General features: G+C 35.6%; 4 protein-coding genes across 6 annotated transcripts; 1 reads left to right on the top strand and 3 right to left on the bottom strand.

The window, feature by feature from the left end:
* Positions 1-29,576: 29,576 nt before the first annotated feature.
* Positions 29,577-32,465, top strand: LOC110868526 (elongation factor 1-alpha). The gene is made up of 3 exons (XM_022117715.2): positions 29,577-29,776; positions 30,826-31,288; positions 31,373-32,465. The coding sequence occupies exons 2-3, from the start codon at positions 30,827-30,829 to the stop codon at positions 32,258-32,260; spliced, it is 1,350 nt and encodes a 449-aa protein (XP_021973407.1). The 5' UTR covers positions 29,577-29,776; position 30,826; the 3' UTR covers positions 32,261-32,465.
* Positions 32,466-39,016: 6,551 nt separating this feature from the next.
* LOC110868527 (protein disulfide-isomerase 5-1) lies at positions 39,017-43,005 on the bottom strand. The gene is made up of 5 exons (XM_022117716.2): positions 42,778-43,005; positions 41,279-41,337; positions 41,000-41,175; positions 39,900-40,015; positions 39,017-39,348 (listed from the first exon to the last, which is right to left on the bottom strand). The coding sequence occupies exons 1-4, from the start codon at positions 42,901-42,903 to the stop codon at positions 39,912-39,914; spliced, it is 465 nt and encodes a 154-aa protein (XP_021973408.1). The 5' UTR covers positions 42,904-43,005; the 3' UTR covers positions 39,017-39,348; positions 39,900-39,911.
* A 4,000-nt stretch (positions 43,006-47,005) lies between these two features.
* LOC110868528 (nuclear transcription factor Y subunit A-9) lies at positions 47,006-49,952 on the bottom strand. 2 transcript variants are annotated; one of them, XM_022117719.2, is made up of 6 exons: positions 49,813-49,952; positions 48,921-49,102; positions 48,041-48,156; positions 47,892-47,948; positions 47,655-47,816; positions 47,006-47,564 (listed from the first exon to the last, which is right to left on the bottom strand). In XM_022117719.2, the coding sequence occupies exons 2-6, from the start codon at positions 49,066-49,068 to the stop codon at positions 47,268-47,270; spliced, it is 780 nt and encodes a 259-aa protein (XP_021973411.1). In that variant the 5' UTR covers positions 49,069-49,102; positions 49,813-49,952; the 3' UTR covers positions 47,006-47,267. The 2 variants fall into 2 exon arrangements, with proteins under 2 accessions (XP_021973411.1, XP_021973412.1); XM_022117720.2 differs by having other exon boundaries at positions 48,939-49,102.
* A 3,768-nt stretch (positions 49,953-53,720) lies between these two features.
* On the bottom strand, positions 53,721-61,191 carry LOC110868529 (armadillo repeat-containing protein 8). 2 transcript variants are annotated; one of them, XM_022117722.2, is made up of 8 exons: positions 60,675-61,191; positions 58,593-59,315; positions 58,405-58,500; positions 57,801-57,884; positions 57,462-57,696; positions 56,433-56,593; positions 55,046-55,327; positions 53,721-53,970 (listed from the first exon to the last, which is right to left on the bottom strand). In XM_022117722.2, exons 1-8 carry the CDS (start codon positions 61,014-61,016, stop codon positions 53,914-53,916), a joined length of 1,980 nt encoding a protein of 659 aa, XP_021973414.1. In that variant the 5' UTR covers positions 61,017-61,191; the 3' UTR covers positions 53,721-53,913. The 2 variants fall into 2 exon arrangements, with proteins under 2 accessions (XP_021973414.1, XP_021973413.1); XM_022117721.2 differs by having other exon boundaries at positions 58,405-58,506; positions 60,675-61,151.
* Between the last annotated feature and the right edge of the window lie 10,898 nt (positions 61,192-72,089).

The raw sequence follows: 72,089 nt of genomic DNA, 5'->3' as shown, positions 1-72,089 counted from the left end.
AAGAAGAAATCTACAACCTTAGCCTGCATGAATGTTTTATCTCTCAGATAGAGCCGAAGAACTATCAAATGGCTCTGAAGGATAATTCTTGGTGTGAGGCGATGCAAGAAGAGTTAGCTCAGTTCGACAAGTTAAAGGTGTGGAATTTGGTCGATCTTCCAAAGAGCCAACATGCAATCAACACGAAATGGGTTTTTAAGTGCAAGAAAGATGATAAGGGTGTCGTTGTCAGAAACAAAGCACGGTTGGTTGTTCAAGGCTTCAATCAAGAGGAAGGGATTGATTATACCGAAGTTTATGCACCGGTGGCAAGACTGGAAGCTATTCGTTTGTTTCTAGCCTTTGCTGCACACATGCGTATCAAAGTCTATCAGTTGGATGTGAAAAGCGCGTTCCTTTACGGGAAATTGCATGAAACTGTGTATGTGTCCCAACCACCGGGTTTCAAAGCTCCAGGGTTAGACAACAAGGTCTATTTGTTGGACAAGGCTCTCTACGGTCTCCATCAGGCCCCTCTAGCATGGTACGAGACGTTGTCAAAGCATCTATTGGAGCATGGGTTCTCGCGTGGTGCGATTGACTCCACACTGTTCATTTTGAAGAAAGGGGGAGATTTTCTGATCGTGCAAATTTACGTTGATGACATAATTTTTGGTTCTTCAAATGAAGAATTGTGTCGTGAGTTTGAGGCGGTGATGAAGTCAAAATTTGAAATGAGCGCGATGGGCGAGTTATCATTCTTTTTAGGTCTTCAAGTAAGTCAAGGAAAAACTGGGACGTACGTGCATCAGACTAAGTATGTCGACGAGATTCTCAAAAGATTTGGATTGGAAGATAGCTTACCCTATGACACGCCGCTCCCGACAAATCTCAAGCTTTCACCCGATGATGAGAAAGATCCTGAAGTGGATCCGACTCTATATCGAGCAATGATAGGTTCATTGATGTATCTTACTGCTTCACGACCAGATATTATGTTCTCTGTTTGTTTCTGTGCTAGGTACCAATCAACTCCGAAGGAGTCGCACTTGAAAGCTGTCAAGCGTATCTTCAGATATCTGAAAGGGACGCCTAAGCTTGGATTGTGGTATCCAGCTGAAGGTAGGGGTGCAAACGAGCAGAGCCGAGCCCGAGCTCGACCAGGCTCGAGCTCGAGCTCGTTTAACTTATGAAAGCTCGAGCTCGAGCTCGGCTCGATTCGAGCTTTATTTCTAAAGCTCGAGCTCGGCTCGAAGGTAATTTTTGAAGCTCGAGCTCGGCTCGGGCTCGACTCATTTAGTATTTATTAATTAATTTTTATTAATTATAATTATTGTTATATATATAATTTAGTTATTTTTTATATTTATATAAATGGTAAATATTATTATTTAAATATATGTTTAATAAATTAATTAAAAATGTATAAAAAGAAAGCTCGTTAAGGCTCGCGAGCCGGCTCGAGCTCGATAAGCGAAGCTCGGGCTCGGGCTCGTTTACTAAACGAGCTTGTTTTTAGGCTCGGGCTCGAGCTTGAGCTCGTTTAAGCTCGGCTCGTTCGAGCTTTTTTTCGAGCCGAGCTCGAGTAGCTCGCGAATAGCTCGGCTCGTTTGCACCCCTAGCTGAAGGTGGTCTGGATTTGATGGCGTATGCTGACGCAGATTTCGGAGGGTGCCAGATGAACAGAAAGTCAACCTCTGGCGGCGCACAACTTCTTGGAAATCGTCTTGTCTCTTGGCAATGCAAAAAGCAAGTTGCCGTTTCTCTATCCACGTGCGAGGCCGAGTACATTGCTGCTTCAAGTTGTTGTGCTCAAGTTTTGTGGATTCAGCAGCAAATGAGGGACTACGGTTTGAATTTTACTCGAACTCCTATCCTTGTCGATAACAACTCTGCCATTTCCATAACAAACAATCCAGTTAATCACTCACGCACTAAGCACATAGATGTTAGGCATCATTTTATTCGCGACTGTGCTGAGAAGGGTTTAATAGAAGTGGTTAAGGTAGACACCTTGGATAATCTTGCCGGCCTGTTTATGAAAACATTCGATCGGGCTAGATTTGAAAATCTGGTCCGAATGATTGGCATGATCAACCCAGAGTAAAATGCTTTCTAAACTCGCATAGAAACTTTATTTTATCTTTTCTGTACAGTTTTTACAGCTTTCGAAAAATTGAAAAACTCCAAAAATATTTTACTTAGTTGTAGGATAAATTTTCAGAAAAATACAAAAACATATGAAAAAATTAAAATGAAGTCGTGTTGAGATATAAGGGAAATGATAGTACATCGGTTAGTCGTATCTAATGCAGGTCTATGGCTATATAATCAATTAACCGTTAACTGTGACAACTTCATTATACGTTGCTTCGGTAGGTTTTACGCGTAAATAAGAACCTGTCTTTGGTATATAAACATAATGAACTGCGTAACTCGTGTGGCGCATCTCTCGGATATATGGTCTTGGTATTGTAATTTCGTTTGATAGATTGCCGAGGTTCTGAGATACGTGGTCTTTATGCTGTTTATCATCTGGGTATCATGGTTGTTTCTTTTACCGGAAAATAACGGGGACGCAAGTCTAGATCTTCCATGATACCATACATACGTGTAAATATCCTTAATTCATGATGCATTCGACCCAAATAAGTGATAAACAATCACATGTCCCACAAATCAATGCGGGAGTCAAGTTCGTCTCTTTGTCTGTACGATGGTACTAACTTGTTCACGGACTTGCTCCTGTGCCCTTTGCATCTGAAATTCAAGTTCCTCCTCGATAAGTGATTCTATCACAAAGAACTTGTTTTCAATCCCAAATAAGTGAGTATCTCACATTAGCTTATACGTCAAAAACAGATGATAAATGGTATACTCACAAGTAAGATAATCTCTCGCGCATACCTTGATACGGGAGTATATTCTGAGGTGGGTAAACATAGTTACTGTCAGCTATTAATACACTTAATTCCATATCTCGAAAATAGTGTTCGAAAGTGTGCTAAAACTTAAGTGGACCACAATACCGTTGAACGTCTTGATCTGTCAACATCATTCTAAAAGATTAAAGCTAAATGCTGTGGTTCTTGTGTCGGATACTGACAGTAAAACCGATATGATTCCTTTGCTCCAACTTCACAAAAAGATAATTAGTGTAAATATGTTCTTAGGTTTAACCTATTTAATTTAGTTCAAACTGAAAAACCACAAAAAGATTTTGCTTTCTTGTTTCTATGTGCGAGTTATCTTATTAAGTATACTCTAGGGTTGTGAAAATTGTTGAAATAAGTTACTAAATGTTGGTTGTTTAATATTTCAATTGTTTATTCTGGGGTATTGGAATTTATTTTTGGGATCCAGGTTTGGGCCGATGTCTCCGGGGTCAAGTTTCTTAATCCGGGGTTAAGTGTTTCAGGTCTGGATCGCTCATCTCAAGATGGAAGATTTGGAGAAGCTGTGTGCATCTGGATCGTTCATCACAAGATGGAAGATTTGGAGAAGTTGTGTGCGTCTGGATCGTGCATCTCAAGACTGGGAAAGCAGTGATTTCTGAAAAGAAAGTGACGGTTGAGATTGCTAAACTGCTGGTTCTGATTTGGCTTGCCAACTTAAGGGAAGCACATCTGAAGAAGCTTCGGCGCCTGCCTCTAAAATACAATGAAGAAGATCGTGTTCTAGCTGACCAGTTCATCAAGGTGGTTCAGTTCTGTGTGAAGAACAAGGTCTGGGCAGGAAGCAGTTCTCGAAGAAAGGATGAAGATCTCAAGACCAATGAAGACCATGCACTGATCAAGGGGGAGTTTGTTAATGCACCTTAGGTGATAAGTGCATGACTCTCATGTTACCAATGAAAGGATGAAGATCTAAAGACCAATGAAGACCATGCACTGATCAAGGGTGAGTTTGTTAATGCACTTTAGGTGATAAGTGCATGTCTCCCAAGTTATAGGGTCTTTATTGTTCATTTAGTGAAAGTTAGTCCTAGTTTTATCCTTGGACATTTTGTCCAAGTTTTAGGAAAAGCTTTTTGTCTGAGTTTTTGTTTAGGTCTTTTGTCTGAGTTTTGTATAGGACTAAGGTCAGAGTTTTGTTTGTGTAGCCTTTTGTCTGAGTTTTGTCTAGGTCAAAAGGTCTGAGCTTTGTGTAGTATGTTTTGTCTGGGCTTTCTAGTTTGTCTTGAAAGTCCGGGTTTGGCCTTGTATATATACCTTTATGTGGAATAGACAAGGCAGCGATTTTGTGTTAAATTCTGTGCACCTAACCCTAATCATTGTGTTTTGTCTGGCGTCTGCTTTGTGTGAGTGACGTCATTCATCTTCATCAAGAATACTCTGTGTATTCTTGATTTCTCTCCCAAATCCTTGCATACTAGTGTTTCATCTGCAGTGGTTAATCATCAGGTGGATTCCGCACACCTGTTGGTGGCTTTAGCTGAGTGAGATCTTGGATTAGGAGGCCTTACAAAAACAAAAAGGGATCAAGTATACTCACATTGATTGCTTAACAGATTAACTGTTATTGGATCAAAGAGAGCTCTTTAGGTTTAGCCTGTTTAGATTACAACAGATAAGTGTCGGACAAAACAACGAGATTGAGCGAAGTGCCGGATCAGTCATTGGATTGGATGGCAGTTCGATCGGATGGTTATCCGATCGGATTGCCATTCGATTGATGGGATTGTTGTGAGTGAGGGACAGATTGCCATCCGATCGGATGGTCATCCCTTCGGATGGCCATTCGATCGAATGGTCATTCGACCCAAGTGTCAAGATTCCAAATAGTTACCAAGTGTTCAAGTTTCTAAAAAAGTTTCTCGTTCGGATGGCAGTTCGATCTAAAAAAGTGTTGAAAGATTCCAAGACACATTGTCACCTCGTTCGGATGGCAGTTCGATCTGGTGGCTATCCGATCGGATTGCCATTTGACGATCAAAGATTCAAGGTTTCTAAAATGTCACGACCCCCGACCCCATCCTGGCCGGAATCGGAAGCCGCGAGCAGTCCAGTGGTACCGGTGATTATTTTTGAAAAACATTGCAGCGGAAATTTCATCAGGACCCTGAGTTAGGAAAAATATCAGAGTTTAAAACACCGGATTTTATTTATGAAATAGATGGGATAAAACCCATGTTTTACAATGGTAGCTTTAATATAAATAAATTTGATTTTATAAAACAATGTTTCTTAATTTGATTCAATTTAATAAAATAAGCCACTTCTTGAAGTCCCTCAGTGCCGGATCCAATCCTTACTCCAATCTACTGTAATTACCTGAAACGCGTTTTAAAAAGGTTTTGTCAGCGGGGAAATACCGAGTGAGTTCATTCAGGTTTTATACAAAACAGATTTGTTATAATTCACAGTATTAAGAGCGATTACAATGTTTCTGATATCAAACCAACTACCCACGGTACTTTATCACTCGACCCACTGGCCCACCTGTCCAGTGGTGTCTGTGATTATGGTCATATCACCCATTGGCTGCCCTAATGTTGAAGATTATCAAGTAATGTATACAAAACCCCACATACCGGCTGTAACTTGGTGATTACAAAGACTTAATCCCTGTAATTATAAATTTGAAAATAATTTGGAGTTTTGTAAAACAGTTGATAAAAAGAGAATGACTCACATTATAAGCATGCAGTATTGAATTAACAAGCTTCATGATTCAGATTCTTCTGAGAACTAGCATTTACTTTGATTGTAAGTGGATGGGGTAGAGTTTAGTCTACTGATAAGCCTGATAACCTAATGGATAATGCACACGAAACTAGGTAGATAACTAATACAGCATTTACGATAAACTCATGAGATTAAAACCTTCACAGCTAATGACAAAGTGCGATACTTAAACATCCAGCGGATTCACAACGAATGACAGAGTATAGCCCGAATTTGGACAGCACTCAAACATTCAAGTCGAAATCACGACGAATGACAAAGTATAACCCTAATGTGGGCAGCACTTAAACATCTGTTGGATAGTTTCAATCGATCGGACATCGAATCGTAATAGCGATCGGGTTATTACCCTGTTTCTGCGGCAGCACCTCGGGAATTGTGTGTGTTTGAAGTAAAATGGTTATAACTTGACGTACATAATGAATTTTGACGTCGTAGGAACAACAGAATGCAAGTGCCAACATCCCCTATTTATATCTGAAAAGTGGTCTCCCCCGCGTGTCGCGACAGGGACCACTGATCCTATCACGTGGCGCGACGGGTAACAAAAGTAGGGTAGGGTGGACACGTTTCGGGGTAGCTTTGCTGAGTTGATTGTACGATCAAATTTAATTTCAACAACGAATTTAGAAGATAAATATTGATTAGGGTTTATCCCCCCTTGAGTTTTAGGGGTCCTGATCCTGATTCCGATAGTTCTGAAAATTTTAGGGTTTGTGCAGAATTACTTGGGTGTCTCAACTAGGGTTTCCTATTGGGTAAATAAAATAATAGATATGAATTTTTTTTTACAAAATAGAATAATAAATAATAGTTTTGGGTAAATCATAAAAAGAGAATAAAACAAGGAGAAAAGAGAATGGACCCACTGTGTAACTTTAGGGTTCAACTAGAAAATCTCTTGGTATAAATTTTGGGTATAACTTTTGAACTATAAAAATATATAATGCACTCGTGTTAAGTATAGTACCCCTTATTCAACCTTATCCCGATGTCCGAGACCGAATCCCAACAACTTAGTTGGGCAGAGCCCTGACATATGTTATGAGGCTCAGATCAATCGAAAAGGGTAGCGGTGATCGGGAGTTAAAACACTTAAAACGAGGCAGAACCTTATTATTATTTATTAAATAAATAATAAACAATATTTTAGAGAGAGAGAGAGAGAGGAAATTGGCGATTTTTAGAGAGATAAAGAAGGAAAGATGGGATGAAAAAAACTGAATACTATCCTCTATTTATAGTAGGAAATTGGCGTGGAGGCTAAGCAGCTTTTCAATGTTCTGTCATCCATCCTATCCTATCTAACTTACATGTGTAAGTTTTTAGTTTATTATTTTATATATATTATTTTTATATTTCATATGTTTATCTTTTTAATTTTTTTTATTATTTTATTTAAAATCGAACACGTACGTTTACTTAATTGAAAAGTTAGATTTACTATTATTATTTTATTAATTTACTTATTATAATTAATTCAACTGATTTATTTATTTGGCGTGTATAACTTCTAAAATATGGCGTTCTAGAAAATAATAATTATGTCATTAGAACGAGAATATTTTTTTCTACATTTGGGTCTAAGTTTCATTAAAACAGAGTAGGTTCAAATGAAATGTTATTTTTATAATTTAGTTAGTAGATGGTTCCTGGGTCCGTCTAGGTACTTTATATTTCTAATAGTTAACTTATCCATAATCTACCCGTCTAATAAAATAAGCTATTATATACTTTTATTTTATTTTAGAAAAGTCACCCATATACAGGCCAATTAATTATATTATGTCAACCAAATAAGATAGTATTTAGAACTATTTGGGTTGACTAATTATTAAAATAAACTATTTACTAGTAACTAGTGGTTAATAAATTTAACCAAACCTTATAATTTATATGATAAAATTGGTATGTTACATCCTTCCCACCTTGTTTTAAATCTCGTCCTCGAGATTTGGATTACGATATTTCTTTTAGACTTATGTCACTTTTTAGTTAATAAAAACAAATTTAAGGTAGAATCAAGGTATCAAATTTTGTGAATACTAGTTTGACAATAAGTGAGATTCAATGGTTTAACTGGATTAGTTCAAGAAATCGATGACAAACGAATGAGATGAAATGATATAATTTTCAAAGTGACTAGGTTCAAGCCAAAAGATAGATAGTCAAGAGATATGAATGTGAAAGACTTTTAGAATTAATAAAAAAAATTCTTTGTCAGAAGGAAGCTTAATTTGATTGGCAACCGAGGAAGACTTAGAATTGACAGATTCCAAATGGAATAAAAGTATGAAAAATTGATTTGTTAAATATTTATGACAAAGTTTTGAGATGAGTGAATTGCAAAGATACACCAAGAGACAGTAGAGTTAGTGTATCGTTGTTTGGAATTGCAAGTTGTTTTAATTGTGAAACACTGTGATAGTATACTATTAGTAACCATATTTTTCATACTATGTCCTAGAGATGGAAATATAATAAGAACAAGTTGTTTTGGCATGACCAACCATTATATTTGTAAAGCAAATGTAATATGTATTATTTGTTACGCACTTTTACTATATGTAAATGGTCACTATTTTGAAATAAATATTATTTTAGTATTTTACTATAGTAGGTAAAATAACTTATATTTAAAATATTGTAATGAAGTTATTACATTACAAAATAATTTATTATTTTGTAAAAGAAATCACTATTATTTATAACGTTTAAATGAAAGTTGTAAATACAGGTGTAAAAATATTTACTGTACAAAAGTATTTGTAAAATATTTTGTAAATATATAACACTTAATGTGTTGATTCTATGTGATTACTTATTTTCATTTTGAAATTATATAACGTTGTGAATGTATTTACAAATGTTGTAAATAAGTGAAAACAGTGACTATTTATATATTACCATGTTCTCCTTACCCAATGTAGTTGATGACTTCTATATTATTCTTATATGGTTATTTTCTTTCCAGAGTTTATGGTACCACAAAATATGTGATACATAATTATTTATATAATTTTATTCGTCCCTCTAATTCTGGTATTGTCTTATGAAAATATGTTTTCTTTCTACAGTACAAAGTATATATATGTGTATATATATATATATATATATATATATTTAAATTTTACTAAATAAGTATGATGACTTAATTTATATACATTAAATAATTATTATCATGGTTGGATATTGGTTAGTGCTGCCTTGTTTAAGCATAGGTGGCCAGTCCATGCCTAACTAAGGCTAGGCTTATCCAATACCTGTTCCTGACAATAATCCGAATACTTAAAAATGATACTACTGTTATTCATATATTATTACTAATATTAATTACTAATAAAATTTTAGACGAGAGTATTGCTGAAATATAATTCTTCATCTTAATGATTGAACAAAATTCTTAGGTATAGTAATACTATATTATAAATTAGGTAATTATTTATGTAAGTTTCCCTACATAATCAATTAAATTTATATTTAAAGTTTAAGTAAATATTATAGGATTTTCAACTGATGATGAAGGATCAAATGAATAGCATGAAATTTTCGATCAATAATGAAAGACATTTTTAGATATACACGGAATGGGATATGAATTTGTGTACTTTTATCTTAACATATATTAGGATTGTTTTAAGATAATGAGCTAACAAAATTTAATAAATCTGTACATAGATATGAAAAGAAATTAGCTCAAGTTTCGAACTAAAGAAAATACCTGTCTCATAATGTTGAAAAAAATAAGAATGATTGAATGAGTTTATCATGTTTGGAACTGAAGGAAAAATAAAGCTGAATGTTTGTTTTAAACTATCTAGTAGGATTGAAAAATGAAATAATTGAATAGTGTTTTTCAGTTCAAGATGATAAAGCAATAAAGATTGCGAAATGCTTGATGGATGATGTAAGAATCATTTAAGAGATACACTGGAATATAACAAGAATTTGTGTGTCATTATCTTAGCACCCGATTTGTGTTAAGATTGCTTGAATATGAATAACTAATGAAGCGAATTCAGTATGAATAATTAAATCTGTATAAAGCGAGATTAGCGAAATCTTCAGGTTTTGAAAATGTTACCCTAAGGTGATCGTGATCCAAGAAATAATTCAGTGAAGTCGAAGGCCAAGCAAAATAATTGAATTGCTTGTTGGGACTATTTTGAATAGGATAGCTTAAATTCATCATATGTGATTTTGAAATGAATATGTAATGCGAGCAAGTTCAAAATAATTGAACTGGATTTATACAAAATGATTTTTAAATAAGTAAGTTCGGACATGGTCACAACATAAACCATGTATATTTTTCAAAAGAAAAGCGAGTTTTCAGGAATTTCATTGATTCATTTGCAAAGAATGATCGTTTTTGCAAGAATGCGGTTTACAATGCAAAGATCAAGTATAGTGAAATGATATTTGAACTTTTGATAAAACAACTAATTTGGTATGATGCCCTTTTTATGGTCTTCATAACTTAAATGAACCACATGCGTAATGAACAGTGCATGTGTAACGTGTAGATTTACCAAGAAATGAAATGGATCAATCTTTGTTGCTATGAAAGAAATGGTATAATGATTCTTTTAGAAGAAGTAGAAATACGAAAGTCAACTTATTATATGCGGAAGTCAGAATTTCAACGAAAAGGAACTTTATCTGGAATTTCGTGTGATAACCGTTGTTGGGTGATGTTATCATGGAATGTTGACTAAAATGAAAATAGAGAGAGTTGCAAAGGTATGTGATTTCTTTTGTCGTGCTAATAATTATGACTCTGATTAGACTATGCACCGATGTTTGTGAAATATTGTTCCAACGTACCTTAGCGATATTCAGATCGTTTGTAGGATCGTGTGGCAAAGTACTTCTTATTGATTAGTAGTTCTTCTACTGACGGAATTAGTATTGGTGTTATTGTGCCCAGTTTATATTTTCCGAAGGTCTTGCCTTGGAAAGTCGTGTGTGCTAAACTTCAACGTCTGGGGACATATAATTTAAGTTTCATGTGTTTTCTTGTGCACCAACAAAATTTTACATGCTTCTTATTTGAGTTCATAATTATGGCGTTAATAATTTATGGTAACACATTGGTAATTCTTATATTTTTGATGGTGTCCCAACCTAATGTGTTTCCATTTATCATTATTGTCGCTCGAGTTACGTGGTAGATGATCAAACGAAATAATGTTTGATATCAGAAAAGAGATTCCTGATAAAAATCTAGACACATATGCTTGTGCTTTATTCTAAATTGTTAATCCTTATAGTTTTTTGGATTTCCTTATAGATATACATATCTATATAATCACATATTTCACATGCGGTAATATACATATCCTTTATAAAGTTAATGTATTTATCAGATTCATATTTCCAAGGACCAGTCAGAAATCTGGTCAAGATATTATTTAGGGAAATCTTGTCACTCGTTTGACATATCATATACCCCGTCTTACCCGGTACTCGTCGGAGAGGTAATTTCAGTATATCTGGACAAATGGGAGAGTCTGCTACTCTATACCCAGTTTTGCCGGAGAAAATTTTCTATTTCCAATAAATAGTATCTTTTCAAGATTTTAAAGGTGCCTCTTCTATTAGGGCTTTTATCCAGAAGCAAGGAAATTTACATTCCCATAAAATTTCTTATTCTAAACCAAGTAATACCCATAAGCAAGAATAAATAGCAATTAAGTGCTATTGCCTGCTAATCGACATTCTTATGGCATACCAATATCCCTTACATTATACTTAGATAAGTAATTTATCTTGAAGCTTGTATTAAGGCAAAATTCTTAAGTTCAAGTCTAACTATCATCCTGAGTGCTATAAGATAATATTAAGTTCCTAACTCCCCGTTTAAACTTAGGTATTATTACAACACCTAATTGCTTAAACAAGTGGCTTAGCTTATACTAAGGCATCTTTTCTTATGTTTAAGTCTAAATGCTATCAGATGTGCTACCAGTTAATAGCAGTCTCCTAACTCTTTTATTTAAGCGTAAGTATTATTATTACAACACTTATAGGCTTAAAGTAGTGGCTTAGCTCTGATACCACCTTTTACTGTCACGACCCCCGACCCCATCCTGGCCGGAATCGGAAGCCGCGAGCAGTCCAGTGGTACCGGTGATTATTTTTGAAAAACATTGCAGCGGAAATTTCATCAGGACCGTGAGTTAGAAAAATATCAGAGTTTAAAAACACCGGATTTTATTTATGAAATAGATGGGATAAAACCTATGTTTTACAATGGTAGCTTTAATATAAATAAATTTGATTTTATAAAACAATGTTTCTTAATTTGATTCAATTTAATAAAATAAGCCACTTCTTGAAGTCCCTCAGTGCCGGATCCAATCCTTACTCCAATCTACTGTAATTACCTGAAACGTGTTTTAAAAAGGTTTTGTCAGCGGGGAAATACCGAGTGAGTTCATTCAGGTTTTATACAAAACAGATTTGTTATAATTCACAGTATTAAGAGCGATTACAATGTTTCTGATATCAAACCAACTACCCACGGTACTTTATCACTCGACCCACTGGCCCACCTGTCCAGTGGTGTCTGTGATTATGGTCATATCACCCATTGGCTGCCCTAATGTTGAAGATTATCAAGTAATGTATACAAAACCCCACATACCGGCTGTAACTTGGTGATTACAAAGACTTAATCCCTGTAATTATAAATTTGAAAATAATTTGGAGTTTTGTAAAACAGTTGATAAAAAGAGAATGACTCACATTATAAGCATGCAGTATTGAATTAACAAGCTTCATGATTCAGATTCTTCTGAGAACTAGCATTTACTTTGATTGTAAGTGGATGGGGTAGAGTTTAGTCTACTGATAAGCCTGATAACCTAATGGATAATGCACACGAAACTAGGTAGATAACTAATACAGCATTTACGATAAACTCACGAGATTAAAACCTTCACAACTAATGACAAAGTGCGATACTTAAACATCCAGCGGATTCACAACGAATGACAGAGTGTAGCCCGAATTTGGACAACACTCAAACATTCAAGTCGAAATCACGACGAATGACAAAGTATAACCCTAATGTGGGCAGCACTTAAACATCTGTTGGATAGTTTCAATCGATCGGACATCGAATCGTAATAGCGATCGGGTTATTACCCTGTTTCTACGGCAGCACCTCGGGAATTGTGTGTGTTTGAAGTAAAATGGTTATAACTTGACGTACATAATGAATTTTGACGTCGTAGGAACAACAGAATGCAAGTGCCAACATCCCCTATTTATATCTGAAAAGTGGTCTCCCCCGCGTGTCGCGACAGGGACCACTGATCCTGTCACGTGGCGCGACGGGTAACAAAAGTAGGGTAGGGTGGACACGTTTCGGGGTAGCTTTGCTGAGTTGATTGTACGATCAAATTTAATTTCAACAACGAATTTAGAAGATAAATATTGATTAGGGTTTATCCCCCCTTGAGTTTTAGGGGTCCTGATCCTGATTCCGATAGTTCTGAAAATTTTAGGGTTTGTGCAGAATTACTTAGGTGTCTCAACTAGGGTTTCCTATTGGGTAAATAAAATAATAGATATGAATTTTGTTTACAAAATAGAATAATAAATAATAGTTTTGGGTAAATCATAAAAAGAGAATAAAATAGTGAGAAAAGAGAATGGACCCACTGTGTAACTTTAAGGTTCAACTAGAAAATCTCTTGGTATAAATTTTGGGTATAACTTTTGAACTATAAAAATATATAATGCACTCGTGTTAAGTATAGTACCCCTTATTCAACCTTATCCCGATCTCCGAGACCGAATCCCAACAACTTAGTCGGGCAGAGCCCTGACATATGTTATGAGGCTCAGATCAATCGGAAAGGGTAGCGGTGATCGGGAGTTAAAACACTTAAAACGAGGCAGAACCTTATTATTATTTATTAAATAAATAATAAACATTATTTTAGAGAGAGAGAGAGAGGAAATTGGCGATTTTTAGAGAGATAAAGAAGGAAAGATGGGATGAAAAAATCTGAATATTATCCTCTATTTATAGTAGGAAATTGGCGTGAAGGCTAAGCAGCTTTTCAATGTTCTGTCATCCATCCTATCCTATCTAACTTACATGTGTAAGTTTTTAGTATATTATTTTATATATATTATTATTATATTTCATATGTTTATCTTTTTAATTTTTTTATTATTTTATTTAAAATCGAACACGTACGTTTACTTAATTGAAAAGTTAGATTTACTATTATTATTTTATTAATTTACTTATTATAATTAATTCAACTGATTTATTTATTTGGCGTGTATAACTTCTAAAATATGGCGTTCTAGAAAATAATAATTATGTCATTAGAACGAGAATATTTTTTTCTACATTTGGGTCTAAGTTTCATTAAAACAGAGTAGGTTCAAATGAAATGTTATTTTTATAATTTAGTTATTGGATGGTTCCTGGGTCCGTCTAGGTACTTTATATTTCTAATAGTTAACTTATCCATAATCTACCCGTCTAATAAAATAAGCTATTATATACTTTTATTTTATTTTAGAAAAGTCACCCATATACAGGCCAATTAATTGTATTATGTCAACCAAATAAGATAGTATTTAGAACTATTTGGGTTGACTAATTATTAAAATAAACTATTTACTAGTAACTAGTGGTTAATAAATTTAACCAAACCTTATAATTTATATGATAAAATTGGTATGTTACATAAAATGTGTAAGGTTACGAGGCAAGTGTCACCTGATCGGATGGTAGTTTGATCGGATGGCTATCCGATCGGATTGCCACTCGATTGGGTTGTCCTTGTCCCGTTCACAACCTTGTAAAGTTTCTAAGTTTCTGCTTTGACGGTGACGACACGGTACGTATTGAGACAATGGTAAACACACCAGTGTACATCCGTTCTGATCGGATGGAAATCACCCCAGTCCGTCCAGTCGTCTGTTCTTGCCGGTGCTTATGTCGGAATCCGTACTCTGGTCATCTTCTCCGGCAACAATCCATTTCTAAGCCGACTCAAGACTAATCATCAAGTCTTCAGTCCGTTTAGATCAGGATTCCACCGTTTTAAGTGAAAAGTTAAGAAATGAAGGAGATAAACATAAGTTTTAATTAAAAATTCTAGATTTAGTTAAGATTCAGAGTAAAACACATGAAATTCCTCAGATCCTTGGCAGGAATGACATCACACCATAGTTTGTACAAACCACCATGATGACGTCACCCTCAATAGCTCAAATCTTAGAGATTTCACGGTGAACAGTGAGATTTTAAAAGGAGAATCATGTAGAGAATAACGTGTAGATCAAAGACGTACAAGAATCTAGTGTAAAACGTACCGAAATCGCCGAGAAATGGAACAAAAGATGAGTGTGTGCGTCAGGATCGAGTAAGGCTGTCACATTAGTGAGAATGATGTGACAGGCCTATTTATAGTGTCAGAGAAGAGGAGAGAGGCGGTGTACACGGATCGGATGGCACTTCGATCGAACGGCCATCCGATCGGTTGGTCATCCGATCGGATGGTCATCCGATTGCCATTCGGTCAATCCCATCCTTTCCTTTTAACCGTCTTTGATTCGTTTTGCAAGTTAGGTTAAGCGTTGTGTTGCATATTATTGGACGTTAGAATCACATAACTAGATTACATTACTAACACCAAAGTTTCCAAGTTTCATAGTTCCCGCCAGTTACAAGACTCCAGTCCCTCGTTCAACCAAGTCTCAAGTTTCACGAGCCTCAAGAGTCAAGTACCAAAGTATCAAGAGTCAAGAATCTAGATTCCAAGCATCAAGTATCAAGAGTCATAGTTTTCAAGTATCAAGAATCATAGTTTCCAAGTATCAAGGATCATAGTTTCCAAGTCTCAAGTATCAAGAATCATAGTTTCCAAGTATCAAGTATCAAGAATCATAGTTTCCAAGTATCAAGTATCAAGAATCATAGTTTCCAAGTATCAAGGATCATAGTTTCCAAGTATCAAGTATCAAGAATCATAGTTTCCAAGTGTCAAGTATCAAGAATCATAGTATTAGATTTGCAAAGTATCAAATATCCCATAGTACAGGGGCTAAAGGTGACAATTAGCTAAAAGTCTAGGGACGCAGGCGTTACAGAAATACCGGTGAGTGAATCCCAATTTAATCAAGACAGGTTTTATCAGTTTACAGTCATTGAGGGCGATCTCGCAATTACATTTGTTTATTTTTTCTACTTTAATTACCACCCACGGTACTGTCAACCCGACTTGTGGTCATGTTACTACTCACAGTGTAGTAACAAATTTTGTATACAAAACCCCAACATACCGACGATAATTGTAGAATTACAAATACTCAATCACTGTAAAATATAATTTAAAACAATTTGAGGTTTTGTAAAACAGTTTGCAAAAAGGAGGATTACTCACATTGCAACTTTAGGGTTTCCCTTTGTGTTTTTCTAGTTATAATCTATTAATTACACAATGCATACGTGTTAGTATTATAACCCAAATTTTACATTAGTTATACCCTCCCCGAGACAGAACTCCAACGACTACGTCGGGCAGATCCTCAACAGCCGTTACGGAGCACTAGATCAATCGGGCAGCGTATCTAATACGTAACCGGGGGTTAAAATACTTACAACGAGGCAGAAATTCATTAATTAGGGGGTATAATGCCCGGGTATTACTTCTACGCTATAGAAATTGAGAGAGAATTTTGAGATTTGAACGACAGAAACTGAAGGCCGATCGATCCAATTTATAGGATCTGATTTCGAGTTCCTCGCGGCCCGCGTAAGAAACAGAAGGGGCCTTCGCGCCCCGCGACATAGGGTGCGTAGGACCTAGCTTGGCCCGGTCACTGCTCTAGGCTCGACACGCGTATGACACGTGGCAGCTCCGGGGCTTGCCTCATGTCCACTCGCTCGCGGCCCGCGTAAGATGAAGAACAAGTCTTCGCGGCCCACGAGAGACTATAAAAATTGATTTTTATTTAATTTTTATAAAAATAAAGGTATTTAGGACCATTTTACGTATACGGGGTGTATTTTAGGACGTATAGGGATGTTCTAAATATATTAGGAGTGTCGGAAATATTTTAGGAGGGTTGTTATACAAACCTAGTTATCAAGATTAACGTATAAACTGGCATGTGAACAAACAAGTCAACCCAAGGTTTAACGCAAGTATGAATGAATGCCTTAACATAACCTCATGTTCACGGGCGGTGTGTTACTCCTATAGCGTTATACATATTAAGGGTAGGCTCGTACGAAGTTAATGACAAGTTTATCACAAAACGACAAACCTAGAATGACGAATCAAGCATAACATATTAGTAAGCATGTATTGGATTGTTTGTATGATTGCATAAAAGTATGTATGTTGAGTGTGTTTTGTATATGTAAACATGTTGCACCCAAAAAGTGTCAAACGGTAAAAAAGGTGTCGAGTATACTCACAATATTGCAAAGCCTTCCGATTATCCGTGAGTGACGAGTTGTTTATGAATAAGTATTGAATGGTAAGATTACATGATGTTTAAGGAGTGGTTAGATTCGAGATGTAGAATTTAAAGTACAAAAAGTATGTATTCATAAAAGTATTATCTAGTCTAAGTACTCGTAGTGACACTAAATTGTATGTGATTTCATGGGTTCTAGTTTGCCCATTAGAATCGACAACGAGTGACTTAGAATCGTAGTAAGTTAGCCCTAATTTATGATGAATAACCATAAACCAATTATTATCACAAGCTTGGCCAAGTTCTTATATATATATATATATAAGTTTATATAGTTATATTAATAATCTAAGCTAAGTCCATCATAGGTTATCATATATTATCATGTAAGTCAAGCATGAAGGATTTACCTCTTTGTATGATTCACCACTACACAAATCATCACAAGGATGATTCGGATGGTCATGAATAACAAGGAACAAATAACTAACTAATACATTAACAAATAAATCATAAAGTGAGGTGTGGAACCAAGTTAGGTTTGCCAAAGCATCCAATGTTCACACTTGCATGAAACATAAGTCTCGCCATATGAACTATGGTAAACTTATGTGACTTCAACACTTGTGGATTGTATTGAACCCTAATAAAACAGAAAGTTTAGAGGTTGTTTGTACCTATAAACTTGTAAGAATTGACTCTAACAAGTTCCACAACCATTGATGGGTTTAGGAGGTTGCTATGTACAAGATTCAAGTAGAAAAAGTTAAGTGTTGTAAAGTTTAACCAAGATTCTTCAAAAACAGAAAGTTTGGACCTCAAAATGGTGATGTTCCACCTTAGATTACCATGGTAATCTTGTGGAAACACTCCTGGAGGTGTTCCAAGCTTTGTAGAAGAAGAAATGGTGAAAAAAGTAGAAGAAAATGAAGTTATGATAACATGAACAAAAACAGAAAATTTATCTTACTTTGGACCTCAAATATGGTGAGGTTTCACCTTAGTTTGCCATGGCCAACTTGTGAAAACATTCCTATAGGTTATCCAAGTAAGTTTGAAGAAGAAACAAAGAAGATTGAAGAAGGAAGTGAGCTAGAACTCACTTTTTAAGACCTTGAACTTTCAGCTCAAAATCAGAGAATTTAGGGGGTTTTAGAGGATTTGTAAGTGTTTGAGAGGTTTGGAAAGTGAAAATGAGAGTTAGGATGAGTCTATTTATAGTGGGGGACTAGGGTCGGGTGTTAGAAGTGAAATAAATGAAGTTAGGTGGGAGATGCAGACCAATAATGGACCAATGCGCAAGCTGTGTTCGTTTGGCTGCGGATCGACCTGCTTCGCGGGTCGCGGAAGTGATCAAGGGGGTGCCACGACGCGCGACCTTGACTCTCTGGGCTGATTTTATTTTTTTGACACTTTTGCCCCTTTATGTTTGAAATGTTTGTTGTTTTAATGTATACTACATATAATTAACATGAACTTATGTTGGAACTAAGTATAAAAGTATAATTTAAGTATTGTGGATATACAATGAAGTATTCGCATGTATGAAATGTTTAAACGCGTAATTACGATAGTTTGTAAGTATACAAGTTTGTGTTTTACGAGAATCACGAATATGCATCAAGTACATATTTGAATTAATTCGTATAAACAAGCATGAATAAGAAATGTATAATTCTTATAAAATAATCAATTTCATTATGATCAACGCCTCAGTTTACGACGATTTGAAACAAAATACGATAACAAGAGACTACAAGTTTCCGAAAACAGAAATACGAGACAATCTTTCTAATTAAGGAAAGTTACAAAAAGCGAGGCGTTACAGTCTCCCCTCCTTCAGGAAATTTCGTCCCGAAATTTATTCAAGAGGAAGACTTTGGAGAAAGCATTTTGGCTAAAATGGTTGACTAAAATCGAGATTTGGAAGTTTGAAGTGTGTGGAAAATGTATGGAAATTTTGAGGAACGAAAAGGATAGACTTGTAAAGATTTTCGCTTGACTAAGGCGATTTGAGGCATTAATCGTAAGTAGAAACGTGCATGTGTGTGTATAGGCAAAGTGAGTTAGGCTAGGTTTGAATAACTTGATGGGTAAAATATTTTAAAAGATGTTACCTAAGAAGAAAAGTTTTTGTGTAAGATGGTTTGTATTTTGATAAAAGGTGCGGCCCACATTGTAGGTTGTAAGAAAGTTTTATCGGTTTTGTGGAGCATCAGTAAAATCACATGTTTGTAGAAAAATTGTTTATTTGTGGAAAAACTAGGATGGTAGGTTTTGGGATTTCAAAAGGTTTTGGTGGTAATGGACCGACTAATTAAAGGTTGTGCGAAATAACGCATGGAAGATAGTTTTAAAAGTAAGGAGTCATTTGACCGAACTGAACCGACGAGGATATCTGTTTAAAGAATTGAACGTTTAGACCGATTTATTGTAAGTAGGGTTTGTATAAAAGTCAAAAGAATAATTGGAAATAATCAGGGTATGAGAGTGAACGAACGATTCAGTAGATGAATGCAAGGATAGGAATGGTATAACTTAACTGGAAATTTGTATTCCACTTTTAATTCTTTTAAGATATTTAAGATCCACATAACCTCACAAGAAGCAGAGCACATTGCTCTATATCTTGCTTCTGCCGTAGATCTTGCTACAACACTTTGTTTTTTAGACTTCCAAGAAACAAGTGAACTTTCCAAAAAAATACGAAAACCAGTAACATGCTTCCTAGAGGCGAAAACACTTAGCCCAATCAGAATCAACAAATCTTTTTAACACAAAGTCATTTTCTTTTTTAAACAAAATCCCTTTACCTAGAGACTGCTTTAGATATTTAAGTATTCTCAAAGCAATCTACAAGTGACACTCTTGTGGAGCATGCATAAACTGACTCAAAAACTGTACAGCATAACTTATATCTGGTCGGGTAATAGACAAATATATCAGTTTGCCAATAAGTTTTGGAAAGCTTGTAACATCTTTAACAACACTTTGATTTTGTCTTAGCTTGTTAACAACAACATGACTTTATTCTTTAGGGGTGTTAACATGTTTAACACCTAAATACCCAAATTCATTAAGTAACTCAAGACAATACTTCCGTTGCTTCAAACAAATACCACTTTAAGAATATAAGACCTTAATACCAAGGAAATATTTTAATACTCTTAAATCCTTGATTTGAAAATTGTCACTTGAAACTTATTTAATTCTTTTTTTTTTTTGAAAGGTAAAAAAAAGAATTAAATATCAACTTATTTAATTCTAAAAATATCAACTTCAGAATTACAAGTGATGACAATGTCATCCACATAGACCAAAAGAACAACAGACACAGACTGATCAGAAAGTATATACATAGAATGATCACATAGACTTTGCACAAAACCCATCTTGAGTAAAACTTCATTTAACTTTTCATTCCATTTTCTAGGTGCCTGTTTTAAACCATATAAGGACTTAACCAACTTACACACTCTAGTATCATTTTCAGGAAAATACCCAGGTGGTAATTGTATATACACATCTTCAAAGATGGACCCATAAAGGAATACATTATTAACATCCAATTGATATATTTGCCAATTATTTTTAACAACCACACTTATGACACGCCTAACATTGACCATTTTAACAACCGAAGAGAAAGTCTCTCCAAAATCAAGCCCTTCACGTTGACTATACCCTTTAGCTCCTAGCCTAGCCTTAAACCTCTCAACTTCACCATTAGATTTATATTTAATCTTGTATATCTATTTACATCCTATGGGCTTTCTATCTTTAGGAAAATTTACCAAAGTCCAAGTACCATTCCTATACAAAGCTCCCATCTCTTTATTCATAGCATCTACCCACCCAGAATCTTTAACAGCATCACTAAAGCAAGTTGGTTCAACTGTTTTATTCAAATTAGACACAAAACACATATTATCAACTGACAAATTTGAATAGTTAACAGATTTCTCAATACCATATTTAACTTTACCCTCAACTATAAACTCATCAAATCTTTTAAGCATAGAAAAATTTCTAGAAGATCTTCTAACATGTTGTGTGTCCTCAGATATGTTTGTGTCAACATTTGACCCTGAAGTATCCTCTACCCTACCACTATTACCCTGATCACTACTGCTCACCTGCTCTGTTTGTTGAACAAGATCAACATCAGAAATAGGGGCTGATGTAGAGGGTGACTGTGGTTGCTGATCATCACTAACATGATCATGAACACCACTTGTACCCTCTTCATCATTGGGGATGTTAGGAACTTCATATGCAACATTGTCAAATATATATATATATATATGTGTATATATATATATATATGATTCAGATTTATTTCACACACATCTTCTTGGTTATCAAATGACTTAATCTTAAAAGAGTGCACATTTTCACAGAACTGACATCTCTAGAAAAAAAAATTTCTTATTGTCCAAACTCCACAATTTATACCCTTTTTTTGACATTTGAATAAGTAAGAAAAACACATTTGTCTACATGGTATGTAAACTTATTAGATTCATTTAAAATTGTACTAAAACACAAACATCCAAAGTTCCTCAAATGTGACAAAGAGGGTCTAAATCCAAACATCATTTTTAAAGGACTCCTACCATTCAACACATAAGAGGGTAACTTGTTAATTAGATATACAACAGTTAGAATGGAGTCTGACCAAAATCTCAAAGGCAAACCACCCTGAAATATCATGGCCCTAGCTGTGTTTAAAAGATGCCTATGTTTCCTTTCCACCACACCATTCTGTTGTGGTGTATAGGAACAAGAGGTTTGATGTAAAATACCTTCAGATTTACAAAACATATGCATGTTATTATTCACAAATTCAGTCCCATTGTCACTCCTAAACACCTTAATTTTCTTTTTAAACTGAGTTAAGACCTGTTCATAGAAATCTTTTAAATTTTCAAACACTTCAGTTTTATTTGACAAAAAATAACACCACACAGACCTTGAAAAATCATCCACAATTGTCAAAAAAATACTTAAACCCTTCATAACTTGTGACTTTGTATGGACCCCACAAATCCAAATGTACTAAGTCATCAACAGATTTAGTTTTATGTTCACTCAAAGGAAATGGGACCCTAACTTGCTTTGCTCTATGACATATCTCACATGGACCATGATCACTAGAGTTTATGTTAAGATTTTGTTTTAACACAACTAATACCTAATCTGGAGGGTGCCCTAGCCTACCATGCCAAGTAAAAGACTTCATAGAACTATTAAAACAAGCATTAACAGTATTACCATTACTTCCTATAAAATACAACCCACTATCCTGACTACCATTCACCGAGATTTTCCTTGACCTAAAATCTTGTAATACACAACTATCCTCATTACCGACAACTGAAACATGATTATCTTTAGCCAACTTGTACACAGACAACAAGTTAACACAATAGTCAGGAACATAAAAAACATCTTTCAAAACTATATCCTCTGTCAGTTTTAGATTACCAATTTTTAAAACTTTAACATTAGTTCCATTTGGATGACCAACAGTAATACCAAACTCAGACACATCAACTGCATTTATTAAATTTTCATCAGTTTTAACCATGTCTTAACTTGCACCAGAGTCAACAATCCACCTATAGTTATTACTAAACATGACAGAACTGGAACAACTAACAAAGTTAGACACATTAAAACACTCACTTCCTATATTAGGATTCTGAGACTCTGACCCACTTTTTTCATATAACTTGGTAATCTGCTCAGGTGTAAAAGGTAAACCAGACACACTAGTAGAAGCAGATGTTCCAATAACAAAATTAGATTTATTATTATTATTATTAGTAAAGTTGCCTTTATTAGGTGGATTATTATTAACTCTTTTCTTAAAACCTTGGGGATAACCAACAATTTCAAAACACCTATCAATGGTATGACCCAATATATTGCAGTGTTAGCATTAGGTCCTCTAGTTAATCTTCTTTTAGAATCAAAACCTTGATTAGACTTAGACACAGAAGACACACTCTGTGTTTTAGACCCACTACTATACAATCCATGTGACTCTTCTCTATAAACAATAGAGAATGCCACCTTAACTTAGGGAAATGGTTCTCTTGTCAAAAGATTAGTTATCACTGGCTGATAAACATCATCAAGGCCCATGAGAAACTGCATTAGTTTTATTAATGTTGAAAAGTCAATGTAATCCTTAGCAGCTTGACAAGAACAAGAAGGCATATGAAGCATAGCATCAAACTGCTTCCACATTGTTGTCAACCTGTTATAATACCTAGCAACAGTGCTGCCATTTTGAGAAATAATATTAATTTTTTTATATAAGTCATAGACAACAAAACCATCAACCTTGTAAAAAGACTATTTAAGATCAGTCCAAACTTCAGAAGCCAACTTAGAGAAAACTTGACCAAGAAAAAGTTCCTCATAAATATAGTTTAACAACCATGTTAACACGATATAGTTACATCTATCCCACTGATTAGCTAAAACATCATCATCCTTAGATTTTTCCACTTTACCATCAATAAACCTATATTTGTTTTTAGCTTCTAATGCAAGCTTCATAGCACTCGACCAAACAACATAATTCTCGGCACCCTTTAGTTTAATACTAATAATAGTCAAAGCACTCGAATCACTTGGATGAAGGTATAAGGGGTCTCCTATGTCTAGTTTGTTAATCAAAGTTTGTGAGGTACTACCAGGATCCATTTATAACAATAAAAAATAGAATACACAAAATAACAAACAGAAGTCAATCAAACAACAACAATCAACAAGAATCACAAACTGCAGACTGTGTTAGAGGCCAGATTCCTGGTTCATCACTCTATAGGTGCCTGGACAAGCATAATACAGGTGCACAACCACTATAATTGATGTGCGTTAGGTGTAATATAATTTAGGTATATATTTTAAGCCTTTTTTTACACTTTTTAGCCAAGTTTTAAATTTATAAAACACGATATTTACTAACACTAAATACACATATGGGCAAGTGCACCCATCGTGGATGTAGTATAGTGTTGGTAAGATACCGAGGTCGTCCAAGAACACAAGAGCTTTTAGTACCGGTTTATCCTCAACGTCTAACCAAATCAAAATGTTAGAAAAAAGTTTTAAACTAAGAAAATAAAACTAACTAAAATGCTGAAAAATAAAATAAAAATAAAAACAGATAGACAAGATGAATCACTTGGATCCGACTCGTGTGTAGTGTAACCTTTGATTATTTTCGCACTTTTGCACTTGTTTAAGAGATTATCTTAGTTATTATAGTAGGCCCCTCTTTTGAAGGTGACGTTACCCTCAACCCAGTAGTTTGAGTCAGCAAGGATATAATCCTAAAGGGTCGGATTATTGAAAGATAATGAATTAAGTTATTAATGCATAATGTGGTAGGCCCATCTTTTGAAGGCGACGTTACCCTCAGCTAAGTAGTCTGAGTCAGCAGGGATACAGTCCTAAGTAGCTGGGTTAAAGTTTTAATAGTAGTTTAACTTATGAGGGGATCAAACAGTTTGGACCCCCGCCATCCAATACCTTTGGGTATTGAAGGAGGTCCTACTAAATTTGACCCATGTCCTTTGCAGGATCTATACACTGAACAATGACAAGACTCTTACCAAACCGTTCCCTTAACCCCCGACCAGGTAGCCAACATACCTCCATATAGACCGTGGAGATATGAATGGTGAAAATCTTTTATTTTATACAGACAGTAAAATGATGCCAAGACACCACGGACAAACGATAAGGAAAAATCACCTTCAACATAAGAAACTAGTAATTAAAGTCACTAATACAAAACCAATTAAAAAGTGCAAAAGATTAAAAATAAAAAGTATTACACTAAACACTTGTCTTCACCAAGTGATGTAAGAGACTTAGGCAAACATGGCCTTTGTTTGTCTGTCAAGAACTCTTACGATCAATCTTGGATCCCGAGACGACTTGCACACTCTATGATGGACAATGGATGATGGTGGTGGATGATGGTGTTATGGTGGTGGTGGGTGGTGGGTGAAGTGTGAGAGAGGTGGTGTGCCAAGGGATGAGTTGCAAGAGCTCCAAACACTCCTATTTATAGGCTGAACAGAAGCTCGGGGCACGACCCCGTGTCCGCTGGGCACGACCCCGTGTCCATCTGATTCTCTCTCTTCATTAATTGTAATTCGCAATTACAATAAATGCGCCTGCAGGAAGTTGACCACGCCCCCGTGTCCGCTGGGCACGGCCCCGTGGTGGGCAACAGAAGCTTTCATGAGTTTGTCTTTTCTGCTGGCACTTGGGCACGGCCCCGTGCTCACTGGGCACGGGGCATGTTCAGTCTTTTGTCTTTTTTGTTTTGCTTGGGAAGATGCTGTCGGGGGGTCGGGCATATCACTTTTGTTCCCTTTCTTGTATTTATGTTAGATTTTGCTGTCTTTTTGCTTCTTTTGTTATTTTGAGCTCATTTAATCCTGAAAATACAAAAAGGAAGACAAAAGCACACTTTTTCCAACATTAGTACTAAAAAAAGGGTTAGTTTTGTGCCAAATTTGATGTAATTTATATGTTGCATTTTGTGCACATCAATAATCTACAAGACAACAAATAAAAATGCACAAGAACAATGCAACAGACAAACATGCATACTCGATCAAGTGCCAGTCCGACTAGCCCGATAACAACAATGCCTAGGACTCACAAATGAAGTGCAACAGACAAATAAAAGTAAGAGAGGAGAAATCTCACAACAGCTTTTAACTCCCTCCAAGCAGATCTGAAACTGTAACCTTCTAGGGTTACAATCCGCAGATCAGAAAGCCAACTAAACCAGGTCAGTTTGCCTTGAAATCTTATAAGGATTTCAGAGACCAACACAGGATGTAATAACACTAGAAGGTAATAGATCTTTCACTAGAATCTCCAAACCCTAACTAGGGTTTTTGCCATACTAGATCCGTAACGACACGCTTCACAAGATCCAGATCTACAATGTTCTTCGAGTATAGAAGAACACAAACACCAAACAATAAGCAACAGAACCTAAAGAACACATAGCGGAACAACCAAAATCTTTAATCAAGAGCCAATAAGCACTGATACCATGTAAAATGGTATGAATCAACCAGAAATAGACAATAACACCAAATATAGTGACAAAACGACGACGAAAAACTTTTATTATGTTAACCAACCCATAAAACACCCTACTACCCAAGATCTTACCAATAGTAATATCAATATAACAAAATACAAAGAGATATGATCAACTGATGATAATCCGTTGACCAATCAGAGAAATACAACCAAATACAATGATTCACAGGATCAACAGCAACAACATATCCACAAAAAAGGATCAGCAACTAAACAAGATCCACACTGGATCAATAACAGATCGTAACAACTTGAACGGACATAGAGAAGATCTGATGTGGTAGGTGAGATGAGAGAGAGAGTGTGTGTGTGTGAATGAGCGAATTGTCCAGAAACCCTAGATCTCCTCCCTTTTATACCAGCATCTTTCAATCTTTCACTTTGCCCCTACATATTCACACTTTAACCCTTCGCATATGAACCTGCACACTCTCAACCCTTTATCAGTCCACCAACACAATTAAGCCCACAACATAAGCCCACAACATAGGCCCAATTATCATATAAATAAATGAACCAGATTAACAGGCCCAATATACATGATGTATGAATTATATAAAATATGTAATAACATATTTTAACAGTAGAACTAGTAAAATCCGGCAACCATATTCAATACAACCCAGTTCAACGTGTTTTTATTGTGTGTTTTTTAATGTGTAATGATTATATATATTTGTTATGATATTGTATTTTGTTATGTTCCTCTCATCGACCCGATCCAAACGACAACCAACCCGCAAATTCTAAGGTTTGGTTGTGAAAAATCTAAACACGAAAAAATGGACCCCATTGAAAAAAAAAATCTTGGATCCGCCATTGTTTATGCCGATAGTAATAATTATATATATATATACACACACACACACACACACATTACACACTACACATATAATTTATATAGGATTATGAATAGTATTTGCTTTTGATTGGTACCGATACCGTGATAAACTGAACTGATACCGTCCCAACAATATCGATGCCACAAAGATTTTTACCAAACTATATCGGTACCGGTATTAGTACTATCAGAACCGTCAACGATATTCGTTTTTTATGGTGCGATTGATGTAAAACACGTATCGTCATCCTTTTTGGCATATCACGCCTTTATGTTTTGGGTTTTCTTTATCAGTTGAACTGATTTTTTGCCGACCAAATACCCGCTGCAATGCGCGAGGGAATTATATATATATTGATTTCGAGGGACGATGAATAGTAACTTTATTTTTATAACAATATATATTTTTTTATTATTTTAATATTTAATATATTATAATAGTTTATTATTATATTTACTTTTAATAACATATTGTTCTTTTTTTTTAAACATCTATTTCCTTTACATTTTTTTATTAATTGTTTTTTTCTTTTTTAACATATATTAATTTATCGATTAATTTGATACTTCTTTAATACGTTTATAACTTTTTTCTAAAAACTTAAGTACGTAGTTGTGCTTGATTTCTTTCCCTGACATTACGTTATAAGTTTTGTTAAAACGAGATTATACTCAAAATAAAGTATTTATTTGGTATCATAAAACGGTACGATTAAAAACTAAATCGTTATAATGGTTTGACTTTCTAAACAACATGCTTTATTTTCAAATCACGTTTGTTTTACATTATTATTTGCTCGGTTTCATCGCAACGCGCGATATAAAAAAACTAGTTTTAAATTAAACTACATAGTATATTACTTATATGTTTTACTTTTCTATTTACGTTATTTATATATTGAATTATTTTTAATGTTTTAATTTATTTAAAAATATTGTACTTCTAATATTTTTAAAGTATCTCCTTAAAACGATAAATTAATATAAATACAAATGATTTTGTGATATGAAATCATGTGATGTGTAGGATATACATATCTCACAATCTCACATGGTTCATGGTTGAAAGTCTCAAAGGCCCACCCATCAAAATCAGTCATTACTTTATGGGTTGACTAACCTTGTTCAAATGCATTGCATGTTATGTTAGTGGGAAATGTGATCTAGATTTCCATCTTGCAATTATAAATCAAGTTTAATATCAAAGTTTTGATGATTTGTTATATTTGAGTGTTAGTACTTATTTTAGGGAATTAATTTTCTTCTCTCTTAGAGTGAAAGTTATGATTTATAAAATTTGAGAATTCTTGTTTATAAGATACTTATATTTAAGCGCTTAAGTTTTGGTAAACTTGTATTTATAAATTATTATAAATCTGTAACACATACCCGATCTCAATTGTGAGCTATTCATGGAAGCAAGTGTCTATTGATGTTTTAGATAATCCTTGTAGAGAGAAAAAATACGTTAAAACGAGGGTTAGAAAACACAAAGATTAGGATAACACTTAGATGCTATCGAACACACCAACAATTAAACGTTAAATTCATTATTGATCTGTTTTTAACTCATGAGAAACTAAATGATTTATCATCTTTCACCATCTTGAAAATCTGAAGTCTCTTATTGTTGAAGACAACTTCGTTTCAGAGCCGGACCAATAGTACAAGTAACCCAGACTTGAACCTATAACCTCCAAAAAAATAGGATCCCACTTAAATGAAAATCAATATGCTAACTATTAATATTAGTGCAAACTTATTGTTTTATATTTGTTTGATTCCGCGTCGACGGTGGTGGTGGGTGGCAATGACGATTGGCGTTGGCAGCGGTGGTTGGTGGCGGCGATGGCGTCAGTGGTGGTGGGTGGTGACAAAAGTGGTGGGTTGTGGTGTTGTTGATAAATGGTGCAGAGGGGATGAAATGAAAAAAAAAACATGGGGGTGGATGGAATGATTTTGAGAGAATTGAATGTCTGATGGAATGAGTGATTCCATTCCATTGACCAACCAAACAATTATTTTCTTTATTCCCTCGTAATTATCCATTCCATTCCGTCTCTTATTCATGCATACCAAACACTACCTTATAGTTATATTAGATTTTGCTTGTTTCCAAACACGAATAAATTTCATTTTGTATTGCGTCTCCAAAAAGATTGAAACGACCCTTCATTTCTAACCCGCCACTGGACCCAACAACTCGTTAATATAACCACATAAAAGTAAAATTGTTACCCTTTGAACTTTGAACTTTGAACTAGTGGAAAAAACTACAAGGCCATGTTCCAAGTGTTTAACACATGGGACCAGGGGTTACCCAAAAAATTATTATAAAAAATAAAAAAATAATAATAAAGGACATGAGTTGATATTAATGAAACCTAGCAAGGACACAATCGTAATTAAACATCTCACTTATACCTAAACGACAATAAAAAAGCAAATTATAGGAAGGAGGCTGGCTAGGGCATCTGAGTATAGAATCCACATATGATTCCCTCACAACCGTCAGATCACATAATCCAACGGCTCACAGAAAAACCCTAATTTCATGCCTTCTTTACTTCACTTATAAAACCTCTCTTTGCACCTCACCTCTTCCATTCTTCATCTTTCTCCATCTTCTTGAGAGCTACTTTGCAGATAATTCGTTAAGGTCAGCTCTAATCTTCAACTTTTTGTATACTAATTAGTCGTTGTTGTAGTACGTACGCGTTTGTTGCTGTATAGATCTGCTTGTTGTTTAGTTTCTAGACCTGATTTGTTGTTTTCAGATCGATCTGTTAATCTTCAGCTTTTTGTATAGTATTCAGTTGTTGTAGTACGTATGATTCTGTAATTGTGTAGATCTGCTTGTTGTTTAGGTTTTAGACCTGATTTGCTTTCATCAGATTGATCGGTAATCTGTTTGTAGTTTTGAGTATGTTTGTGTATACATGTATATCTTAGATTGATCTGTTTCTAGTGAATTAGTTGTTTCAGTATGTATGCGTTTGTACTATTGTAGATCTGATTGTTGTTTAGGTTTTAAACTTGATTTGTTGTTATCAGATTTATCTCTTTTTAGTTTTGAGTATCTGTGTTTATGCATCTCAGATTAATTTGTTTTTAGTGAATTAGGTGTTGTAGTCTTCAGATTGATTTCTTTTTATAAGCATCTGTAGTTTTGTAGATCTGCTTGTTTAGGTTTTAGAACTGATTTGTTGTTATCGGATTGATCTGTTTTTACTTGAGTGTGTATATATCTCAGATTTATAAGCTAAATTTATCGTTTCGTTGATCTATAATAATGGATGATTTGGTGATGATTTGTTTTCAGGTTTATCTGTTTTCAGTTTTGTGTATATATATGTGTGTGTGTGTATCAGATTGATCTGTTCTTAGTGTAGAGGATGTGTTGTTGTTATAAGCTCAGTCAATTGTTCTGTTGATTGATTGTAATGGATGATATGTTTTCATAATAATCTGTTATTTATCTGTTTTTATCGTAGAGTATGTGTATGTAGTTGTTTATATGTTGAATTAATCGTTATGCTGACTGATTGTAGTGAACCTGTTTCCTGTGTTTAAAATCTTATTTGACTTATTAGTAACATGTTTGGTTTTTTGTAAATTTTCTCATATGAAGAATCCGTTTAAATCGATGTAAAGAAAGCTGTTGAGTTATATATTTAGATTTTTTTAACAGTTTGTTTTATATTGCAGGATGGGTAAGGAAAAGATTCATATCAGCATTGTCGTCATTGGACATGTCGACTCCGGCAAGTCCACAACCACAGGTCACCTTATCTACAAGTTGGGTGGTATTGACAAGCGTGTGATCGAAAGATTCGAGAAGGAAGCTGCTGAGATGAACAAGAGGTCCTTCAAATACGCATGGGTGCTCGACAAACTTAAGGCTGAGCGTGAAAGAGGTATCACCATCGATATTGCCCTGTGGAAGTTTGAGACCACCAAGTACTACTGCACTGTCATCGATGCTCCCGGACATCGTGATTTCATTAAGAACATGATTACCGGTACTTCCCAAGCTGACTGTGCTGTTCTTATCATTGACTCCACCACTGGTGGTTTTGAGGCTGGTATTTCCAAGGATGGTCAGACCCGTGAGCACGCTCTTCTTGCTTTCACCCTTGGTGTCAAGCAAATGATCTGCTGCTGTAACAAGGTAAACGGGCTTGTTTATGTTTTCTAAACATTTAACGTTGTTCGGTTTTGTATCCTGTTTGCTAATGGTCTGTTTAACGTGTAGATGGATGCCACCACACCAAAGTACTCGAAGGCGAGGTACGATGAGATTGTTAAGGAAGTTTCATCCTACTTGAAAAAGGTCGGATACAACCCTGACAAAATCCCATTCGTGCCAATCTCTGGTTTTGAGGGAGACAACATGATTGAGAGGTCCACCAACCTTGACTGGTACAAGGGTCCAACCCTTCTTGAGGCTCTTGACCAAATCAATGAGCCCAAGAGACCCTCAGACAAGCCCCTTCGTCTCCCACTTCAGGATGTGTACAAGATCGGTGGTATTGGAACTGTGCCAGTGGGACGTGTTGAGACCGGTGTGATCAAGCCCGGTATGGTTGTAACCTTCGGACCATCAGGGTTGACCACTGAAGTCAAGTCCGTTGAGATGCACCACGAAGCTCTTCAAGAGGCTCTCCCCGGTGACAACGTTGGGTTCAACGTCAAGAACGTTGCAGTTAAGGATCTCAAGCGTGGTTACGTTGCATCAAACTCCAAGGATGATCCTGCTAAGGGTGCCGCCAGTTTCACTTCCCAGGTTATCATCATGAACCACCCTGGCCAGATCGGTAACGGTTACGCCCCGGTTCTCGATTGCCACACCTCCCACATTGCCGTCAAGTTCTCTGAACTCTTGACCAAGATCGACAGACGATCTGGTAAGGAGCTCGAGAAGGAGCCTAAGTTCTTGAAGAACGGAGATGCCGGTATGGTTAAGATGCTTCCCACCAAGCCCATGGTTGTCGAGACCTTTGCTGAGTACCCACCACTTGGTCGGTTTGCTGTGAGGGACATGCGTCAGACGGTTGCTGTCGGTGTTATCAAGAGTGTTGACAAGAAGGACCCAACTGGAGCTAAGGTGACCAAGGCTGCAGCCAAGAAGGGAGCCAAGTGAGAGGGTGGTTTGTGTTTTGGTTTATGGAGTATTTTATGGTTTTCTGTCGTTTTGTTTACTAGTTTTGAACTTTATTTTGTTGAAGAGTTTTGTTATTTGATCCTTGAAGCTTTCATTATTGTGCAAGTTTTATGGGTTACAGACTTTTGTTGTGGGTTAAATTATAGTAATCATGAGTTGCTAGTTGGTGGTTTAAAAATTTTTATATTTGTTGTCCAATTTTTTTTAATAGTCTCGTGCATCTTTTACTATCTTTTTACTCTCTTGTAATGAGATTACAGGCGGCGTTACCAAAAACTTAGATCTATATAGAAACATTGTTTGTTATTATTGGCTTTAGTTCATAGTATATATTATTTGTAAAATAGTAATTAAGTTTTAAAAGTGGTTTTAAGTGTCGTGGTAACCATTGTCATGTGAAGTTTTGTTTCTTTTTCTCCTTTTATGTAAATAAAAGTTTTAAAAGTGTTCAAATAAAGTAAAAGTTTTTTCATCCACATGCTAGCGTCATGTGGATTGTGACTTGTTTTTTAAGTAGGTGATGCCTTGTTTGCGTTGCGGGACGATGGTTGAATAATTCTCAGCCATTTAAAAATACAGTTCTATAGTTTTGCTAGAAATAAAAAATAAAAAGAGTGTTAGGCAGCTCTTTGACACGATTTTTAGCTGGGGACAAAGTCATGTTTTTATTTTTACATGGGTGAAAAATCAATTTTTTTTTTCGAGTGTAAAATCCTAATTTTTAGCTAGGGGAAAATCATAATTTTATTTTGCACTGTGAGCAAAAACGTAATTTTGAATTGAGGGTGATATCGTAATTTTGAACCGAGGGAAACTTTGTAAATTTTAACTGGGGGCAAAAGCATAAATTTATTTTGAACTGGGGCAAATACGTAATTTTAAACTGTGGACAAAAGCGTAATGTTAAAGTAGGTATACAATAATAGAGTAGGAGTTGGCTACAAAACCATTTTTTCCTACAAAGTGTAGGAAACCTCCTACATGTGACATGTGACAATTGGAGTTTTTAATCAAAAGGGTATTAAGGTAATTTAATTATTATTTTAATTATGGATTATATTAATAGATTAACTAACTAAACAGATAATTAAGGAAACTAAATATCTCATTGAAATCAAATCGACAGTTTCGTTTAAATTATACAATTGATACAACATATTTCCAGAGCATTCATATTGCATCTGGTTCTTCATAACATCTTTACTGATCAAAATCATGGCGTCAAATGTTATGGTTGATTGCGGTGATGGTAAAGTTTTATGATATTGCATAAACTTGAATTTTTGTTTGATGTGCTGTAGCAGTTGTATGATTTATCTAACAATGATTACGATAATGAATTAATGTTGGAGGATTTCTTGACAGTGTGTTTTAATAGTAAGCAGACTAATACCGTTGTGTTTTAGCAGCAAACAGACTAATACCATTGTGCTTTAGGAGTTTATAATTGGATTAATTAGAGGATTTATTGTCATTGTGTTTTAAACATTCACAATGTAACATGTGTTTTACCAGCTGCAATCCTTTATGAACAATTTCTTGACGATGTGTTTTACCAGCTGCAATCCTTCATGAATAATTTCTTGACGATGTGTTTTACCAGTTACAAGTTAATTCACAGTGTGTTATAGCAGTTTATGTTTTAGAAAAGAGATGTATTTTGCAATTATTAACGTGTTTTTAGGAAGAAGATGTATTTGTAATTTCTTGACAATGTGTTTTACTAGTCATAGGTTAATTCACAACGTGTTATACCAGTTATGATTCACAAATGACATGTCTTTTGTGGTTTCTTGGTGTTGTGTTTTATAATTTTTGAGTTCTTCACGATGTGTTATATTGTATAACACACCATACAAGTTAAATGACGTTGTGTTATATTGTATGATTCACGATATTTTTACTTGGGTTTCTTCACGATGTGTGATATGATTCGCGATGTGTTTTCTTAACGTTGTGTTTCTTCATGAAGGAGAGAAGGAAGAGAGAGAGAGAGGGGGGGGGGACGGACGGAGAGAATCGCTAGAAATGTGGAGTGATTTATGGGATGACTATTATTTCCATGTTTAAAACAAGCTAAATGACACATCTACCCCTAATTAATTAAATCATCCTATTTTTAAGACACACATATTACCAAAATGCCACCAAGATGATCTCAACCATCAAACACACTCATCCAATGGTCAAAATCACTTCCTACACTTTGTAGGAAAAACACACTTTGTAGAGGAACCTCACCCTAAAATAATAAACTGGTGTAAATTCGTAATTTTAAGCCTGGGGGGGGGGGGGGCAAAATTTTATTTTGAATTGGGGCGAAAACGTAATTTTGGCTTAGGGTAAAAGCGTAATTTTTTACCGAGGGTGAAATAGTATTTTAGCTCGGAGCAAAAGGGTAAATGTATTTTGAAGTTGAGACAAAACCGTATTTTTTAACTGGGGGCAAAAACGTAATTTTAAACTGGATATAAACTAATAAATTGGGTGTTCCAATAGGTATCGCTCGCCGCCCATTTGAACCAGGGGGAGAGAAATACTATTGCAGGGCAAAAACGAAATTTTAAAGTGTGTATAAAATAATAAACTGTTTGGTCCAATGAGGGAGAGGCGGCCGCCAATTTGAAGCAATGGCAGGGTGATACTATTCCTTGCCATTAAATTTAATATCGAACTGTGGGCAATATCGTAATTTCAAACAAAGGATAAAATCGTAATTTGACAGGACTTATAAATAACTATTTTATTTTATGCAAAGAAAAAAAAAAAGCTGGCCGCCATTTCGGCCAACCATTTGCTTTCCCTATTCCCGCCGACATCTTCACACTTGTGATTGTATATGTTGGAAATGTAAAATATACTTTTTTTTCTTTTTAGTAAATACAATTTCATATATTAAAATAATCTAATCCTAACAGCTTATGTCCCATTTTTTTTATATATATGAAAAAAAGGACATGACTCGATTTGAATGTTAAGTTATCTAATTAGGGACAAAAACGATACATGTGACCTAATTAGAATAGTTTTAAAACTTGGTTACCATTCTGTGACATTTTCCTTCTAGTTATATAATAAAACTAGAGTTAAATGTCATTTTAGTCTCTGTGGTTTGGACGATTTTGTGAGTTTAGTCCAAATGTTTCATTTTTAGTCTGTGGGTCCAAAAAGGTTTCACAGTTGTCATTTTAGTCCACTGGGTTAACTTCATCCATTATTTCTGTTAACGAGAAGGGTAATTCGGTCATTTTGTATGTAATTCTGTTAACTAGAAGGGCAACTCGGCCACATAAAATGACTAAAATGGCAACAGTGAAACATTTTCGGACCAACAGGCGAAAAATGAAACCTTTGGACTAAACTGGGAAAATGACCCAAACACAAGAACTAAAATGACATTTAACTCAATAAACTATTAAGGATTAGTCTTATTCGGTCCTGTTTTCTTCCTTTTATTATTTCTACTGTTTATCATAATAAACCAGATAAATTATTCAACTTAAATTTTCATATGATACTACTAGATTTACAAACAAATGAAACCTTCTACAATTATTTAACTAAAATTTATATACGATCCTAGATTTACTTAAATGATATACTTACATAAAAAAGAATATTATGTGGTAAAAGATTACAATAGATTACATTAGTTTATAATCGTAAAGTTTTATATGACACGGGATAAAGCATATGAGAGTTGAGACTAGAACTCAGCTCGTTTACAATAAACAAACAAAATAAATATCCAGTAAAATAATAATCTATATTGAAAGTTATATTTTTATAAAAATATTAAAATAATCAACTAATTAATTTATTAGTTTTAGAATAGTTCATAAAATAAAATTAATCAAAATAATAAAAGAAAAAAAAAAGAAAAGAAAGAAAAAAAATAACAGAAAAAGAGAACAATTATGAAAATTCCATATTTGGTTGTTTATGGGTATTTTTGTCATTTCACATCTACTTAATATAAAAAACTAACGTTTATCCACGTTAAAGATTATATAAGTAACATTCAAGCATACCACAAGAAACAAGAATGTAATTTAAAAAAATTGGAGACAAAACTTGAAATTTAGTCAAACCACAGACACATTTTTCTCTTTCTAAAAGGTAAAAAATATGACTAAAATAAATTGTTTAAATTAAATAACCATTTACCTGACGAGCTAGATATAAGGCTATGCGGTATGGTGATGGTCCTTCCTTGGAGGATGATCCGTCACGTAGATCGGGTGTGAGGATGGGACAAAGAGGATGCAGGTGAGGAAATGGGGGGGAATGAACCTAATATGTATATATATAAGTTATATGTATAGGTGTGCGAGGGGGAGGACCGTCCTAAACGGCCTGGTGGAGACGTGGAGGACGCCGGAGCTGGGGGCGAGATGGGAGGCGGTGCGGCGCCGTTTCGTAACGTCCCTAGGACGATGCCCATACCGTAAAGCCTAATAATAACATTTCTTACAAGTTGACATCAATAATGAGTTTTTAATGCTTAGTTAAAGATGTAAATACATCATGCTTATTTGAAGATGTAAACAAATCAAGTACTTAAAAGCTTATTAAGATATTCATTAAAAGCTAAAATCAATTCGAGTTTGAATCCATAAATTGATGCTCATTTAATAATTGATCTAAGTTTCATATGTCAAGCTCTAGTAGGCTAAACAAACCCATTATTCAAGTAAATATAACAATATATTTATTTAATATACTATTACTGTAGCTAAAGAATATATATTATATGTATTAAGGAATGGTTATTGTATAAGAGAGTCAATTAGTACGAAATATGGCGGAAAGACAAAAATATTTTAGAAATATCTAATATTGTTGATTCATAATTCATAAACTTATTTACCACAATTTTCAAATGATTATAACTTTTTTTTCATACGATAATGTTTTAAAAAAATTACACCGCTTTAACGAGCATTTCATTCTTTTTAAGTTGAGTAGGTTATTGTTGTAGTTTTCTTATTTTTACACATTCAATATAAAATCATTACGTGATTACATATTCAATATGGTTTATTATAATTGATGTTATTACAGTTATGCTTATTACGTGATATGAGAACTTAATTGTTTATGCTTTATTACGTGATTAAATCCGTAGTAAATTACAACTTTTGTTCTTTATATATATACTTAGTTTCAGACGATGTCCTTTAACGCTAAAATTGATAAGTTTTGTAGTTCATGTTTGATGTTTCAAAATTGTGCATGTTACGTCCCCAATGAATTTTTTTTTTTGGTTAAATCCGGTCACCCAAAGGTATTTTAGTCTTTTTACCGATTTATTTTTTATTATTTAAAACTAGAACAAAATATTTTTAAAAATTATTATTATTAGTATTGTAAAGATTCTTCTTATCCCTAAAAACATGCCTAGGAATAACAATCCACACAAAATAGATCAATGATCAAATAATCATCTCGGGAAAAAAACATCAATGAACACGATGAACAAACCTTATGAACACCACATGAATCAACTCTGCCAATCACCCCCACCCACATCCAACCACCGGTTACCAGAACCACCGCCACCCAACTACACTTCCCACAACCCGGAATACCCCTCAACTTTTTTGACGTAGTGAAATCTTTTATTTAATCCACGTTTTATATACGAGGATACTCCTAAGCAAATGTTAGGATATCCCACAGTGTATGAGAGGATAAGATGAAATGAAGTTTCACAATCGATGAAAACGAAAATTTTCGGTTATATGATGTTGCAGCGGCACCCCTTGAAGAATGAAGAAGATGAACTCATATATTTGATATAATATTATGAGTATTGGGATAGGAATGATCTCTAGATCAAGTGGTGGAAGACTTTCATTTCTTTTGAAAGATGGAAGTTCAACATTCACTTGGTGCAGAGAGGCATTGGTGGGCAATGATAGAAGATCGAGGGAAACCTAGGTTCGATCCTTGAGCCAAACGGGCTGGTGCGTTACCACGTTATCCTTGGAATTGATGGTGGACTCGTGTTATTCTCGGAGTACTCTGTTTGATCCAGTTGGTGCCTCGAGAGTGCTCGGTATTAGTTTTGTTAGCCGTTAAAAGAAAAAGTAATGGGATAATAAATGAAAAGGAACACTAAATCTGGAAAAGTCAAAAGTCACGTTTCAAAAACTTAATTTAATGTTCAACCCTTTATTCAATTTATCTTTGTTTTTTTTTTTTTTTTTTTTTTTTTTCTGTTTTTGTTTTTTACGCTGCATGGTTAGTATGTAATCACCTAGTAGTTTTCATATAAATACTATAGTGAAATCATGTAATAATACAAAGTCAAATATACTATTACACAATTATATACTGAAACATAATTATGTAACATTACAAACTCATTCAACGTTATAGCTTGTAAAATAATTTTTTTAACTAAGAAAACTATAGTAAATGCTATTCAAATTAAAGAGGATAAAAATGCTCAATACGGTGTAGATTAAAAAAAATATTATCGTATGAAAAAAGTTTTGACCGTTCACCAATATTAGATCTTCCTATTTAGCCCTTTTCCTTGCTTGTTTCCCTTATTTTGTGTCACGTGAATTCTACATTTAGGGACCTCTTAGTTTCAATCATTAGATTGCTTGATCAAAGGCCTAAACCTTCTCTACACTTCGTAGGAACAGGCTCTCTTGTACATGATCGTTTGGATTTGTATATATTATACATATAATAAGTAATAAACAAGTCAACCCATGCTTAAAAACTAACTCAAGCGTAAGATTAGACGAGCTCGGGATCGGGAACGGCAACTCCATGACACACCGGCTATCGTGTCCAACAAATACAATGCATGAGAATGTCTAAAATACATGATTTCGAGATTCAATCTTCACCCACAACTTCAAATTGGTAAATAAACAAAGATCTAGTTCTGCATTATACCACAACAAAACTGTGCTTGCAATTGACACTAGGAACACAAAAGAACAGGAATGGGTAATAAAGAAAATCATTTCTATCAAAATATTAGCTCGATATGGTTGTACAACTATCAAGTAATGCCATCCGTGTCTGCGCTCAAATGACCTGACCTGACATGTTTTAGTGATAATACGTAAACACGTTAGCAGAGTAATCCAAACACGTTTACGTGAAGACCAGCAAATTGTACATAAAAGATAGAACATGCCAAACGGGTTCAATGTAGAATAAGGATCATTCGTGTGATAGTAGCTTTCATAGTCATGTTGTAAATATCAGTTACTAATAATATCATAAGAAATTACCTTTTGCAACTTGCAAAACACTAACAATTGTAGCAAGTAGCAACTAGGAACTGATTAAGACTTAAAAGACCAACATATAACACTAACAATTAACAATTAAGACTTAAAACACTAATAGCAACAATAAGAAGAAATACATATGGTAAAACTAAGAAGAAAGGTACTGATATCGGGAAAATCGGTGACATATCGGTCCTATATCATTCAATATCACAGTCCACAGATAATATTTTTACCGATATTCTGACTGATATTTTGCACTGATATCTCACCAGGGGACCGATAACCGATATATCATCGATATACGGCAACGGCGATATTACCTGCATAGCTAATAAAATGGTATCTCAAAATACCTGAAAAGTAAATCATAAATCTTTGTCGTCCTCTAGCTGTGAATCCACTGCTGCGGCTGCTGCCTTTTCTGTTTCTTCTAAAACAAATGTTCTCATCAACTCAACGTCCCTTGTACCTAATAATCGTCCAGCAGACATATAATCAAATTTTGCTAAAAAAAACTGAAAGCTTTTACAGGGATCGGGATGATATAATGAGGAATACTGGAAACTAGTGTTTTATTTTCATTAGAAAAACTGAACGGAAGTACTTTAAATGGCGATTCTAAGTTAGCGATTGCGTCAATTATCAAGATTCCTACAATAAACTAATTGGTTGTTTAATCTGAAGGAGATCTTTACAGATTCCCATTCATTCAAGACAAATGACTATAACTAAAACGACAGATTCCCATTCATTTAAGACAAATGACTATAACTAAAACGATAAGTATATTATATAGGTGGTGTTTGTTTTTTAAGAGGTAAAATGTCTGCAGTCTGTGGACCACATCTGCAGACATCTGTAGAAGAAGAGGTGGACCAAACCAGGCTGTTTGTTTTTTAACGTATGCAGACTTCCAAAATAAACTGGTGGTGGTGTACGGGCGGTGGTGGTGCTGGACGATGATGGTGGTAGATGGTGGTGGTGGGTGGTGGACGGTGGTGGTGGTGATGGACGGTAGTGGGTGGTGGATGGTGGTGGTGGTAAAAGACGGTGGTGGGTGGTGGACCGTGGTGGACGGTGGACGATGGTGGTGGTGGTGGTGGACGGTAGTGGGTGGTGGACGGTGGTGGTGAACTGTGGTAGTGGTGGTGATGGGCGGTGGTGGTGAGTGGTGGTGTTTAACCCTCTACAGACCTTAGAAGATCTTAGAAGTGGATGGGCCAAGTCTGCACCAAGAAGAGCTCGCGCAGACGTTTTTTAATGAAACGTCTTCGAAAAAACAAACAGTATGCGCGTGGCAATGTCTGCGCGTGGTCAGGCGACGCAGACAGAAGAGCCTGCGCGGCGCAGACAGAAGAGCCTGCGCGGCACAGACAGAAGAGCTTGCGCGTAGCTTTTCAGAAAAAACAAACAGCACCATAGTGTCAAGCAAAGATTAAAGTTAAAACCGTACCTCGATATCTGGCAACTTCTTCACCATTGTAGAAAACTTTAAAAGAAGGATACGATCCAATCTTAACCTTTGAACAAAGAGGTTTATTAGTACCACAATCCACTTCACCGACCTCTATCTCATCTTCCCCTTCCATTGTCTTTCCAAGTTCCTCCCACAACGAACCCAAATTCTTACTGTATTGTCAATACAAATCATAAAAACACAAACAAACATTTCAAACTCATCGCCGACGGCCAAACTGATTCATGTAACGGATAGATTGAAATAACTACTCACCAGTGCTTGCACCAAGGGACGCAGAACTTCACAAACCAAGCAGTGTCTTTCTCTTTAACCTTAATGCACACAAAGCAAACAGAAAATGTAGAGATTAACATCGCACATCTGGTAATCAGATTATCATCTAACTTCATCAATAGGTTGACAGATATCCAAATTCACATTTTATAACAAAAAAACTCCCACACATAAATGTTAAATTTGCATAAATCAAATTAATATCGTCATTGAAAGGTACTATGAAATACATTAGGTCAATCGAACTATCATCTAACTTCATCAATAGGTTAACAGAGATTCAAAATCACATTTGATAGCCAAAACTCCCACACATAAATGTTAGATTTGTATAAAAAACAAATTAGTACTGCCATTGAAAGATACCTTGAAATAAATTAGGTCGATTGAACAATCATCTAACTTAGTAACTTCATCAATAGGTTAAGAGATACTCAAAATCACATTTGGTAACCAAAACTCCCACAGTCCCACATATAAACGTTAAATTTGCATAAAATCAAATTAACATCATCATTCAAAGGTACTAAAAAATGAGTCTATATCATAGTTGTTAAAAGCCATCGCCTCTTGCGCCTAGGCCCATTTTTCAGAAGTGATTCACGCGTAGGTTCCGTCGCGATTCCTAGATTCCTTAAGAGTCTCCAACCAAATTCTCTAAATTTCGGCAAGATTCCAGCCAAATTTCTACTTTTATCTAAGAAAAACTACTTTTCTACACCAATACACTAATATGTTAGAACTTTTGGTAACTAAATAGATGTTATTAAATGTTATATAATAGGTTTTGTTTATTTTATTTGAAGATTAATACATAATATATATATATATATATATATATATATATATATATATATATATTTCATTGTACGCTTTTATATTCTTAGGCTCTCGCTTTTTATGCGCCTTGAGTGCGCCTGGCGCCTTTAATAACTATGGTCTATATAAATGACGACAGAGTGTGAACTTAGGCACTAATTCTACACAAAATAACAGATAATCCAAGACTTAATAGCACATCAATAGCAGATAATCCGAGATCTTATAGCACATAAATCAGACTAAAACCTCACAAACTAACGATATGAATTAAAATCAAAACAATAAACATTAAATTCGAACAAAATCAACCTAACATCGCCACTGAAAGGTACTACAAAACAAATCTACATAAACGCTGATGGAGTGTGACCTAGGGCACTAATGACTAATTAATTCTACACAAAAAATCATTCAATCCGAGATCTTAAACAACATAAATCAGAGTAAAACCTCACAAACTAACGATGTGAATGATAATCAAAACAATAAACATCAAATTCGCATAAAATCAACCTAATATCGCCACTAATAACTAATTGAACACAAAATCTCAGATAATCCGAGATCTTAAACCGCATAAATCAGAGTAAAACATCAGAAACTATCGATTGATTTGAAATGAAAGGAAATGAAAAAGGATGATAGATGATTAATACCTTGTCGGAGAAGGTAGTTTCGGTTAGGGTTATGACTTCAGCTCTTGCATCGTGCATAAAAGTGGAGAGTAACAGTGATGAAATCAGGAGGATAGAAGCTAGAAGTGATGGATGATCGCCTTTCATGGCAGCTGGTTTTGTACTATCGATCGGAGTTGAGGGTTTTCGAGTGTAGCGGATTTCGTTACTTAATTAGTTATATGTGACCCCCTTTTGCTTCAAAACAGAAAAAACAGGGTTTATTTTCATTTTATTGTTTTTTTAAACTTTAATGGAAACATGTATTTTATTTTTTAAACTTTAATGGAAACATGTATTTTATTTTATACAAAATCCATAAGCCAGGTAGTTGTCTGTTATTTTCCTGTTGGTCGAACAAATTACGATTTTATCCAAATTTAGAATTATGATTTTGCTCGCAGTTTAAAATTACGTTTTTGCCTCCAGTTCAAAATCACAGTCTTACTATCGTTGTAGATTTTGACAAATTAGGCATGACACATCCCATCGGCCCGAACAAATTACGATTTTACCGAAGTTTAGAATTACGATTTTGCTCTCGGTTCAAAATTACAGTCTTGCCATCGTTGTAGATTTTGACAATTTATGAATTTACCCTAAGCCAAACTTACAGTTTTCCCTTAGTTTAAAATTACCGTCTTGTCATCTTTTTTTTTTTTTTTGCAAACATATGGTAGTGTTTTGTTTTAAATGGTTGACTCGATGTAATTATTATTCGCTAGCGCTCGCTCATTGCTCATGACAAATTACAGTTTTGCCTCCAATTTAAAATTACAGTCTTTTCATCGTTTCCGTTTTTTAGCAAAACTATGATAGTGTTTTGTTTTAATTGGTAGAGAAATATTTTGCCTAGCGCCCCGCAACGCAGATAGGGCATAAACTAGTGTATTACAAAATAAAAAAGTTTATTAGGTTTAGTTACACAAAAGTTGTTTGCTAAAAGGATATCTACACATTTTTATGTTGAAAACAATAAAAATGAATATCGATATCGTTTGGTCCCGGTACGATGTTGGTAGTTAATATAGTTTAAGAACGGTATCGTATTGAAACCGAATACCATAAAAATAAATACTGGTACCAACACCGATGTTGTTCGGTTGATACGGTATTGCCGTACTCCGTATAGTTTACACAACATTATGATCGTGTATTCATTTTAACTCACTTGTAGATGTTTACCACTTTGTTTTATCTAATGTTGATAGAAATCAGGTTATAAGCTAAAACCTACTACTAGGGCTGTTCAAAAAGCTCGCGGCTCGGAGCTCGCTCGAAGCTCGCTCGGATTTAGCTCGGAAAAAGCTCGCTCGATTTGGCTCGGTTTAAAACTGAGCCGAGCCGGCTCGGCTCGGTTAGAAAGTGAGCCTAGCTCGGCTCGGCTCGTAACGAGCCGAGCTGGCTCGGTTCGGCTCGCTTTGTAGCTCGGCTCGGTTTAGCTCGAATTATTTTACTTATAATAAGTTTTAATTTTATATACATTATAATATATTACAAAAAAAAACTGATTATTATTTACATGTATATAGGTTTGTAATTTGATATTTATGGCATATTTGAAGATTGATTACCATACTAATGAACTAATATTGTATTTTATTGAAATTAAAACTTATTTTGCGTTGTTAAACTTGATTTTGGTTTGAATTGTATTAGGTTGAACTTATTTTGAATATATTCTTTTAAATTTTGAATAATATTTTAGGCTATTAAATTTTAAGAGGTATATATTAGTTTTTTTTAATAAAATCGAGCCAAACCAAGCCGAGCCGAGCTAGCTCGGTTTAAAACCAAGCCGAGCCCGAGCTTAGATTTTCAGCTCGGTTTCAAATCCGAGCCGAGCTGAGCCAGCTCGGTTTATAATCGAGCCGAGCCCGAACTTGGCCTGGCTCGGCTCGGCTCGGCTCATGAACAGCCCTACCTACTACGTATCACCTTTTATCCACTTATTGTCAACAAACGTACATTATGCTAAAGGAATTCAATTCATTGTGAGTTTTATTTGTGTAACTTTTATATTCTCTTCAAGTAGGAATGTGGAAATTAATTCATAACTTTATAACACATTTAAACTACTACAAATACAAGTGGCTGACATCAGCCGGTAACAGTTGAATCATTCAATTGGGCAAAAAGGGCGACAGGGGTAATAGTACCAGGCAGCTGCCTGCCACTCCCCTATTGGCCCAATAAAAATATTTATCCTAAATTAAAATTACGATTTTGTCATCAGTTCAAATTTATGTTTTCGCCCCCGCTTAAAAATAAATTTACGCTTTTGCTCCCAGCTAAATAAAATAAATTTGCGCTTTTACTCTTAGCTAAAAATTTCGATTTCGCCATCGGTTAAAAATTACGATTTTGCCCCGTTTAATTTTACACTTTTGCTATTAGTTTGGGGGGGGGGTATTGCACGGACCTCCCGGCCGCTGAAGTGATCCCACTCCACAAGCTAGCAACGTCCCAATGCTGCCTGGCGGTGAATACCCCATCCCGAGCTGAGTCCGTTTCCCTCTGGGAAGAAGGTGGCAAAATACCCCCTGCCTGGACTCGAACCCGGGTCTCTATGAAGAGTAGAGGTGGGACTGGCCAACTGGGACACCCCAGTTGGTTAGTTTTTTCCCCTTTGCTATTAGTTTTTTCCCCTTAAAATTACGATTTTGCCATCTGTTCAAAATTATGTTCTTACCTCCACTTAAAAAAAATCTCTTTTACTCCCAGCAAAAAATTTTGATTTTGCCCTCGGTTCAAAATTACGATTTTGCCCCGTATAAATTTATAGTTTTGCCATTAGTTTTTTTTTCTCACAGCCAAGTTACGATTTTACTCTCAACTTAACTTTACATTTTCCCAATCGTTTTTGTTTGTTTTCCTGGTGACATTACAATTTTGACCACAGTGTAAAATTACAGTCGTGCCGGCAACTTCCTGGCACTCCCCCGTTGGTCCATTTAGTTTACAATTTATCCCCAAATTAAATTTATGATTTGACCCTCAGTTAAAAATTACGTTTTTCCCATTGTTTTAGGTTTTTTTTTTTTTACCAAAACTATAAAGGTTTTTTGTTTTAATTGGTTTACTACGGTCTTATCATCGTTTTTGTTTTTTTTTTCCCTTGGAAAATTATAGTAGTCTTTTTTTAATTGGTTGAGAATTATTCGGCCCTCGCCCCGCAACGCAGACGGGGCATCTACTAGTTTTAATACAAGATAAAGAGATATTGTAGTCGTGTATCATCTACTATCTACGGCAATAATCCAAACACTGTTTTATAACTTTAAATAAACAATGCTTACACACATTTGAATACACTCTTACGACATGTTTATTTTTATCTGCAATTTTATATAAATCCTATAAAAATTAAGTCACATCCAATATAGTATTTTTTATAAGAAATATACCTTTATTACATGGAGGTAATCATATATCAACCTCTAAACTTGTAAATACAATATGATGTTCCAAATATAAGTTTAATTGTATAATACCATAATTCTACATTTCTTTTAGACGCTAGACGCACTCAAGTCTCAAGGCACATAGGGTGATCCTTGGGCCTAGGCGTAAGCCCCTTAAAAAGCGAGGGCTCGAGATAAGCAAGGCGTATAGCATAAAATATTTTTTTTGGGGTTTTGGACGTGTTTTAGGCTAGTTCGAGGCCATTTTTGGCTGTTTTAGGCTAGTTTGCCCAGAATTTGCAGAATACTGTGGAAATTTCAGGATTTGGTTGGAACCTCGTTGGAATCTAACCGAAATATGGTCTCGCCCGAAGGTGCTGGAGCGCTTGTATAGCGCCTCATCTCTCCCGAGGCATAGTGGCTTTATCACACCACGTCAGATCCACCTAGGCGCCACGTCATATGGGGGACTTTAAAGCCCCTCCCTTAAACTTGCATGCAATGGTTTAAAGTCCCCTATTAAACAAAATTAAAAAAAAAAAATTTATTGGTTGAAAAGAGGTGGACCCCACCTGCACACACCTTTAACGCTCGTTAGCACCATGACGAACAAGGGGTAGCCCCCCCCCCCCCCCCCCAACCACAACCCTTTTTAACAAGCACGGGGTGGTTGATGGCGCCCCGGGGAGCTAAAGTTGGTGATGTGGCGGGGCGCCAAGCCACACCCCCTGGCCTGAGAGCCTAGGCGCACGCCCCAAGGATTTTTGACAACATAGGTTTTAAACATGATTTAAGAAAACATGACATGGTTGGAAACTAGACTGTCACTTGGAACAGTTTCAACTTTCAAAGAAAACAAAGATCCAACCTAACAACACATAACAAAAGTCTACAAGCATATCCAACAACACTACACCTATGATGGAAGCAGAATCTCCAAATACCAAACATTCATACCACCACCCAAAAACAAACTTTTAACACAACATTCATCATTAAAACAAACTATAATATCTACCCTTTTTGTCCCTTGGAGCCAAGAATGATTTGCTGCAAGTAACCGGGTTGTTACATCGCAACAGCACTCTGTGCAGCCGGGTTAGACGATATGTTTATCCACTGCTTTCCTCTATCCGAAGAGTGCAAATGATAACCCGATGACGCCTGGTAATTTTGTGAGAGAACCGATCCAACCCTTGGTGTTTCGGCGGATTCTGAGTGCACGCGCTTTGACTTCACGGAATTGGCGGAACCAGAAGCGGTTGTGTTTTTTAACGACTCGATTTCTGTCTTCTTGGCGAAACGACCACCAGAACCCCTTATCCTTCGCATTGCATGCTGGTGTCGTGATTCGTGAAGATAAGGCTGTGAAAATAAGACCAACATAACATGTTGTTTAATGTTTACCACTTTACATAACCAAATTTTCATCGTTAAATTATAAAATTAATTCACCTTTCTGTCTTTTATAAGTTTCTTTTCGAGCTCGGCTTTTGCGCGCGATTGTCTACGCCTTAATATTGCAGGGTATTGTTTGGCATTCACGTAAACAGGCTCTGGTGCCATTTCGAGTGTTAACGGCATCCTTGTTTGCATATCAACAAACTGAGGATGAACCTATAAACAAAGTTAAAATATTATGCATATACAAATACATATTTATAAATATATATATGAAATCATGTGTCTTACCAAAGGCTGACCATAAGCTGTCATCATTCCGCCATAATATGGATTTGGAGCACAGGCCTGTTAAGGTCAACACAACAAGGAACTTCGATCATAATCATAAATCCGAACAAAATATAGACATATATAGCCATAAGGTGGAAGAAGCTTACAACGGAATGTCCAACAAGTTCGAGCTGTGGGACCTGCCTTAAGGTTTCCCCGTTACTTGGAAGCACGTTAGGCAGTCCCTGCTGCCGACAACTTTTATGTTCTTGTCCGCAACTGTCTGACCTCGGAAGATGGAGTTCATCATCAGTATTACAACAAAAATATATGACCATATAAGTTGCTAAAATGCAATGACTAGTTCATCCAAACAAATATAAACTAATCATTATAAGCAAAATTTTAATAACCATTGGCTTACGCAGTGATTTGCATATTAAAGTGATACTTATACTTACGGGTGCAAACGAGCCGAGTGGCTCGCGAGCTACTCGAGATCGGCTTGAGTAAAAGCTCGAAACGAGCCGAGCCTTATCGAGCTCGAGCCTGGCATGTGAAGCTCGTTAGGTTCATCGAGCCTTAGTGTAAAATATTATATTTTTTATTAATATTTAATAACATTTACCCCTTATTTAAAGTTAGATTAGTAAACGAGTCGAGCCGAGCTTATATAAACTTGTTCACGAGCCGAGCCCAAACGTATAAATAAGCTTGTTTAGTAAACGAGCTCGAGCCCGAGCTCCATTTATCGAGCTTACGAGCCTAAACAAGTCAATTATTTATATTATTTTTATTTAATATATTAATTAAAAGTAATAAACGAACCGAGCTTGAGCTTGAGAAACTACCAACGAGCCGATCTCGAGCTCTCATAAGTTAATCAAGTTCGAGCCTGGTCGAACTCGGGCTCAGCTCGGCTCGTTTGCACCCCTACAGTGTCATACTCAATTAAGCTAAGGATCTGAACCCTCCTACAATCCTACCATATTTTAAAATGTTAAACCCCACAATTCACTGCAAATTCACATAAAAAGTTAAAAGTACCCGAACGAAAAGACGGACCATTTTGTGTTTCTTTACTAACATCATCATCTTCCTCACTTACAACATCATCAGACTGTGATTCCTTATCTAGCGATTCTTCCGAAGAAGACGAATCAGATGAATTTCTCCGCATAGCAGTCGTAGACATGGACCTTATGCAACAATGTCACACCAAGATCCACCTAAACCAGATCACCAAATAATCCATTTCATTTCAATCAATCAACATGACCATATAACCAGTCACATAACTATCATAACTTCACGAATCACAATAATCGCGATTCGCGACTCACCGTCACATCATAATACTTTAATCATGCATGAATAACATCAATGTCAAGCCTCATAGAACACACAAAAAACATATAATTATCAATTTATCATTTTAAGCACCAAAAACTCCAATTAACAGCAAAATGTTTATCAATAATCACACATAATTACATAATCAACCATATTTCCCAATTACATATTCATGCATGAAGGAAACAATTTAATGCTTTAAAATTAGGTCATACTCTGTTTTTTTTTTTTTTTTTTTGAAAATTCTACAAAATCCATTAATCGTGTCGATTGCTCATGATCCTCACAACACCGGATCGCCAACATATCACAAGAAGAATGAGTCATTTTCTTAATCCGAAACCGATATAAAGATCAAACTCAACATGCATAAGCGTTATAATCAATATAGAATCGATAACCGCGCATTCTGTATCTTAAAATTCATCAAATATACAAAACCGAAGCCTAAACAAAATAAATCGAACAACATGCAACCATTAAGATTTACAAGTAATTAAAAGCCAAAACAACAACTAACAGCGATCAAATTCAACATGCATATGCAAAAAACAGAGATTTTGGAGATATAAAAGTAAAAAATTACCAGAAAGGTAAAAACCCTAATATTGAGGCGATGAATTGGAGGAAATTCAGCTGTAAATCTAGAAAATGAAAACAATTGTTGTAGAGAGAGAGAGAGAAAGTTAAGTGTAGAGAGAGAAAGATGTTGTGTGTATGTATGTATATGTGTGTAACTAATGATGTTTTTATGTCGCATAGGAAGGCTGTACATGTGTTTGTATGGTGACGCGTGTCGAGTTGTCTTTATTTGTTTCGTTCCACTAATATTAGACTCCGTGAAATGAAATTACTATTTTATGGTTGAAGATGAAAATAAAATAAAGAATGTCGAATAATGTGTGTTGCAATAATAGGTGTCAAAGTGGAAGTGATGTGATGTAAGCAGGTGAGGCATTATAATAGATGGTAGGCTTGAATCTTGTTCTTATGTGACCCTATCATTTGACCCGTTACTTTTCGTATATCTTCACTATTCAACTTTTAACAACAAAAAAAAAAAGAGTAAACTTCCGTTTTGCTCCCTGTGGTTTGGTCACTTTAACGGTTTTGCTCCAAACCTTTAAAAATAGCCATTTTACTCCCTGATGTTTCGGTTTTTTTGCCAATTTGCTCCCCGCCTCTAACTCTATCCAAATTGTTTGTTTTTCCATTTTGCTCCCTGCAGGGAGCAAACTGGCAACAAAACCAAAACATCAGGGAGTAAAATGACTATTTTTAAAGGTTTGGGGCAAAACCGCTAAAGTGACCAAACCACAGGGAGCAAAACGGAAGTTTACTCAAAAAAAAAAAAAGCCCCAAATTATCTACACACCAAGTGTGTAGATAGTCACCCCAAAAAGATGGTTTTTGTCCTTATATGCACACCCTGCAGTGTCGAACTGTGGCCAAAACGTGTTGTTTTGGTCCAGTTAACCAGATAAATATAAAGACTGAAGAGTTTCTGACGGGTCTGTTGACCGGACCAAAACGTCGAGCTTTAGCCGCGTTTTGGTCCTGTCAACCAGACAAAAGACTGACACCCGGTCTGGTTGCAGGACCAAAACGCGGCCAAAGCTCGGCGTTTTGGTCCGGTCAACAGACCCGTCAGACACCCGTCAGTCTTTTTCTGGTTAACGGGACCAAAACGCCACGTTTTGGCCACAGTTCGACACTGCAGGGTGTGCATATAATGACAAAAAATACCTTTTAAGGTGTGTAGATAGGTAAATGGGTGTGACAATAGGTACACCCAAAAAAAAAAGCCCGATCAAGTTGACCGGTTATTTGTCATCTATATTTATTGTTCAACAATGTCGAAGCTTGAGATTTCTGACCGAGGGTTGAAAACGTATATACCAAAAATTTCTATAAAACCAGGGGGTCAAAAACGTATATACCCAAAAAAAATTATACGAAAACTACATACTTTCCACTACTAAGCGAAAAGTTCGGGGGATCGGTCGTCCCCTTCCGCCCCCACAAAGCTACGCCCTTGTTGTTCAACTCTTTAACAAAACAAAAAAACTACCTTTTTTTCTACTATTTGACAACACGGCAAACCAAAAGCTTTGCCCTCCTCTCTATCGAAAGGATGAAAGGGGGTACTCTCATTTGGTGTTGCCCCAGTTAAGAATGAAGGCCTTGCTATCACTACTTTATCTCAGATCATTCTTCATACATGATTTGATATTTTGGTGTCCCAGGTGTAGAGGATCACATCAATCCATGTTGAATTTGGTGGTTAAAACTCTACAGCAGTGATGATATTGTAGGGCAGTACCGACGGAAATTTAGTTCGACGTCACGATGATGATAAAAAAACTTTACATTCTCTGTAAGGTCGTCTAATTCAAAACTCCAGTTATGACACCCTTTCTCTCCCACTTCACATTTAGAGCACAACGTTCTTAGAAAGAAAAAAAAGATATAATATGCTTTGACATCTTCTTAGCCCGAAATGGTTGGGGAGAGAAAATGTTCCCTTTTAAGGTACTTTCAGGAATATATCCAGTGTAAATACAGTGAGGACTATATCTCAAAGGATTAGAGCACGTGGCTACGAACCACGTCGTCTGGGGTTCGAATCCCCCTCGCCCAAGACCGACCCAAAAGGTTAAGTCCTTTCCCTTTAGGGGTAGGAAAATCATGATCGGGTTAAAAGACCAAAAGCTATGGAACTTTGGTGTGAGTCTTTTGTTGAAAGGGATTGGGCTTTTTCTTTATTATTATTCATAAATGACTAAAGCAATACACAAAGTGTGCTCGTCCCCCTTTAGTGTATTTTTATGCACCTGTAACTCTTCCTTATTCAGGATGGGGCAGAATTGCGGAACAAATACAAGTATTAGTAACATTATAAAAACTTGTTCCTCGTCATTATTATGTTTGCTCGCGACAGTTGTGGTCTCTCAGTAGAATTGATAGAATCGATGATTGCTTCCTTGATGCATTGTTAGTTTTGTTATGGAGGGAAAATGTTGAAAAATAAAACCATAGTGACTCATTGTTAGTTTATGTTTTAAATTGTTATATTTGGTATTTTTCTTCACATGGTATTTTAGATTTAATCTTAGGATACATTTCATTGTGTTTAAAATTGTTACGTTTAGTGTTTTTCTATATTATAATACCAAAAGAATCTGAAACATCATGCCTAAAATTTAAAACGAAATGCCTACATATACGTACTTCTCAAACTTTATAAGAAAAATATCCTTTGTAGACAAACTCTTATCATCAATACCATATTACTTTGAATATGGAATCATAATTTCTGATCTACATACATACTAAACGAGTTTACATGATAAAACTACACGGTTAAAATAGTTTTCATAGTGCTCAACATCATATTTCGAATTTTAAAACGCTTTTGACACTTTTCTAACATAATATATTAGTATCAAATTGGCGTGCCTCTATACATCCCACAAAGGGTGAAATGCAAAATGACACCTTACTAAGGACCAAGAGCCGAGTACCACTTAAAGGTCCACTCAAGAAGTTCGAGCTCCAACCGATCAAAAAGGACAAAAGGAGTCAGTTCCAATACTTTTGTTGCCGGGTGTGATTAGCTCTGGTTTTGCATGGCGCATCTACACCTAGAGGTGCAACCCTAAACCGGGTTATAAACCGAACCCGACAACCCAACCCAACCCGAACCCGGGTTGAACCCGATTTATAGCCAACCCGGTCTAAATCCTTTTCAGCCCGGGTTGTACTCAAACGTAACAACCCGATTTGTTAAACCGGTATGAACCCAATTTAATGAACCCACTCAACAAACAACCAAACAAACTATGTTATGTTTCAACAGAAAATTATTGATTGTAAAAGTAACTTGCTTGTCATTTTTTCGTGACAATTGGCACCAACTAGTGATTGTTTTTTTATAAGGAAAACATATTTTAATATTCTAAAATTCTATAGCACAGACTCAATTCTTATTCTCCTAATCTCCTATCTAAATGCAACTAATACAAAACAATTCTATGGCACAGACTCGATTCTTATAATATTGATATTATGATTTACTTACATAACTTAAAAAATATATAAAGTATGAAGCTTTTAGTTATTTATATTTATTATATTTTGTAAGAAAAAATTAATATGGTTGAGATATAGGGTGGGTTGAACCCGGCTTGAGAGCCCAACCCGGTCCCAACCCAACCCGAACTGGTTTCTTAGGGTTGAGTTTTATAAACCACCAACCGGGATGAACCCAACCCGGTTTGACATTTTTAACCTTCACTTCAAACCGGGTTCAAACCCTAACCCGACTTGTAATATAATTTAACTATAAACCAAACAAAACATTGTTATAAAAAAATAAATAAATAAATAACTATAATGCAAGTGTATCACCTCAATTTTCTAGGAATTTGAAACTTTGTTTGGGTATATGCATCATCAAATTACAGAACTACCGAATATCAACAGAATTGACGCTGCAGCGAGAAAAGAGATATTCTATAATAATAACAGAAATAATTTCCAAACAAAACTGGTGATTGTCAATAATTTGATTTAACAAAAAATAAAAACCTTGATTATTACATGTTACAACAATAGTCAACTGCCAATCAAGCTTGGTGTAGGCATGTCGTTTCATCCATTGGCGGTTGATTATATTAACAAACATTCACGTGGAAAAATCCCCAAAAATCATAGACTGTCCGAGCGCTGTTCTTACACGAAGCTGCAAAATACAATACAGCATCATACATCATGCATCAAAAACTGGAAATCTTTCAACGGTTTTGGTCCCACTTAAATTCGACAGAAATTGAGTGGGGTTCAAGTAAAAAGTAGCGATGTTTTGTATGGGTCAGGTTGGGCTGAAACACTTTTTGTCTAAATCTTTTGCTTTTTTCTACGGTCAACTAGTTACAAATATTCTATTATCTCAAATTCTCAATCCTGCTACAACTTTTTGAAGAAAACTATTTATGATACTTTATGGAGTAAAATGCCATTTCGTCCCCTGAGGTTTGGTCAGTTTTGTCACTTTCGTCTTTTTTTTTAACTTAAAGAGCAATTCGGTCTTTTTCACTTTATGTACAAGCATTTTGCATAATGTACAATTATTCAAAATACCCTTACCATTTTCCGCATCTGGATCCAAAAGGTTTGAAATCTTGTCATTTTCACCCGACTCATTAACTCCATCCATTTTTCTCCGTTAAGTCAGGGGTATTTCCGTCTTTTTTGTTAACTTAAAAAGCACTTCAGTCTTTTGCACTTTATATACAAGCATTATGCATTATGTACAAGTATTCAAAATACCTTAACGGAGAAAAGACGAAAATACCCCTGACTTAACGGAGAAAAATGGATGGAGTTAACGAGCCGGATGAAAATGTCAAGATTTCAAACCTTTTGGATCCAGGTGCGGAAAAACAAACCTTTGGACGAAAGTCGCAAAACTGGCCAAACCTCAAGGACGAAAATGGCATTTTACTCTATTTTATGCATTAATATACACTTTGGGAGATGTTTGATTGATTTCCCTTTTAGTTAACTTTCTTTCTTTACATAATAAATAAGAAATTGGTTGCGTCAGGTGTCGCAATTCTATGAGGCCAATATTTTAGTTCATGCTTCTCTTATTTCACCCATTTGTTTTCTATTTCTTAATTTACATAGAGTTAATTAAAAAATTGTGAATCATATCTTAATTCTTATCTCAAAATGTCGTTTAATAATTCCTAAATCTTCATTACTAACTATTTAATATAATGGTTTTTTAATAGAAATTTAGTAGAGAAAGAGACCTTAACGTCCAAGCAGGGATCATTGGCCATGTTCTTTAGCTGAGAAACGATGCCAGCATTTCTTAATTTGACCACACGCGCTAATGCACCGGCCCCGGTTGGAATGGTGAGATTTACTATCGTCCAAACAGCAGCTGTTCTTAATTGGGCAACTTCACTTTGCAACATGGTCACCATTATTGATTGGGTATCACCGTTACTTGAATCTGGGAGAATTTGGTGCATAACTGCTTCCTTTTGGAACTCTTTTCCAGATGCCACATTGCACAGGACATACATTCCCTGTTCAACATACATATATATTCAGAATATATTTTACCCATCTTAAATAGACAAAAACCAGTTTTCGAAGTATTTTTTTCAATTTAAAAGGGTGGTCGTATATAATTAGACATCAAGTCATCATAACTTTATTCAGAAGTTGTCGGTTCATGAAACGAATTAACAGGTAACAAAAGTGGAATTTTAATCCCACTTTATTATGAATAGATTGATACAAGTTAAGTCTGTCTAAACAGGCCAACAATTTTTTTTAGCTAAAACGGTACGAAGTATATTTTTAACGCATACACGATATAACCTCCTAGGGTTAGGATCATGAAAGAACCTCTAGGGTAATTGAGAACCTTGAGAAAATTCTGGACCACACAATTTCCCAAGCAAAAAATGCAAAAAAAAAGATTTTTTTGGCTAAATCATAGCTTCTTCTTTCAGTTTTTTTTTTGGATATATACACATGTATATATTGTCAATCTTTAACTATACATATGTGTATATACGTGTTTACAATTGGAAAGTAAGTATTGTACATCTATGTTTGATAATGTACATATATCTATATAAAATGAAGATTATGGTTCAGAACATGTTTTTTTTCTAGTGTACATATGTGTAGATACGTGTTTAAAATTTAAAAATAAGTATCATACATATATGTTTGATGATATACACGTATGTATAATTTAAAAACTGACAATATACACATGTGCATGATTAAAAATTGACAATATACAGATATGTATAATTCCCAAAAAAAAACTCTTAAAAACGTGTAATTAGAAGTAAAGAAAATGGCTTAGAAAAAATGTGCAGTCCAGAATGGTTCTCACAGTTCTCAATTTCCAATAGGTTCTCTTAGGATCCGAAGATTTAGATTATTATTGTAAGAACACTATTGTGTAATCATAATTAAAGCGTTTACTATTTATAGAAAGAATTCCAAAATATAGATCATAATAATATTAAGAATAAATGAAACTCATAAAACAACAAAAGAAGTCGAATATGCTACCCAGTTTTCAAACTCTCTCTCTTAAATATGCAATATTGATGATAATATTAGGTTAGAGTTAACTAAAGCACAAGATTTAGTGGAAAGAGCTGAAACCTGAATCAAAACTTCAGGTTTTGAAGCATTCCGTAGTTGTCTTCCAACAGCGTTCAGTAAAAGAGCATCCTCAGTGAAGACATAGTCGATAGAATCCAGAGAACCGTTAACAAGGTTGCAAATAAGGCCCAAAGCATGCTCTTGTACACAAGCACTGGGATCTGTTACAGGTAATAAAACCATGCACTTGTCAATGTATGGTTCATTCGTTAATTTATTTATGAACCGGTGTCTTTATCTCTAACAGGTCAAGTGTTGCCCAAGATTAGGGGTATGAATTTCTGACACGACACAAACCTAACACGAAATTTGTGGGTTTGGATTTAGTCTAAAGGGGGTTGGATCAGTTTCAGGTTGAACCCACGAACCCGTTCAGCTAAACGGGTCGTATTCGTGTCAACTCGGGCGGGTTGGCGGGTTAACCCGTTTAACCCATTTGTTTTTTAATTTATTTTTTTACAATATGTTTTATGCCATAAATTAAATTGGGTAGGTATTTTATGCCATAATTATAACTTCAAAAAGAGAAATTGGCATAAGATTTTATAATTAAAATGTAATTCTATTATATACATTTGTGTGTTTTGTTGTGGTGAAATTTTAATAATATATTAATTAGCAACAAATTTTAAAAAATAAAAAAATCGGGTTGAACGGGTTGTGTTCGGGTCAACCCGCAAATATTCGGGTCGATTTTCAGGTTTGAGTCGTGTTTGGTTTCGTCTAAAATTTCTGGGTTCGGGTTGGGTTGGACCGCCAACCCGCAGACAGGGCCAGTTTAGCACTAGTGCATAAAATCTCAGATGCCGTTTCATCCAATAATTTAGATTCTTATTAAAACAATATAACTTTAGTGATCATACTTGACACGTTAACTATTATTAAAAAAAAACTAAAACTTCTGAACAAAAAATGAGTCGAGCCAACCCCATCTGTTGTAACTTGTACCAAAAAATTACTCATTTTGACCCGTTACCCAATCCACTTAACCAGCCCATTTTCCACCACTAGAAGTGACGATTAGATTACCGGAAACGAGGCTTGTTAACGACAATGCTCTGAGCTCCAAAAAGATCCCTTCTTTACACCTGCTGTCGACAAGAAACATCAAGTTTCTCAAAGCCCATACGGCATTTAGTCTAACTCTTGAATCCATAGATTTTGATAGCTCAACAAGTTGTTTCACACCTCCGTTTTGTACAAAAAGAGACTTGTGCATTGTAAAATCAATCACTAAGTTACTGATAGTACGCAGTGCAGCAACCTGCAAATTCAGCATATGAGAGTGAGTTCTATGTTACACATCTGATAACTCGTAAAAGCCTTCAAATAGTAAACCCCAATAATCAAACTGAAGTTACGATGTACCTGAACAGATGTAGACGTATCATCTAGAAGCTGAATCAGCGGTATAATAACTGCTTCTGTCATAAAATGACCTGCACTCAGATACTGAAAGAAAATACTGTTCTAAGAGAAGATCATCAAAAAGTTCTTTAAAACAATATCCCATGGTTTTTTTCTCGAAAGAGTAAAATGTCATTTTCGTCCCTCAGGATTGGCTACTTTTGCAACTTTCATCCAAAGGTTCGTTTTTCCAAATATGGGTCCAAAAAGTTTAAAATCTTGCCGTTTTCATCCAAATCGTTAACTCCATCCATTTTTAACTTTAAGTCAGGGGTATTTTCGTCTTTTTAGACTTTTTGTGATGCTTAAAGGGTTTGGGTGGGGAGAAAGTCAATAGAGATGGATCTTTATTTCTTATAGTGTTTTTATTTTAATAAAAAAAATGTCTAAAAGACGAAAATGCCCCTCGTTTAACGAAGAGAAATGGAGTTAACGAGTTGGATAAATGGCAAGATTTCAAACCTTTTGGATCTAGATGCGAAAAAACAAACCTTTGGACGAAAGTCGCAAATGTGGCCAAACCTCAGGACAAAAATGGCATTTTACTCTGCTCAAAACTACAAACCTTAACCGAGCGGGAGATATTTTTCAAACACATGCATGCAGCAACGCGTACATCCACCGTAGCATGACTCAGAGCGTCAGTTATGATGCTTATGGTCTGTAGCTATGAAGCCAAAGTTAAAACGTTTAAATACATAAACAATATAAGATATTTAACATAAAATAAATTTCAAACATTAGAAAAAGAACCTTGGGTGATTCCAAAAGAACCGATCTACTACATTCCAAATTTGAACATAGATTAGCGAGTATCATTAACATTCCCTCGAGTCGTTTGGGTTGTAACGATTCCTTTTGCATGTGGTCACAAAGTCGGTCAATTGTATTTGCCTCAAAAGCCGATTTTTGCAAACTCTCTTCATCCGCTATAAAACTCGATAAAGTAAACAACGCTTCATCTCCCACTTGACCAGAATCATCGATAAGTTCAAGTAATATTAATATCAATTTGGTTCTGATCCCCACCGATTGAAGATATGACGGAGCAGCGTTTTTAATCAAAATTAAGCACGTACATGCAAGCAATCTTGTTCTTGGATACTTGTCTTTCGTCAACTCTATTAACGTACCCCACGTTCTACCGTTTTCGGGTCCCACGAACTCTGAAATAACTTGTGGGTTTTGTTTGATGATTGTAGCGAATGCTTCTAAGCTTGCATCTCGTTGGCTTGTGGTGCCTTCGAGAAGGTTGATAAGGCGTTTTAGTGTTCCGGCATCGCCCAGTATCTTCTGCTCGTCGTTTGTTTCGCAAGAATGTGTTATGATACTGGCACCAAGTGCGGTTAAATTTTCGTTGTTTTTATCTAATAAAGATGTAAGAAATTCCATGTTTTTCTCTTGGAAAAAGTCGTACTTGGGTGCCACTTTTGATTGATATATCATTTTTAGAGCACGAGCACCTGCATCTACAACCTGCATGATAATAGTTAGATACAAAATCATATTGTCAAAGGTTGGGAAATAGAATCTTAACTGTTATAGATCAACGAGCGCTAATTGTGGTGTAATAATGATTTAAGTACCAACAGAAGCAGCTTATGTTGGGGTAGTATTGAATATAAATCATTACGCACCGAAGGTGTACGCATTCCACATGCCACAATCAACACAAGAAAGATACTACATGATTGCAGTCCAGTAGTACATAATTAACAAACTGCAAATCTGAAATTAGCATTGCCGTGTAATCTAGCTCTAGAATCAGCAATGACATACTCATAAAACTTCTATTCATCACCAAACTTAACAATCTAATATCCAGCAAAGGCTCTAACTGCTTAATTATCAGCATAGCATGTAGGATCCACAAATCATAGCCAGTTAAACTCATCAAATTACAAAACCACATATAGGCTTCATCATAAAATCAAAGGTAAACCGTCTGTAATGTCAGTTACAAAACCGCATCCTATGCAGGCTAACCTAACCCTAACTGATGTTCGTCATTTTCTAGCATTTAGTCATTAGGCAACATAGGTTTAAACACGTTCCACATGCCACAATCAACACAAGAAAGATGAAACAAGATTACACATCCACAGTTGTACAGAATTAACAAACTGAAAATCTGAAATTAGCATTGCCATGTCAGTTACAGAACTGCATCCTGTGCAGACTAACCTAACCCTAACTGATTCGGTACGTCAATTTCTAGCATTTTGTCATTAGGCACCAAAGGTATACACATTCCAGTTGGCTCTGGAATCGACAATGACATACTCATAAAACTTTTATTCATCACCAACATTAACAATCTAATATGAAGCAAAAACTCTTAACTGCTTATACTGTTAAACATCACAATAATCTATTAACTTATTATCAATAAGCATAGCCTGTAGGATCCACAAATCACATCCAATTACAAAACTACAAATACATTTCATCATAGATTCAAAACTAAACCGTCCGTAATGCAGTTACAAAACCGCATCCTGTGCATGCTAACCTAACCCTAACCGATTCGGTACATCAATTTCTAGAGTGCCAGTAACAAAAATTCAAAATTACAATCTTATATGAAGCAAAGACTATTAACTGCTTATACAATATACATCACAATAATCTTCAAACTTATCATCAATCAGCATAGCATGTAGAATCCAAAAATCACATCAAATCAAATTACAAAACTACAAATACATTTCATCACAGATTCAAACCTAAACCGTCCGTAATGTCAGTTATAACTTTAACCCTAACCGATTCGATACGTCAATTCCTATCACAATTCACAACAACAAAAACTCAAAATACACAAATTATGTATACCTTTTCGTTCGAATGCGAGAGAAGATTCACGAGATGAACAAAAGCTCCGGCATCTAAAACCGCCTTAACACCGGAATCAACACCGCACGCAAAGCTTCCAATTGTAGCGGCACACTGAACGAGAATGGAATCGGATGAGAACGAAGACGATGAGAGAATCGAAACTACGAACGGAACGGCTCCAAGCTTGATGTAGGAGAGTTTTTTCGTTCGATTGCCGATTATCTGGTTTTTGAGGTCTCGGAGGACCTTTAATTTGGCTTCGCCGCCGTCCGCGGCGGCGGAACGGAGGCGCTGGATTAAACCCTCAGGGCGGTGAGTGGTGGAAGCGGAGCCTGGCATGGTTGTTGGACGACGGGGAATGTCATACGCGCCGCACCAACGCGTGTGTATAGGCGCGTTAGTGTGTGTTATGGAAATAAATGGGAGTTGGAAGAGGAGTTTGACGAGCGTTTGGTGTTTTTTCTTATTGGAGGAATATTATCTGCCTCAAAATTATTTACTTAATATTTTATATAAAATTTTATATTAGAAACATTATTTGTTATGGATGGTTTAAATTTAAAACTCGGTCAATTTCGTTGTGGATTGGTCAAAGTTGTCACTTTTATGCTATTTGGTGTGGGGCGTCCATGTACAGCAGGGGCGGAACTAATTAAGAATGAGTCGTAGCACGGGCTACGGCTTAACCCCGTATTCGTATTCGTAATGTAATTTTTTTTTTTTATTTTATACATAGCCTACCCAAAAACATATACGAGGATAACCCTAAGAAAAAATTATGAAAATTGATATTATTCATTAAGCCCAAAATATGTTTAGTAACAAAGCCTAAATAATTATTTTTATGATAATTAAGCCCAAATTGTAATAACTAATAAAGCTCATATAATAGAATAAGTGATCTTGTGCATCTTATGGTTGAAATGGGAACATATATTTTTTGGCTTTTGGTTTACTGGGTAGTGAAACTAGCTTTGGTTTTACCGGTTGCAACCGAAACCATTGAAAGATGTTTTTTGAAAATTGAAGATTATCAAGACGGATTTATGCAATTGAATGGGCCCGTAATTTTTGAACAATGCCATGTTTGTGCGGTCGAAAAAGATTTTTTTTATAAAGTAAAAGACGACGATGTGATGGAACGATTTCAATCTATGAAAAAAAGAAGATGTCAAATCTATTAGTTATTTGTTTACTATATTTATTTATTGTCTTTTTTTTAATATTGTATGATTGCATGGTAAAAAAAAATTAGGATAACCCTGATTTAATGAGCTAGTTCCGCCACTGATGTACACCATTTTCACAGCTGCGTCGGCGTCGCCAACGGCTTTCCCAGGACGTTTATGTCGGACCTCCCCATCTCACACACACATTTACATACAACACTGACACACACATATATGTGTGTGTGTGTGTGTGTTTAGGCACATCTTCCATTTTCCGTGGTTCATCCTTGGAGATGCATCCTCCTTGGATGTTGACGTGGCGTTGACGTAGAGGGGCATCCTCCAAGGACTTGACTCCTCCCACACCGAGTAGCCTTATTCAATTGTTTGTCTTATTGTTTCTAGTCCTAGAGATTTTCAAATCTTGTTACTTTCATCTAGTTCACTAACCCTATTCATTTTTCTAACGTTAAATAAGGAGCAATTTTATCTTTTACATATTTCTTTGTTTTTTTAATTCTTTTTACTCATTTGGCATCATCCGCTTCTAAATCCCAGCTTCAAAACACAACATCATTGTTTCCAACTTAGTTTACAACATCTACAACTATGGTTCGTCCATGTTTTTCGACGACCCCACTCACCAGACACCACCATCAAACATAAATGAAGAAATAAAGAGATTTGAATTACCTTGTCACCGACCTCAGTTGCGTTGATGCTTGGTCTAGGAGCGTCACCAAAAGAAGTAAGTGAATCAGAACCAGGCGCTAGCGATTGTCCATGTTCTTCTTTGCTATGCGTTAAACTAGTTTTTGCTGGAGATGAGCAGACCATCACTCACATGGTCTAAAACCTAATGTTTATCAATGTTGTGTGCTTTTGTATTGATCAAAATGAATAATCATTGAGTTAAATAGAGAAAGCAATAAATGAAAAGTACAAAGATTAGAAACATTAGGATAATTGAGAAACGTGAGAATTATTCTTGACCAAACATTTTTCCTAAGTAAAAATGCAATTCTTTTTTCTAAATCGCCCAATTTTCTGTTAGTTTTTTTATCATACACATGTATATATTGTCAATCTTTAATTATACATATGTGTATGTACGTATTTAAAAATTGGAAAATAAGTATTGTACATCTATATTTTTGATAATGTATATATGTACAAATGTATATAATTGGTTGTACATATATGTATGTATAGGAGGATTATGGTTTTGAACAAGTTTTTTTCTTGTCTACATATGTGTAAATACGTGTTTAAATGGAAAATAAGTATCGTACATATATATATTTGATAATGTACACATGTATAATATAGATGTGACACCCCAAAAATTCTAAATTTTGATTACTATGTTAATGTGACGAGTAACATAAAGTGTAGTAAATTGGAATACTTAACCTAGTTAATAAAAGTTAATATTTGTTAAAATAAGTAGGTGTAACCTACCTAATAACTAACAAAACTACAAGGACTGAAATGGCACATTGTGGAAAGTGAGAAATATAAAAGATGGAAAAAAATTTAAACATACATAGGGTGTGTAGGTGGGTGGCAACTGGCAAAACCAGGGAGAACAAGACAGGGTTTCTTTGCAAAATCCAATCCTTAAATTCAGCCAAATCACAAGTAAATTAAGTATATAATCCTTTCATGCTTAAAGGTTTTGAACCATCTATCCCTTACAAACCAAATGTATGTGGTGAAATTGTATATGATGAGTTTTGATGTTAAGTGGGTTTTCATGGTATGATGAAATTGATGTGTGTTGATGTTTATGATCATCATATTTATATATGTAAAAAACTTAAACAATTTAGATATTTGATTAAGTGTTAGTACATGTTATGAAGTGGGTTTTAACCTACGTATGAAACCCAAAATCTCGTTTGATTTAATTGATAAATTGCCTTGATAAATGAAGAATTTGAGTTAGCTAGATGTTAAGGAATGTATGAACTTGTTGGGTTAAAAAATACACGGTGGTTTTGGTTGGAAAATTTAGCTAATATGATGGCTTAGTGATGATACCCACAAAGTGTTTGATAAAAATGTTAAATGAGTTTTATCACATTGTAAGTGTATCTATGTGTGACAATAGGTAAGTCAAACTGACCTAAAATGAAATGGGATGATGAATGAGGTATAAATATCCATAAGGGTGATGGTCATGGTATTAAATGACTAATCTAATCATCTTGTGGATATGATGTGATAGTTTTACTCTTGACAAGCTAGGTGGGAGCTTGGAAATGAATGGGTCAAACGGGTCAAAGGCGCTAGAAAGGTCGAACGGACGCAAGGTACGTAAAGCTTACACATCCTATAATATAACCACTACTTATGTGATGGGAAGTATTTGGTTAATAACAAGGTTAACAAAGAACCAGATGCGGTTAGATGGGTAAATTTGTTAAGATGAGACCCCATGGTGTAAACCATGAAACAGGTCAAAATGGATAAAATTATGATGACCTAATATTGGTGATAAACAGGAATTTGTTAAGATGAGATCCCGTTGTGTAAAACATGAAACATGTCAAAATGGATAAAATTTTGACGAGTTAATAGTGGTGATAAATAAGAATTTGTTGAGATATGACCCCATGGTGTAAACCATGAAACGGGTCAAAATGGGTAAAATTATGATGAACTATATTTGTGGTAACAAACGATAACTTGTTAAGGTTAGACTCTATGGTATAAACCATAATGGGTCAAATGGGTAAAAATGGTGTTGAATCACCTTTTAGTGACAAACAATAACTCGATAAGATGAGACTGTATGGTATAAACCATAATGGGTCAAATGGGTATAAATGGTATTGAATCACCTTTGGTGACAACAATAACTTGTTAAGATGAGACCCTATGGTGCAAACCATAACGGGTCAAATGGGTAAAAATGGTGTTGGATCACATTTTGGTGATAAACCAATAATGGGTCAAATGGACAACCAAGTCATACGGGTCAAATGGACAACCAAGTCATACGGGTCAAATAGTGATGTTATCACCATTTGAATTTGATATTTAATGCTTTGTCTCGTTGAGTTTTGTACCTACAGATAAGCTTAATGGTAAGGGCATGCATTGCCAAAAATTAAAAAAAGGGATTTGCAAAGTATTGGTAACGGTAACGGATCATACCTCTGGGTAAGGACTTAGGACACAACGACAGGTGGTTGAGCTAACCTTGGGGTAACAAACCACCTCATGGGGTGGTATTATTAGTAATTTAGTGAAATGGTCCTTAAAGCCAAAAATACGTCTATGATATGAAACATGGCTAAAATGAGTTTTGAAATAAGAGAACATTAGAAATCCTTATGTTCTTAGGGACAAGATTAATCTTAATGGGATAACGAGCTAATCGTGTCCATTAGCTTTCATTTAAAATTATAAAAGTCCATCGGTTTCGAAAAAGGGCTTAAATTTGACTAAAATGATATCGGATAATGGATTTGGGTAAAATGCCTAACCGAAAGAAAGCTTTGTAATACTAAGGCATTGTCCAGTGAAACCAACCATAATTTTGGTTATGGTTGGGAGTTAATGGGGTAAACAATGATAAAAAATAAATGGAAGCATAGAGCTAAAATGCTCAATGCCTTCTTAACAGGTCGGTTGGGTAAAACTTCAAACCAAAGAATTTGTGATATTTACGTATGACTGTAGTCGGGGAAAATAAAATAAGAACGATAATAAAGAAAAAGAAATGGACGCATTGAGCTTAAATGCTCAATGCCTTCTTAACGGGTAGGTTTGGGTAATAAACATCAAATTGAATGATAGTATTGAAAACTTTAAAAATCCGGATCCGGGTAGTGGATTATGGATTAAAGGTAATAAGAAAAAGTCACAAGCGAAATAATTTGGGTTTTGGACCAACTTGGTTGCATATTTGGCGAAAATGGTAAAAAAATTGGTTAAGTGTAAAAAGTTTCCAGCTTAGGAAAATTTTTGGAAAAATGGCTCCATCGCACCACGCGGGGGAGAGACCTTGCTCTTCCGCGACGCGCGGAGAAGCCCAATTAATGAAGTGGTCAAAATGTGTCCCCTCGCTCCAGGCAGAGGGAACCCTCTTTCAGCGGAATTGTTTTTCTTTGTTATTTTTCTATGATTAGTTTATACAAAGGTGGACACCAGACGGATGACAAAGCACGCGAAGAACCGGACACTCTTAAGCACGCGAAGAGTTAAAACATGATCATGCGTGACAAAATTTTATAATCTAAAACCTTATTGTTTTTAAACTGTAATATACATATGTAATAGTCCGTTAAGTCAGTTCGTCTGGATTAACAGTTAACCCAGACTAGTAAGTTCTTTGTAAAAATATATATATATGGTGTAGGAATCCGTTCGTGCAAAATAAATAAAATTATTTTATTAACTTGAATTACAGAAACGAATCAGACTGAAATAAATTACAGTACAAATTACAACTGAAAAGAAAAATACAAGAACATAAAAACTCGAACAGAAAATGTCACACCCCGATATTTACACGTTTCACCGGTGGGCCCGGTGGGGGATTACCGTGACGTGGTTGGTAACATTACAGTCAAACAACACAATATTTAAATGCACAGCGGAAGCAAAAGATAGATATATTTCAACTTTAATAAATTGTAATATCAAGTATCACAACAGTCGAAATTAATCCACAGGGGATCCAAAAATAGATAGGAAATATTGTTCAACAGTTTGACATCCAAGCTTGCGAGACTTATTGTGGACGCTAGGAGAAAGCCAGCCTAGTTCGCTTAGTACCTGCACTTAACCTTTTGGGGAAAATACGTCAGTTTACACTGGTAAATACATTCAACCGACTCATTTGAAAGGTTTAATAAAATTGATTTGAATGCACGTGGCACAAACTTTTATAACTTGGGATAATTATTTGAATATAATACTTGTAAACGAATTACGTGTTCCTTATGCGTTCAGTAGCCCGTTCCGTAGACCGGGTTAAAGATCAATAGACACACCACATTATTTATTTATTTGTGCACCGATGGGTGACACCTACACCCCGTGCTCAGGTCGTGGCCATCTCGTAAGATGATGCCAAGGATATCCGGGACATGGTCATTCACCCCCCAAAGGCTTTAAGCAAACAAAACATTTTAAAACAAGGCATATCAATGATTTAATCTCTATTCGATTAAAGATTCAATGCTGGACCAAGCGGTATTCTATATACCGTACCCCAAGCCCGTATGAGGGAAATTAAGTTAAAAGTATTTGCCTTTGCAAGTATCAATTACAAATAGCAATGCGGGTAGCTTTTACCGGGTCTCCTATTCTGGAACGAAGGTTTATAATAACCTATTAGAATCCTAACGGGTCTTTAATTAAGCCTAAGCTTAGACCGGTTAGTTTTAACGAAGGATACGGTTCGAACGCACGATTAAGCGAAGACCGGAATAGAATGTGTTTTAGTCCCGACAAGTTTAAAGACTTGTATAATATGGGTAAACTAAACACCTTCTGGATTTTGAGATAAAAACGATAAGGTTTGACCCGTTTCGGCTAATTTATGTAAACTAGCTACATAAACCGAACCGAACGCGCAGAAAGCGTAACGGGTAACCATGAGAGTCATTTACAGGTTTCCTAAGTTAATATGCCCTAAATAGGTTGTGATATCAGTAGGATACCTTCCATTATGCCCAAAACGAGTTTAAACTTAATACAAGCCCCGTAGGGGTATTTTGGTCATTTTAAAGATTATAAAAGAGATTATTTATAATTCTGATGTTCGGGTCTGAAGTAATTAGTAAAATAACTTACTTTAACAAGTTACATCGGTAGGTAAGAAGCCTTACTTGGCAAAAATGGTTTTAAAGCTATACTAGGCGTTTAATACGCGTAAAAAGCCATTTTAAGCGATTTCCGGGTTAAACAGGAAATCTGAGTTTTCTGATCAGGTTACATAGTTCAATTACTTTATTTATTATATAAAATCGGTAGCAATTGGATTCGTGTCAAAATACTATGTAGAACTCATTTTATGTCCGAAAAGGGTATAATCGGTATTTACCGAATCAATGCCATAACCTTAGGTTTTGAGCAGGTTAAAAATAATTAAAAATCTTTAAAAATCTCAAAATATTATATTACATCAGTGTGTAAAAGGTTTGGTGTTGAAATTGGGTTTTAGATAGGCTTTATGCTAAGTGCGCCGTTTAATTAACAAAAGTTTCTTAATTGCGCTATTTAGCATAACTCCTATTCTGGACCTCGAACTGCTATGAAACTTTTAGGGACATGTTTATAAATCAGTAACAAAGATTTTTGCTCTCTCACATTCCCAAAATTCTCATTTTATGATCAAAAGGGCATTATGGTCAACATTTAAGCATTTAACGGAAATGTGCAAATGACTTGGACAATCAACGAACCAGTCACAGGGGGTTATACTATCATGTAACCTGGTCCTAAGGAAGTCCTAAGGCATTTCTAAACTCTGCTAAAACAGGTCAGAACTGAAGTCAAAGCAAAAGTCAAAGTTTTGCGACTTTCGGCTCCAAACCGGCTCTAAACAGAAAATTGTCAGATCAAACAAGCTTAGACCAATTCTTATACTTATTACCAAGTTATATGAGTGATAAAATGGGTTACATGCCTTCTACATTGCTAATTACATGTTAATTCAAAAATTAAGCTTCTGTTGACTTTTTCTAAACAACTTTGACCCGACATTTGATCTAGATAGAGTGGGAACCAGGGGGTGCCCTTTTAAGGGTTTAAAGCCCACATGATTACCAACTTATAACTACCTTTGATTCGACTAATCACTGGACCACTTGTGATTAATCGCTAAGTCAACCGTTAATTACGACGGTTTGACTTCTAAGCTTAAACTAAGCAAAAACTTAACTAAGAAAGGTTAAGCATACTTACTGAAGTCCTATGCACGATTTGGAAGGCTTAGGATCTGCTCTTAAGCTCCAGGAAGCTCCAGAAATGCAGAAGTGATGAATGATCAAAGTGTTGCAACATAAGGCCTTTATATAGTAACTTAAATCTCATGGATCATTGACAAACAAGTCTACCAACGGCCATGGATCATCCACAAGTGTGCCTTGGGGATATAAAGCATGTAGGGGACGCCCATGCTGCAAAAATAATGGTTCTACGTCGGTTAAAACACCAAACAGTGCTGCTGCCAACGTTTTCTGTATCTGGGCAAGCCAGGCGGCCCGCGTAAGACATCCATAAGGCTTACGCGCCCCGCTTGAGCCTTCTGATCTGATTCCAAACTTTTCAATTATTGCTTGATTGGCTCTTGGCTCTTCGAAAGGTCACCTGTAACACCCCGTGTTTTCGAATGTCAAAGTCAAAGTCAAAGTCCAAGTCAACTTTGACTTCTTTGACTGTTAATGTTCTTTTACTTTTGTATTATGTAGAGTAAGTGTTGTATAAAAGAAATGATCGAATGTTTAATCAATACGACCGATTTACGACTGTGAATAGTAGGAAGTAACAATGCGATAAAGTTAATCAATCAATAATCAAGTTAATCGATTCATCAATCAAGCTCGAGACTCGAATTATGTGAACTCTGGTATTGTTATACGTGTGTGTGGGCCTTATGTGTTACCTGTGCGTGTTTACTTATATGTTTGGTGTGGAATTCAAGTGAATCAATCGAAAATCAAATCGAAACTCGAAAAACAATCGAACTCAATCGAAACCGACATCGAAATGTGACGTATAGAAGATTGTATGTTAGATATAGTAGTTGGGACTGAAAGTAATTTGACTAGGAACTCTATCGTATTCGTATCATCGTCCATCGAAATCGAAACGTCGAAAATCGTTGCGAAATACTCAAAGTGGGTCGCGGATCGAACAGGAGGCATCCTGATCGAACAGGCCAGCCGATCGGCTAGCATCTTCCTAGCCGATCGAGCGGCCCATTCGATCGGAGCTCCTGGCCGATCGGCTGCCACTTTCCTCTTTTGGAGCCTATAAATAGGGCTGTCATTGTCACACTTTCCATTTTTGGAAAGCTCTGACCGAACCAGCCTCCTTCTTCACCTTTTCTCAGATTTCTCTCAACTGCGGTAAGTTTTCACTCTGATTCTTGTACGTTCTTGATCATTGCATGATTCTACACCTTTCTATCTTTCAAAACTCGATTTCTAACTGTGAAATCACCAAGATCTAAGTGTTCTTGGGTGATGTCATCATAGTGTTCTTCAAGAACACCAAACTTTGGCCTCATCCAACCATGAATAGTTTAGATCTGACCGGTTTCCACATAAACAAACTAAGATTTGTAAGAATCTTAAACATTTTTATGAATAATTTCCAACTTTCTTCAACCTTTTACACTCAAAACCTTAAAACCGGTAGAAACGGAGCTTGAACCGGCTAACTAATCATTCTAACAGTTAAGAGGTTCAAGATTCGGATTCGATATACAAGGTTCACCGACGATGGGTTAAACTCTAAACCGACGCTCCGAACCGTTCACCGGCCGGACTTGGGTGATTCCTGCCCGAGCCGAAGAAACGAGTAGGAACGGAGGATATCATAGTTCAACTCGTTATTAAACTACCTCGAAATGACAACAAGTGATCAAAGAGCCAAGTGTTAGACGAAAGGCCGACCAGGTCAGAAATGTTGGTCGAACGGCTAGGCTGTTCAAACAGCCCAGCCGATCGGACATGCCAGCCGATCGACCGGGCCAGCCGATCGGCTAGCACATGGTTCCGCACCTTTCAATTTTTATGAAGTATACTATTGACGAAGTGATGTTCGATCGAATACGCAACTCGATTGGTAAACATTACTCTTCGGATCATGAGATACTATGCTTCAACACTTAATCGTTTTCACAACTCGTTTGTAGTAGGGAATGCCAGCCGATCGAACAGTCTGTTCGATCGAGTGACATTCTGTTGAGAACCACTTCTAAAGTTCCCAACCGATCAGTTAAGCCGGCCGATCGAACGGACCGTTCGATCGATCGACCTGAAAGGTAAGGACATTTTAGTGTTCTCATATACTACAACGAAAACTTCAAAAGTTCAAATCCTCAAACACAAACACACCAGAGGAAGAAACAATCCACTCGAATGGCCTAGCCGATCGAGCCTACCGGCCGATCGAACAGGACTGTCCAATCGGATATACTAGCCGACCGAACAGCCCGTTCGATCGAACCTGCCGTTCGATCGACCAGCCTATTCGATTCATCCACATTTGTTTGCATTTCCACGTTACTCATTGTTGTGCTATCGAACTATTCAGGCTAACCCTACTCTCAGCGCTCCCTTCAATCCATAATCAATCACTGTGAGTATACTCGAACCCTTTTTGCTTTAGCACTTTTGGGCGTTACATACGTTACTTATCAAAATCACAATCGAACACACTATTCAAACTATTTGAACGCTAACCGATTGCATGTATTACGTGATTAAATGTATGCTTGTTGTTATGTTTACACGTGGAAATTAACGTGCATCATTTCCCTCTGTGTACGTGCTGGTTATGCGTAAATAGGGTTGTAAACGAACCGAACGAACACGAACAAGGCCATGTTCGTGTTCGTTCGTTAAGGAAATTAACATGTTCACGAACGCATACCGAACATAAGTTTGTGTTCGTGTTCGTTCGTTAAGCAAATTCAGTTGTTCACGAACAGTTCGTGAACAATGGTCTCGAACACAAAGAATGAAAGCAATAAAAATGAACGCAAACAAATATTTAACCTGAAAATAAAACATAAAAACATTGTTATCCTTAAACATTTGATATAAGTAGTTAAATACAACCATCAAATGATAAATCAAAACACAAGAAGTCTAATACACTACCAAATGATGAATCAAGTTTAATTAACTTAAACATAATTATCCCCAAAAATGTCTTAGAATGTCCAAATTTTAGCTAACTTAGAAAAAAATATGGTTTCAAGTTTTCAATATGTTTAGATAAAAGGTTTATTATTTATTATTTTTTTAATAGAAACAAACGAACATGAAAGAACGTAAACCGAACATATTACCGAACGTTCACGAACGCAGTTGAACGAACGAGACCTGTGTTCGTGTTCGTTCGCTAAGCTAACCGAACGAAATTTTTTGTTCGTGTTCGTTCGTTAAGCTAATTGAACGAACACAAACGAAATTCCCGCCGAACGGTTCACGAATTGTTCGCTGAACGTTCGGTTCGTTTACAGCCCTATGCGTAAACTATTCGAACTTTA

Source organism: Helianthus annuus, chromosome 7 (assembly GCF_002127325.2).
Source record: "Helianthus annuus cultivar XRQ/B chromosome 7, HanXRQr2.0-SUNRISE, whole genome shotgun sequence".
Classification (NCBI taxonomy): Eukaryota; Viridiplantae; Streptophyta; class Magnoliopsida; order Asterales; family Asteraceae; genus Helianthus; species Helianthus annuus.
This window is presented reverse-complemented; position numbering and strand designations above follow the sequence as displayed.

Coding starts and splice junctions, on each gene's coding strand:
- LOC110868526 (XM_022117715.2), top strand. CDS start 30,827: ATGGGTAAGGAAAAGATTCATATCAGCATTGTCGTCATTGGACATGTC. Junction 31,289..31,372: donor TGATCTGCTGCTGTAACAAG/GTAAACGGGCTT, acceptor TTTAACGTGTAG/ATGGATGCCACCACACCAAA.
- LOC110868527 (XM_022117716.2), bottom strand. CDS start 42,903: ATGAAAGGCGATCATCCATCACTTCTAGCTTCTATCCTCCTGATTTCA. Junction 41,176..41,278: donor GTCCCTTGGTGCAAGCACTG/GTGAGTAGTTAT, acceptor TTGACAATACAG/TAAGAATTTGGGTTCGTTGT. Junction 40,016..40,999: donor AGAAGTTGCCAGATATCGAG/GTACGGTTTTAA, acceptor GACGATTATTAG/GTACAAGGGACGTTGAGTTG.
- LOC110868528 (XM_022117719.2), bottom strand. CDS start 49,068: ATGTCTACGACTGCTATGCGGAGAAATTCATCTGATTCGTCTTCTTCG. Junction 47,949..48,040: donor AACTTGTTGGACATTCCGTT/GTAAGCTTCTTC, acceptor TGACCTTAACAG/GCCTGTGCTCCAAATCCATA. Junction 47,817..47,891: donor CAGCTTATGGTCAGCCTTTG/GTAAGACACATG, acceptor CTTTGTTTATAG/GTTCATCCTCAGTTTGTTGA.
- LOC110868529 (XM_022117721.2), bottom strand. CDS start 61,016: ATGCCAGGCTCCGCTTCCACCACTCACCGCCCTGAGGGTTTAATCCAG. Junction 58,507..58,592: donor TTCTTTTGGAATCACCCAAG/GTTCTTTTTCTA, acceptor TTGGCTTCATAG/CTACAGACCATAAGCATCAT. Junction 57,885..58,404: donor ATATCTCCCGCTCGGTTAAG/GTTTGTAGTTTT, acceptor ATTTTCTTTCAG/TATCTGAGTGCAGGTCATTT.